Here is a 71,333-nt window from a genome sequence, read left to right as displayed (position 1 = left end):
CTCCTGTCAGATCGACAAGTACAACTGTGGTCAAGCATAACCCCAAGCATGCCAAGGTCAATTTGATGAATGCAGCTCAGGCAGAGGACTCGTCAGATGTGATCATGGGTGACCTTCATGTTAATGATATTCCCGCAAAAGTACGTTTTGACTCTGGTGCATCGCATTCCTTCATGTCATTCCCATTTGCATCGGAGAACAATTTTAGTACTAAGGCTTTACCTAGAGCTATGCAAGTCCTCTCTCCAGCTAAGCGTCTGAGTTCTAGTTTGATGGTTCCGGATATTTCTATCTTGATGGGTGATTTCAAGTTTCTGGCTTCTCCAATGGTTCTTGGTGACTCGGATATTGATCTTATTCTCGGGATGGATTGGCTTTCTAAGCACAAGGCTCAGCTTGATTGTGCAGCCAGGCAGATTCAATTGACTCATTCATCTGAGGATGTAATTGTCTTTGCCGCTCGGGATAATTCCATCCGTCTGTTTTCTCTCAATGAGAAGGGTGAATTGGACGCTATTTCGCAAATTCCAGTCGTTTGCAAATATCAAGACGTCTTTCCAGAAGAGCTCCCAGGAATGCCTCCGCACCGGCCAGTTGAATTCGTTATTGATCTTGAGCCTGGCACGGAACCTGTGTGCAAACGTCCTTACAAGCTCGGACCTGAAGAGTTGAAGGAGCTGAAGAAGCAACTCGATGAGTAAGAAAGAATGGGTCTCATACGGCCTAGTTCTTCTCCGTGGGGTTGTGGTGTTCTTTTTGTGAAGAAGAAGGTTGGAACGTACCGACTTTGTGTTGATTACCGTCCAGTGAACAAGAAGACCATCAAGAACAAATACCCACTTCCCAACATCAATGAGCTGTTCGAACAACTCAAAGGTGCCCAAGTATTCTCCAAGCTTGATCTCCGTATGGGTTATCACCAGATTCGCATTCGTGAAGAAGATATTCCCAAGACAGCATTCAGAACAAGCTTTGGTTCATATGAATACACTGTCATGTCTTTTGGCCTCGCCAACGCTCCTCCGACGTTCTCTCGCATGATGAACTTCATCTTCAATGCCTACACCAATGACTTCGTTTTGGTCTATCTCGACGACAATCTGGTTTTCTCCAAGAACAAGGAAGATCATGCCAAGCATTTGCGTTTGGTTCTTGATAAGCTCAGGGAACATCAGTTCTACGCCAAGTTCTCCAAGTGTGAATTTTGGCTCGATGAGGTTCTTTATCTTGGCCATATCATCTATGCCAAGGGCATTGCCGTGAATCCTGAGAAGGTATCTGCAATTGTGAATTGGGAACCTCCTCAGAATGTGAAGCAACTCCGCAGTTTCCTCGGTCTCGCAAGCTATTGCCGAAGATTCGTTGAAAACTTTTCTAAGATCGCGAAGCCGCTCTCAAATCTTCTTTAGAAGCACGTCAAGTATGTTTGGTCTCCGGAGTGTGATATTGCTTTCAACACTTTGAAAGAGAAGTTGATCACTGCTCCAGTTCTGACTCCACCTGATGAATCCAAACCGTACGAGGTCTTTTGTGATGCCTCTCTCCAAGGTCTTGGCGCAGTTTTGATGCAAGAGAAGAAAGTGGTTTCTTATACATCTCGCCAGTTGAAGCCTAATGAGAAGAACTACCCCACTCATGATCTCGAGTTGGCAGCAGTTGTGATGCTCTTTTGACTTGGAGACATCTTCTATTGGGAAGAAAAGTGGACATTTTCACTGATCACAAAAGTCTCAAGTACATTTTCACTCAGCCTAATCTCAACCTCAGGCAAACTCGATGGGTCGAAATGATTCAAGAGTATAATCCGAGTATTGAGTATACTCCAGGCAAGGCCAATGTGATTGCTGACGCTTTGAGCAGGAAGGCCTACTGCAACAGTCTGATTCTCAAGCCTTTTCAACCCGAGCTTTATGAAGCTTTCCGCAAGCTTAACCTGCAAGTTGTTCCTCAAGGTTTCCTCGCCAACCTTCAAGTCTCTCCTACCTTAGAAGACCAGATTCGCCAAGCCCAGCTTCTTGATGCTATGGTGAAAAAGGTGAAGATTGGGATTGCTAAGAGTCAGTCCAAGTACAAGTGCTACCGCCTTGATGACAAGGACACTCTCTTCTTCGAGGATCGTATTGTTGTGCCCAAAGGTGACCTCCGTAAAGTGATCATGAATGAGGCTCACAATTCTCTCCTCTCCATCCACCCTGGAGTACGAAGATGTATTAGGATCTCAAGCAAGCTTATTGGTGGACTCGAATGAAGCGCGAGATCGCTCAATTCGTGAATGAATGTGATGTCTGCAGAAGAGTGAAGGCAGAACACCAAAGGCCAGCAGGTCTCCTCCAACCTCTTGCCATTCCAGAATGGAAGTTTGACCACATTGAAATGGACTTCGTGACTGGGTTTCCAAAGTCCAAGCATGGCAATGATGCTATATTTGTTGTCATCGACAAGCTCACCAAAGTGGCTCACTTTCTGCCTATCAAAGAGTCGATCACTGCAGCTCAATTGGCGGAACTCTATACCTCTCGCATTGTCTCTCTGCACGGTACTCCTCAAGTGATCTCTTCAGACCATGGCAGCATCTTTACCTTGAAGTTTTGGGATTCTTTCCAGAATGCCATGGGCACTAACATCCGCTTCAGCACTGCTTTCCATCCTCAAACAAGCGGTCAAGTCGAGCGTGTCAACCAGATTCTTGAAGATATGCTCAGGGCTTGTGTGATCTCCTTCGGCATGAAATGGGAGGATTGTCTTCCTTATGCTGAATTCTCCTATAACAACAGTTTTCAAGCAAGTTCGGGCAAGGCCCCATTTGAAATTTTGTATGGCAGGAAGTGCTGTACCCCTCTCAACTGGTCTGAAACCGGTGAACGACAGCTGCTGGGTAATGACTTAATCACAGAAGCAGAAGAAATGTGCAAAGTCATTCGTGATAACCTCAAAGCAGCCCAATCCCGCCAGAAGAGCTACTATGATAGTAAGCACCGTGATTTGGCTTTCGAGAACGGAGATCATGTTTACCTCCGTGTCTCTCCTATGAAAGGTACTCGTCGCTTCGGTATCAAAGGGAAGCTTGCCCCTAGATACGTGGGACCTTTCAAGATTGTCAGCAAGAGAGGCGACCTCGCCTATCAACTCGAGCTTCCTTCAAATTTGCAAATGTTCATGACGTGTTCCATGTCTCTCAGCTTCGGAAGTGCTTCAAGACTCCTGACCGCACCGTCAACTTCGAGGACATTGAGCTCCAAGAAGATCTCTCTTATCGTGAGCACCCAGTTGCTATTCTTGAAGAGACTGAACGCAAGACTCGCAACCAGTCAATCAAATTTCTCAAAGTCAAGTGGTCACACCATTCCGACCGTGAAGCTACCTGGGAACGCGAGGATCACCTCCGTTCTGAGTACCCGAAGTTCTTTCAGTCCTAGATCTCGGGACGAGATCCTTTCGTAGTGGTGGAGTGTTGTAACACCCCGGATGTAACTTTCCCAATTTATACTCCAACTCTGCCGTTTCCGGCGTTAAGTTATTTATTTCTCGGGTTTGGGTCTTTGTCTCCGTGTGTTGTTGTCTTTGTCATGCATCTCATATCATGTCATCATGTGCATTGCATTTGCATACGTGTTCGTCTCATGCATTCGAGCATTTTCCCCGTTGTCCGTTTTGCATTCCGGCGCTCCGTTCTCCTCCGGTGTCCATTTCTAGCTTTCTTTCATGTGTGGGGATTAAACATTTCTGGATTGGACCGAGACTTGCCAAGCGGCCTTGGTTTACTACCGGTAGACCGCCTGTCAAGATTCGTATCATTTGGAGTTCGTTTGATACTCCAACGGTTAACCGAGGGACCGAAAAGGCCTCGTGTGTGTTGCAGCCCAACACCCCTCCAATTTGGCCCAAAACCCACCAAACTCTGCTCCATATCCTAGAGCGTTCGATCACGATCGCGTGGCCAAAAACCGCACCTCATTTGGACTCTCCTAGCTCCACTTATGCCTATAAATAGCCCCCCCGTTTTTCGGATCTCTCTCCCCCTCGAAACCCTAATTTTTCCAGATCCGCCGCTCCCCCCGCCGACGGACACGTCCGAATCGGGCCGGACGTGTTCGCCCCGCCGCGCCCAGCCATCCGCTGCTTGCCACGTGTCGCCCTCCGCCGCTACCGCCGCCGCGGCCCGGGAGGCCCAAGCCGGGCCCCCGCTAGCCCAAGCGCCCCCGCGCCCCGCGCCTCCACCTCGCCGCCGCCTCTCCCACCTCCGGCGACCGGCGCCGCCGCGGGCCGCCTCTCTGCCACCGCGGGCCGCCTCCCCGCCACCCGTCCGGCCGCCCCTCGCCGCCTCCTCGCCGCCCCGGGCCGGCGCCGCCCCGCCGCCTCCACGCCGACGAACTCCGGCGACCGGGCCGGATCCGGCTACCCCGGCGAGCCCCGGCCTCTCCTTCCTCTCCTGCGATGTCGAGCACTCCGGCGAGCTACAGTGTTGCGGGTCAACCTCGGGATCCGTGCCGCCAGATCCAGATCCAAAATACCCTAGCCGGTTGACTTTTCCCCTCTCCCCCTAAATTTTTTATGCCTACTTTGACCGGCCGTATCTCCGGATCCGTAGCTCCGATTTGGGCATATAGTATATCAAAATGTTCGCATCGATGAGTACATCATTTAATTCCATTGTATCATTTTCATTTGAGCTCATCTTGATTCTCGAAATGCTGTTAGAAGAGGGCTTCGTGAGTTAATTGTCAGATCTGCTAGTTCATCTTAGACTTTTGTCATTTTGGCCATGATTATTGTGTGCATGCTATGCCTGTGAGTCCTTCATATGTTTTGTTAAGGATTTTGTCTTCTTTCCAGAGGTGCAACCCATGCATTTTTAGGATCTGTGTGGTGACTTGTGCAAGCTTGCAAAGTGAGGCACCCGACAAATCTGTTTTCAGGGACTTAGTAGTTTTCACTAAGTCTGGGATTATTTAGTTCATGATGCCATATGTTCAGCTTGTTTCCTAGTGATCCGTGGCTCTTTTGAGGATGATCAGTAAAGGAGTTTTGTTAATCATTTTATGCTCTATCCATCCATGTCTTTGTTTTTAATTATGGAGCACCCGAGCTTGAGTAAATCGAGCTCTACTTTTTCTTAGTTGTGAATCTAGGCAGATCGTCAACTTGTTTGCGATTTTGCCGATGCTATTGTAGTTGATCCGTGCATGCTATGCCATTGTTCTTGCCATGTATAGCTAGAATTTTGTGCCTTCTTAATGGATGTATGCTTGCCTTGCCATGACTTGCACCGTAGTGAGTGCATCGAGCTCGTTTACATGCCTTCGTGAGTTACATTTCTGCATGTCTCAGTTTTCACTAAGTCTGAAAACTGATTGTGTTTTAGCTATGTTCGTGTACCCGTTAGTATATTTTGTGAACCCTTTTGGCCCCAGGTCACTTTGGGTCTTTTGTTAAGCTTGTTGAGTAGCTCCATGCCTTGTTCTTACTTGTCTTAATAAGGTCATGTATCATGTTGCTTTGCTGCTCCGAAGAGGGCTTCGTGATCTGAGATTTCAGACAAGTGTTAATTTCACTAAGTCTGGAATCTGTTTTGCATTTGCGTTTTTTCCATGCTTGTTTGAACCTCATAATGGATGAATTGGCCGTGTCTCAGTGCTAGTCTTTTGTTAAGCATCTTGTGTGCATCCCTGCCATGTATTTTGTTGTCATGTTTGGTGGCTATAGCATGTTCGTTTCATTGCCTTTAGATGCCTACTTGCTGTAAATCGCAGACCGGTGTCATTCTTAAAACGCTTGCCATTTCCAAACCGTAACTCCGATTCCGGCGTTCTTTATATCGTTTTCAAGCGATTTCATCTCATATTTCCAGTGGAACCCTTGGAATTCCAAGTTGAGGCCAGGTTCATGCATTTCCTGTCATATCTTGCATTTTGCATCCCGCATCGCATCCCGCATAGCATATCATCATTGCATCGTATCGCTTGATCCTTGCACGTGGTTGATTGTATCCTTGTTGCTTGTTTGTCTTGTTTGGGTAGAGCCGGGAGACGAGTTCGCTACCGAGGAGCCCATTGAGTTTTCTTGTGAGGATCCAGTCAACTCTGACAACTATGCAGGCAAGATGATCATACCCTCGAAATCACTACTATCTTTGCTATGCTAGTTTGCTCGCTCTTTTGCTATGCCAATGCTACGATGCCTACCTTTTGCTGGTCAGCCTCCCAAATTGCCATGTCAACCTCTAACCCACCATTGCCCTAGCAAACCGTTTATTGGCTATGTTACCGCTTTGCTCAGCCCCTCTTATAGCGTTGCTAGTTGCAGGTGAAGGTTGGAGGCCATTCCTTGTTGGAACATTTATTTACTTGTTGGGATATCACTATATTGCTTTGTTATGTTAATGCATCTATATACTTGGTGAAGGGTGGAAGGCTCGGCCTCTCGCCTAGTGTTTTGTTCCACTCTTGCCGCCCTAGTTTTCCGTCATATCGGTGTTATGTTCCGGATTTTGCATTCCTTACGTGGTTGGGTTATAATGGGAACCCCTTGATATTTCGCGTTGATTAAAGCTTTTCCAGCAATGCCCAACATTGGTTTTACCATCCACCACCTAGCCTTTTCTTTCCCTTGGGTTCCGCAGACTCAAGGGTCATCTTATTTTAAACCCCCCCGGCCAGTGCTCCCTCTGAGTGTTGCTCCGAACTGAGCTGCCTGCGGGGCCACCTCGGGGAAACTTGAGGGTTGGTTTTACTCGTAGCTAGTATCATCTGAGTGTGCCCTGAGAACGAGATATGTGTAGCTCCTATCGGGATTTGTCGGCACATTCGGGCGGTGTTGCTGGTCTTGTTTTAACCTGTCAAAGTGTCTTGAGTTACCGAGATACCGAGTCTGATCGGAACGTCTTGGGAGGAGGTCTATTCCTTCGTTGACCGTGAGAGCTTGTCATGGGCTAAGTTGGGACTCCCCTGCAGGGATTGAACTTTCGAAAGCCGTGCCCGCGGTTATGGGCAGATGGGAGTTTGTTAATGTCCGGTTGTAGATAACTTGAACTAAAATTAATTAAAATGAATCAACTGAGTGTGTTACTGTGATGGCCTCTTCTCGGCGGAGTCCGGGAAGTTGACACGGTGTTGGAGTAATGCTTGCGCAGGTTGTTCCTCTAGTTTTTCACGCTCGCGCTTTGCCTCCTCTTCTCGCTCTCTTTTGCGAATAAGATAGCCACCATATATGCGAGTCGCTTGCTGCAGCTCCACATATATTTGTCTTACCCTTCCTATAAGCTTAAATAGTCTTGATCGCGAGGGTGCGAGATTGCTGAGTCCCTGTGGCTCACAGATACTATAACTCCAGATGCAGGTCCAGGTGATTCCGCTCCAGGTGACGAGTACGAGCTCAAGTGGAAGTTCGACGAAGACTCTCAGCGTTACTACGTGTCTTTTCCTGATGATCAGTAGTGGTGCCCAGTTGGGGTTTGATTCGGGGCCTTGTGGCATGTTGGGTTCTTTTCTATTTTGGCGCCGTAGTCGGGCCATGAGTGTTTGTATGATGGATGTTATTTATGTACTCTGATGTGACGTGGCGAGTGTAAGCCAATTATGTATCTCCCCCTTTTATTATACATTACATGGGATGTTGTGATGATTGCCTAACTTGCGACATTGCTCTCAATGCGGTTATGTCCCTAAGTCATGCCTCGACACGTGGGAGCTATGGCCGCATCGAGGGCGTTACAATTACCTGCCATCGTGGGGGCCGACGGTTGGCCCTCGCCGGTTATAAGTACGGATCGACACGCGCCCTTCCAGTTCATTCCCCCTTGCTTCTCCTTCTTCTTCATGGCCCTGTCGAGGAGGTTCTCAGCCGCAGAAAAGGGGAAGGCTCGCCAGGTTGAGCCTGCCTCTCCCCCGCCCAAGCGCGGCCGAGGGCGCCCTCGCAAACATCCTGTGGCCACCACGGCAGCTCCCCGCGGCCGTGGAGATGATTTCCAGCACGGTGACGGGCGGACTGCTGCGGCCGGGGGGCGCGCTTCAGTCACGCGTTCCCCTAGGCCGTGCTTTTGCGCTGCAGAGGTGCTGCCGGAGTTCGTTGTGTGGTCGGCGGAGCCGATTAGCACCCGGCTTCAACTTCCTCGCTTCCTCCTCGGCGAGCTCCCGGCCGGCGCCCCGGGCGGCCTCTGGCTTCAGGCAGACAGCTGCTGCAGCCGGGCCTCATGGGCTTCACTGGAGGTCTCCGCAGCCGGGAGCCTAGACTTGACCCGCGGTTGGCAGACGTTTGCCCGCGCGTGTGGCTTGAGCCGTCGGTGCACCCTGCACTTCAAGTTTGACGGCGATGCCACCCTCTACGTGAGGGTGTTTGGGGAAGATGGTCGCCACGCAGGGTGCTGCCCTGAGGACGACGACCGCGGCCGGGAACCCAGCCCCGGCGATGATGGAGAGGACAGCGCTCGCGTGATTGGCGGCACTCAGGGTTCCCCAAGCTTCACCGGTTCTTCTTCAGGCGGCGAATCTTCTAGCGGTGGCCGCGGTCAGCCTCCACGCCGGCGTACCTGTTTAGGAGGTGGTAGCTTGTCTGCCCGCCGTCGCGCTTCAGTGAAGCGCGAGAGGGAGTCTGCCTGAGCCCCGGAGGCAGCTCGAGTCTTCCCTGCAGGCCGGTGTGAGGCGAGCTGCGCCTGATTTGTTCTTTCTTTTCCTTTTTCCTGCGTAAAAAGACAGTAGCGTGGAGCCCCGCGGGTGCGTGTTTGGGTTATTGCTGTTAATCATCACTTTGCTTCCGTTATCATGTCTTCCAGCTAAGTGCCCGCGCGTGGATAGTTCCCGGCCCCAGCCGTGGGGGGGCGACCGACCCAGGCCCTGTGTTCGTGTCGCGGTGCCCGTGGGGCACGGACTGGAGGGGTGCTCCTGTAATGGACCCAGGTCGTGAAACCTTTGAACGACTAGGACAGGAACACTCGCGAGGGTGCTCAGCTGCCCCCCTCGCGAGGCCTTGCATAAGTGAAACCGAGGCAGGAGAGTGAAAAGTCGAAGAACCACGAATCAAAGACGGCAACAGCTTCAATAAAACTTCGAATGAAAATGAACAAGCCAACTGCGGAAAGCAAATGAAAAAGCCGCGTCCAGCACCTAATCTAGTCTTCGACATCTTCTCACCAGCGCGGAGCTAAGTGCTGCCACTGGGCGTGGGAGGGAGGCCCAGGGCCTGAGGCCGGCGCTCCTGAGACTCCGGGGCGTGTACAGCCCCAACTCATTATTACGTGAGTGTCACGGGCGGCGAGCTTCATAGGCGTTGGCCTTCTTCACAGGCTCTGGGCCTTTCTTGGGGGAAGCAGGCTTCACAGGCATTTGCCCTCTTCACAGGCTCCGGGCCCTTTCCAAAATGCGACAGCTTCACAGGCATTCGCCTTCTTCACAGGCTCTGGGCCTTTTCCAAAACGCGACAGCTTCACAGGCATTCGCCTTCTTCACAGGCTCTGGGCCTTTTCCAAAAGCGACAGCTTCACAGGCATTCGCCTTCTTCACAGGCTCTGGGCCTTTTCCAAAAAGGATAATCTTCACAGGCATTCGCCTTCTTCACAGGCTCTGGGCCTTTTCCAAAAAGGATAATCTTCACAGGCATTCGCCTTCTTCACAGGCTCTGGGCCTTTTCCAAAAAGGATAATCTTCACAGGCATTCGCCTTCTTCACAGGCTCTGGGCCTTTTCCAAAAAGGATAATCTTCACAGGCATTCGCCTTCTTCACAGGCTCTGGGCCTTTTCCAAAAAGGATAATCTTCACAGGCATTCGCCTTCTTCACAGGCTCTGGGCCTTTTTAGGGGTAGAACCTCCGGAGGTGCTGGTTGTTCCATGCGTTCTGGACCGGCACCCCCTCCTGAGTCTCCAAGCGCGTGGAGCCGGGCCTGGAAACATGAACAACCTTGAACGGGCCCTCCCACATGGGAGAGAGCTTGTGCAGTCCCTCCCTGGAGAGAACCCGCCTGAGCACGAGGTGTCCTACCTCGAGAGTTCTGGGGCGGATGTTGCGGCAGTGATATCGTCGTAGTGCTTGTTGGTACCTCGCCGCTCGCAGCGCGGCTTCTCGGTGGCGTTCCTCCCCCAACACGAGGTCCATCCCCTGCATGGCGTCCTGCTGCGCCTCGTCGAACGCCAGGACCCGCGCGGAGCGACATCTGACCTCGTGAGGGAGGACCGCTTCAGCTCCGTAGACCAGGAAGAACGGGGTCTCTCCAGTCGGCTTGGTCGCGGTTGTGCGGATGGACCACAACACGGACTGAAGCTCGTCGTACCAACCTCTGCCGCAGGCCTCCAGCTTCTTCTTGAACGTCCTGGTCTTGAGGCCCCTCAGGACCTCTGCGTTGGCTCGCTCGGCCTGGCCGTTGCTTCGGGGGTGCGCCACCGAAGCGTAGCATATCTGTGTTCCAAGGTTAGCACAGTATGTTTTGAAGAGGTTACTGGTGAACTGCGAACCGTTGTCTGTGATGATGCGGTTCGGCACCCCGAACCGGCTCACGATGCCCCTGATGAACTTGACCGCGGAACCCACGGGGATGGTGCGGACGGCCTCTACTTCAGCCCACTTGGTGTACTTGTCCACGACAACGTAGAGGTAGCGGTAGCCCCCTGGCGCCCGAGGAAACGAGCCCAGGATATCCAGCCGCCAGACTGCGAATGGCCACGAAAGGGGTATAGTCTGCAGGCCTCCTGTCGGCTGATGGATTTGCTTGGCGTGGAACTGGCAGGCCTCACAAGCTTTCACCAGTTCGATGGCGTCATTGAGTGCGGTGGGCCAATAAAACCCACTGCGGAACGCCTTGCCGACGAGGGTCCGTGATGATGAATGATGTCCACAGTCTCCGCCGTGTATATCTTCCAGCAGTTCCTTTCCTTGCTCCCTGGAGATGCAGCGCAGGGATACATCGTTTGGTCGCTTCCGTTAGAGCTCTCCATCCTTGATGCAATATGCCGTGGCCTGCCGTGCCACACGCTCCGCTTCCTCCTCCTTCTCCGGCAAAGTCCCTTGTGTTAAGTAACTCCGGAGCTCCGTGATCCAGCACCCCTCCTGAGGTTCCATCATCAGGAGCAGGCGTGCTCCTGAGGCCGGGCCACAGATCGGGGCTCCTGAGGCAGGTGGCTGGGGGAGCTCCTCCCGAGGCTGAGCCGTGTTTGACAATGACGGCAGGGCTGAGGGCTTGAAGAGCCGCTCCTCGAAGACACCAGGCTCCTGAGGTAACCGCCTGGACGCCCGTTTGGCGATGTCGTCGGCCTCCTGATTGGTGCCACGGGGCACATGCTGCAACTCCAACCCCCAGAACTGCTTCTCCATCCTGCGGACCTCCGCAAGGTAGGCTTCCATGTGCTCATCTTTCGGCTTGTACACCTTGTTGGAGAAATTGACAAGGAGCTGCGAATCGCCCTTGATGGTGAGGCGTTTCACCCCTGGGCAGCTGCGGCCTTCAAGCCCGCTATTAAACCTTCATACTCCACTATGTTGTTGGAGACCTTTTCACCTTGCTGGAAACAGAGCTATACAGCGTAGTAGAGCTTGTCCTGAGTGGGCGATATAAGCACCGCCCCAGCCCCAGCGCCATGCCTGGAGAACGCCCCATCGAAGTACATGACCCAGCCTTCTGGCGCCTTGCTTCCCGGGGAGAGGGACCGATCCTCGTCGGCCTTGAGGCCTGGTGCCTTCGTCCATTCTGCCACAAAATCCGCTAATGCTGCTCCCTTGATGACTCTGGTCGTGCTGAATTCGAGCTAAAATGCTTGCAGTTCTATGTTCCAGTCAGCGACCCTTCCAGCTGAGTTAGGGCTCCTGAGCGCTCTCTCCAGGGGGTATGACGAGACGACCTTGATGGGGTGACCCTGAAAATAGTGCCGCAGCTTGCGCGGGGCCACCAGTAGCGCGAGGAGGAGCTTCTGAGGCATGGGGTACCGTGCCCTCGCGTCCTGCAACATCGTGCTGACGAAGTACACTGGGTGCTCAACGAGGTTGGGTGTGTCAGTGCTGGTGGCGCCCTCCGGAGACCATGGCACCTCCTGAGGCTAGCCATCTGGGAGAGGGGCCTCTTCCGCCTCCGGTGCACTCCTCTGCGGCGGCTGATCTTCCTCAGCCACGGTGGCGGTTTCTGTGGGCCTTCCTTGTTCCTGTTCTGCCTTGTCCCGGGCTGCTGCCGTGGTTTTGATTCGACGCTCCTCCCTAATCGCCACCAGGGCTGCGCTGGCGGAGTAGGGAGTGGCGGCGAGGTAAAGCACCAGGGGCTCTTGAGGGCGCGGAGCCACCATGAGCGGAGAGCTGGTCAGGTATCTCTTGAGATCCTGGAACGCCTTGTCGGCCTCTTCAGTCTGTTCAAAGGGCCCCTTTTTCTTCATTAGCTGGAAGAAGGGCAGCGCTCGCTCCCCCAACTTGGAGATGAAGCGCCCTAGCGCGGTCACGCGCCCAGTGAGCTTCTGCATTTCTCTGAGGGTCTTTGGCGGGCTCATGTCCTCGACCGCCTTGACCTTTTCCGGGTTAGCCTCGATGCCTCGGTGGGACACGAGGAAACCCAAGAGCTTGCCCGAGGGGACTCCGAACACACACTTCTCTGGGTTGAGCCGCAGGTTCACTGCATTGAGGCTCGCGAAGGTTTCCTCCAGGTCTTGTATCAGGGTCCTGGCCTCCCAAGACTTCACCACAATGTCATCGACGTAAGCCTCAACATTCTTCCCGAGCTACGGGCCCTAGGTGATGTGCATCACCCGCTGAAAGGTCGCCCCTGCGTTACGCTGCCCGAATGGCATGCATGTGTAGCAGTACACCCCACACGGGGTTAGGAAGGCTGTCTTTTCGACGTCTTCTACCGCCATCTTGATCTGGTGATACCTAGAGAAGGCATCCAAGAAGCATAGCAGGTCGCATTCTGTGGTGGAATCGACGATCTGGTCGATGCGGGGGAGCGGGAACGGATCTTGCAGGCATGCCTTGTTGAGGTTGGTGAAGTCGACACACATGCGCTCCTTCCCTCCCTTCTTTGGCACAACGACAGGGTTGGCCAACCAATCTGGGTATCAGACCTCACGAATGACCCCAGCGGCTTCTAGTTTGCGGGTCTCTTGGACGATGAAGGCCTGCTTTTCTGTGCACTGCCGCCTTGCCTTCTGCTTCATAGGGCGCACGTTGGGGCACATGTTGAGGTGATGCTCGATTACGCTCCTAGGGATCCCCGCCAACTCGTCAGGCTCCCAAGCGAATACCTTCTTGTTTGAGCGCGGGAACCTGACCAGGGCCTCCTCCTGCTCAGGCTCGAGGTTGGCGCCTATGGTGAAAGTGGCATTGGTGGACCCGTCCTCATCGACGGGTATCTGCTTGGTTTCTGCCTTGTCTTGGGTGAACAACTTTTTCTTCTTGGCGGGTGCAGCCCCCTTGGGCTCGGGGGTCTCCGAGTCAGCGGGCTGTGCCGACGCCGCCATCTTGAAGGCGGGCTTGAGCACTCGCAGCGCGTCTCCAGTGTCCTCGTGCATGGTGAGGACACCGCTGCTCCCGGGCATCTTCATGAGGTTGTACGCCGGGTGCGTCGCGGCCATGAACTGGGCCAGCGCTAGGTAGCCGAGGATGGCGTTGTAGGGGAGGCCGATGGGGGCGATGTCGAAGTCGACCAGCTCTGTGCAGAAGTTGTTGTAGGTGCTGAAGGTTACTGGGAGCCGGATTTGTCCCAAGGAGCTGGATGATCCGCCCCCAACGCCTGAGAAGGGCCGGCTGGGTTGCAGCCGTTCCAGGGGTATGCAGAGGAGGTTGAAGGCCTCAACCGAGAGCACGCTGAGGCCCGCACCGCCATCGATGAGAGTTCTGGTGATGGCCACCTGGTAGATGGTGGGGGTGCACAGCATAGGGACCGCACCCGAGCAGGCCGAGCTGGAGGGATGGTCCTCCGAGCTGAAGGTCACGCCGGCCTTGGGCGCCGCCCGGTCCGGGAGAGCCCCATGTCGCGTGGAAGCGGCGCTGACCCGGCGGATGGACGGCTTGACGTGGTGACTTGTAGGCGGCGCCTGCGAGCCGCCCAGGAGGGCCGCGACGACCGGGGGTGTTGGTGTAGCGTGATGGGTGGGGAAGAGGCTGCGGAGCTCTTCCCAAGAGGCCACGGAGGCTGCCGGCAGGTGGAGGAGCCATGCGCGCGGAGCGCCGGTGAGGGCCGTGGGGAGCCAGTTGGCCATGACCCTATCGTCACCTCCAGCTTTGAGGATGGCCTCCTCGTACGCCAGCAAGAAGGCCAGCGGATCAGTCGCGCCGCTATAGTGCGGCGGCGTCGTTGGCTTGAAGTTGTCCGGCCACCATACCCGTTGCAGGGCTGGGGCCAGGGCTTGGAGCCCCCTGGCCCCCGTGCTGGCGCCGGCGGCCGGAGCGGGCGACGCGCTACTCATCGCGAGGCAGGTCGTGGCAGTGGCGGAAGGGAAAACTCTGGTGCACCCCTACCTGGCGCGCCAAATGTCTGATTTCGGGTTCCGGCAGACCCTTGAGGTTCGAACACTGGGGTGCGCGCAGAGATTTCGCCTTCTACCTGCCTGCGCCCCACCGCCCCGCTAAGATCTAAGCTATGGAAAGAACAACACAAGAGACACGGAGTTTATACTGGTTCGGGCCACCGTTGTGGTGTAATACCCTACTCCAGTGTGTGGTGTGGTGGATTGCCTCTTGGGCTGATGATGATGAGCAATACAAGGAAGAACAGCCTCGCGAGGGTCTGCTCTTGGCTGGGGCGATGAACTGCTGGGAGGAGTGCAACCACCCTTCTCTCTCTCTGTGTGTGATGCTACTCGATCCGATCCCAGCTTGTTTCTGGGTTGGCCGATTCTAGATCCCCCCTACCCTGGGGGTGGCTAGTCCTATTTATAGACAAAGGCCCTGGGCCTCTTCCCAAAAATTGAGCGGGAAGGGCGCCAACAATTGGCCATTTTGAAGGGGAGCATCTGGTACACTTATCCTGACTAAAGTTGGTCCTCGCCTGCCAAAGGCTCCGGTGGTGACGCTGGCTTGGGCTCCACAATGACTTCCTCCCTGCCGTTGGGCTGGTCTTGGTCTCGTTGCACCGAAACGGGTGCCTTTGCTTGATGCTCTCGCCTGTGCTTGCTCCCTTTGCACCAAAGAGGAAAGGAGGACACTGCGCGGGCTGGCACCCGCCTGGCACCCTTGGTCGTCATGGCTTGCGTCACGGGCACCTCGTGAGGTACCCCGCCTTGATCTCTCCGCCTCCTTGCGAGCCAGCGTGATGAGGCCATGCCTGAGGAAGCTCTGTGTCGTCCGCCCCGCGAGGCTTGACCCTTCGCGAGGGTCTTGGGTCTGTGTTGATGAAGATGGGCCGTGCTGGGCCCCTCCCCGAGCCACGCCGCAGGCCGCAGGCAGGCAAGTCTGGGGACCCCCGTTCCCAGAACGCCGACATTGTCCTTAGTGTGCCTCCATCCTTGCCCATGGTATTTTTGGTGCGTAGTTATGCACGCGCGGTACGTATGCTGAGATTAGGTGGGGGTTTTGACAGAGGCCGAATTGCTATCCAGCTCTGGATGAACCGAACTGTCATTTTGCAGGGTAGACCGGACTCGTTTGACAATGTCCGAGGGCTTGATGGCCGATGAAGTATTTGGCTTGATAAGGCCACCCTGTACCTCAGCTGCAAGGGGCGCGGTATGCTCCTCAGTATGGAGGGAGCGCTCCATATTTCCATTAACTGTAATGACACCACGTGGTCCGGGCATCTTGAGCTTTAGATAAGAATAGTGCGGGACTACATTGAAATGGACGAAAGTGGTTCGTCCTCAGTACGGAAGGGGACGATGTTGAAGATTAAATCTTCGCTTCGGAAATTATCCGGTGAGCCAAAGACTACTTCGAGCTTTATTGACCCTGTGCAGTAGGCCTCTACGCCGGGTATTACTCCTTTAAAGGTGGTTTTAGTAGGCTTGATCCATGACGGATCAATACCCATTTTACGGACAGTGTCCTGATAAAGCAGGTTAACAATGCTGCCGCCGTCCATGAGGACTCGCATGAGATGGAATCCGTCGATGATTGGATCGAGGACCAATGCTGTTGAACCTCCATGATGGATACTGGTCGGATGATCCCTACGATCAAAAGTGATCAGACAGGCCGACCATGGGTTGAATTTTGGGGCGACTGGCTCTATGTCATAGATGTCCCTTAGTGCGTGCTTGCGCTCTCACTTAGGGATATGAGTGACATAGATCATATTCACTGTTTTTACCTCGGGGGGGGGGGGGATTTCTTTTGCCCCCTTGTGTTTGTTGGGCGAGGCTCATCGTCACCCTTGCTAGGTGGCCCCTTCCCCTTATGTTTGGTGTTTAGCTTAGTGGCCTGTTTGAAGACCCAACAATTTTTGTTGGAATGATTGGCAGGTTTGTCAGGGGTGCCATGAATCTGGCAAGGCCGATCGAGTATTTTGTCCAAAATGGATGGACCATCTTTGTTTCCTTTGAATGGCTTCTTCCGCTGACTGGATTTAGAGCCACTGAATCCAGTGTTGACCGCCATGTCTTCGGTACCTTCATTATTGCTTCGATGCTTATGTTTGTTGCGTCGTGGCCTACCATTGCCATCTCTGGCTTCAGAGGTGCCAGGGACGCTGGTGCTGCTGCTTCTACGAGCTAGCCAGCTGTCTTCTCCCGCGCAAAAGCGGTTCATGAGTGCGGTAAGAGCTGCCATGGACTTTGGTGTTTCTGGGCCGAGGTGTCGGGCAAGCCACTCGTCACGGATGCTATGTTTAAAGGCCACGAGGGCTTCGGCATCCGGACAATCGACAATTTGGTTCTTTTTAATTAAGAACCTAGTCCAGAGTTTTCGGGCTAACTCTCCGGGTTGCTGGACTATATGAGTAAGGTCATCGGCGTCTGGAGGCCGGACATATGTACCTTGGAAGTTGTCTCTAAAGGCATCTTCCAAATTTTCCCAGCTACCAATGGAGTTCTCTGGGAGGCTGTTTAACTAGTGATGCACTGGTCCTTTCAGTTTTAGGGGGAGATATTTGATGGCGTGGAGATCGTCACCGTGAGCCATATGGATATGGAGAAGGAAGTCTTCTATCCATACCGCGGGATCTATCGTGCCATCATATGATTCGATGTTTACGGGTTAAAACCCTTCTGGGAACTGGTGCTGCATTACCTCATCGGTAAAGCAGAAGGGGTGTGCGACGCCTCTGTATCGGGCAACGTCACGACGGAGTTTGGATGACATCCGTATGCGGCTTTCGGCCCGGGTGAGGTTATGCCTATCGCGCCAGGCCTGATGGTCGTCTTCTCATGTTGGGCCATGCCCCATTGATCCATAGATTGATCTGCCTTGGACTACTCTATTGTCTAGGTCATGTAATAGGTCGTAGGTGTATCCTGGAGCCATTGTCTCTCTGCCTCTATGGCGAGGTGGTGCGGGTTGGTGTTTGGCATAGATGGCCGCTTTATCTCGCCCACATGGTGGCCGGTCTAGTTCATCAGCGTTGTCATATCTTGACGGTATTGGCTCGAGGGCCTCGTCGTCAAATTGTGGTAGTAGCCGATGCTTCAGATAACTCTTTGTTGGGCGTTGGAGGCCATATTCTTCGGTAGCTAGGACCTGGGTCCATCTGTCGTTGAGTGTATCATGTTCGGCTTGGAGTTGTTGCTGCTTCTTTTTTAGGCTTCTCGCAGTGGCGATTAGTTGGCGCTTAAAGCGCTCCTGCTCGAGGGGTTCCTCTGGCACGATGAAATCTTCGTTGCCGAGGCTGACATCATCCTCGGAGACCAGTAGATAGTTGATGTCTTCCGAATCCTTGTTCCCGGCTAGATCATCGGGGTTAACCTGCCCCTCCTCCCCACCATCCTGTTCGGATGCGGGCTTGACGGGGGCTTCGGGGTCTTCGGCGTTCTCTGGAGTGTTATTGTCTCCGGTGCCAGTATTACTGTCTTTTTCACAACGCGATTTTGAGAGGCGTCGTTGGCGTCGACGCTTCGGTGGTGCCTCTGCAAGTTTGTCCTCAACTGGATCCTTCCCGCCTTCCCGTCATCCTCTTTGGGTGTACCCACCATATACACGTCGTATGTGGAGGTGGCCGTCCAACATCCGGTAAACGGCGGGTCTTAGCCTTGTTCGTCTCCGGCATCGTCGTCCATGCCGTCAATGTCTTCGGAGGTGTAATCCAGCATGTCAGTTAAGTCCTCGATGGTGGCTATGAAGTGGGTGGTGGGTGGGACATAAAATTCCCTACTCTCAACCCCTAATCCGGGCTAGGTGTAGTTCAGAGGTGATTCCTCTATAGTGGTGAGGGATCGCATTAAGTCTAGAGCCTCGTTTAAGAGCGAGGATTGGACGGGGAAACGAGAGTCCGTAGAGCTAGCCAGGGCAAAAGCCTCCTGGCCATGCTCACTTGGCGTGGACTTCGAGAGTTTGGAGCTAGAGTCCGGGGGCGAGTCCGGCCTTTCAATGATAGGGGGAACCCAGTCTGACTCCGGGCTCGCCGAGGACACAATCGCCTCCGGATCTCCGATAGTGAGCTTCATAGCAGAGAGTCCAGCAGGCTCCAAACTCCCATCTTCAGACCCCGACAGTTTGCTCCGGATCTAATGCCAGAGCGGTGGTCGGGGCTGCGAACCCTTTGAAGATCAAGTCTCCTCGGGTATTAGCGATATAATTCAGGTTCCCAAAACTGATCTGATGACCATTGGTATAGTTGTCGATCTGTTTGAGGTGGCCAATTGAGTTGGCACGCAGGGCGAAGCCGTCGAACAAAAAAATTTGACCGGGAGGAAAGTTTCCCCTGAAATAGTATCGTTTTTGATGATCGAATGAGCCATCGAACCTTCTGTCGACGGCACAGTGGAACTCTCAATGAAAGCACCAATGTCGGTGCCAAAACCGGTCGATCTCAGGTAGGGGGCCCCGAACTGTGCATCTAAGGATCGAAGGTAACAGGAGACAAGGGGACACAATGTTTACCCAGGTTCGGGCCCTCTTAATGAAGGTAAAACCCTACGTCCTTCTTGATTGTATTTGATGAGTATAGGGGTTACAAGAGTTGATCTACCTCGAGATCGTCATGGCTAAACCCTAGATGTCTAGCCTATATGAATTCTGATAGCCTCTAGGGATTAACCCCTTCGGTTTATATAGATACCGGAGGGGCCTAGGGTAATGCAGAGTCGGTTTATAGACAAAGGAAAGTACGCATCCGGACACCAAACTTTCCATCCACGCAAAGGAGAGTCCCATCCGAACACGGGGGAAGGCCTTCTACCTTGTATCTTCACGGCCCATTATTCCGGCTCACAACACACGGGCCGGACTCTCGCAGACCCCTTAATTAGTCCAGGACTCCCTCAATCGGGTCGAGGCAGATGGTCTTCCATGCTTCAGCAATGCACTCATCTTCTTTGGACGTCCACTTGACGCACGGCTCAACAGTCCTAGCCCCCCGCTTCTTCTTTTTCTCTTTCCTCACCGGCGCAGGCGCCGGCTCCTCCTCCTCCTCGCCATAGTCGAGCTCGTCATCCATGTCGTCGGCGAGGTCCATTGTATCGTCTTGCGCCTGGAACCCAGGGGAGGCGGTGGCGGCGAACGATCCGTTCGTGATGATCTCGTCCATGTCGGCTTCCATCGCGCCGGGGTTGCCGAAATGCGATGATGAGGCTTGCGAGAAGTGCAGGGCACCACTTCGCAGAGGCGGCGTAAGCCGGTGGCAAGTAGGTGTACGGAGGTACTGGACACCGGCGAACATGGGCGAGGGCATGCGTTGGTCGGGGTTTAGACCGGAGGGTGAGGCGTGTTGTCCATGCGGAAAGGTGATGTTGGGGTTGAATCTGCCCTGCGCGTCGCCGTCGGCGTAGCCAGACGAGGGTGCGCACCCCCAGGGCTGCGGCGATGGCGAGAAGCTGGCCGGTGACCCGACGCTCTGCTGGCTCCAGGCAGCTTGCGGGCCATGCCGCCAGGTGGATTCATCATCCCCATGCGAGACGCCTCTGCTTGCTCCGCCACTGCCGCGCTATCCCAGTCCCTATTGGCGTTGATCCTGTTCCGCCGGTCGATGGTGACAGCCTCCCGGTGCCGAACCTCCGCCTTCCAGTCGGCGTTCGACATTCTCGATGGTTTTGTCGGTGGTGCCCTCGGCTTCCTCTGCTTCGGCTGGGTGGCATCGGCAACGGCAGCGGCGCGAGGGGCAGTATACTTCTTCGGCGGCATGGTGGGATGGCGGCCGGATGGCGGGGAGAGGGAGGAGAATGGCGGGAGAAGAGGGGCAGAAGGGGGGAATGGAGGGAAATGGAGGGGAAAAGCGGGGGATCGGCTGGAAAAAGTGACGTCTCTCGCCGATAGAGCAGACCTACGCGCCTTTTTGCTTCGGTCGGCGCCCCCAGGCGGCCCCCGGGGGCTTGGGTTCATCTTGGGTTCACCCACTTGTATATCGAGCTCCTAAGAGAATGGTTTTTAACCCCTTTTCGCGACGGCATTTGGAACCGTCGCCAAGTGAGTGTGGGCGATAGGGGGGTCCTTCCCACAGGACCCAGAAACCGTCGGGGATATGCCCTCCTGGCACACACGTTCGGCAAAATGAGGTCGTGTGTGACCAGCGAGTGCTCAAATACAGAAATACATACAGTAGAGCTAAAAAATACAATTATACGGCGAAATTGTTTCCGGTCACAAGTACATCCCACACAGTCAGTCCCCGCTAAACGTTTCCGTCCGTATGTACATCCCACACAGTCGCCCCGAGGAAAACGTTTCCGTTCATAGGTACATCACACATAATTTTTCCCGTTAAATCGCTTGCATTATTGAATATATCACACACGGTCCGTTGAAGAAACTGTGTGGCAAAGGCTGTCCATCACACACAGTTTTCATGTGGTAAACATTTGCGCAAGGTGGCCTAACGCAAACAGTTTTCAAGAGAAAGCCGTGTGTGATTGTTCATTGATCCGACACGGTTTATTCCTACAAACTGTGTGCGTTGACTAAGGTCATCGCCCACGGTATTTTTTCAACAACCGTTTGCAATAGCAAACCCAATTAGCAGGCTAATTATCCAATTATTCATAATCCATTTATTAATCTAATTGACAGTTCATATTAAGCACACAATATATTTCATTTTCATGATTGAAATACATCAGAGTACAACATCATATAGCTTCAGCACTCAGCTACCCCATTACACAACTATACCAGGACCAAGTTTCACATGCAACATCTATAACCTTTCGAAATTAGCATCATAGACGGTACATAGATAGATGTATCTCATCTGGAAAACTGCTGAAGCAGAAGGAGAAGATTGAGCCTTCATTGATGTTGAAGGTCTTTGTAACTTCAGGCAGTGCCTATGGATGATTGACTGTCCATCCTTCGTCCTCTTCAGGAACACTTCAATATTAAACCGTCGGTGTTGTATGAATATACATGTGGTTTGAGAGGTAATCATCAGTGAACTGCTGACTATACATGTGGTTTGAGAGGTAATCATCAGTGAACTGCTTTGGAAAGGCCTGGAAACAAGGATGTGCATAAATATCTTCTCTATATTGGAAATAAGGCAAAGGAATAAAAAAAGGCAAGGTATAATAGTTAGTACCATCCTGTAATGAACTGATTGTTGGGTTTCGTAGTAATTTCAAAAAAATTCCTACGCACACGCAAGATCATGTGATGCATAGCAACAAGAGGGGATAGTGTTGTCTACGTACCCACGCAGACCGGCTGCGGAAGCGTTGACGCAACATAGAGGAAGTAGTCGTACGTCTTCACGATCCAACCGATCAAGTACCGAAACTACGGCACCTCCGAGTTCGAGCACACGTTCATCTCGATGACGATCCCCGGACTCCGATCCAGCAAAGTGTCGGGGAAGAGTTCCGTCAGCACGACGGCGTGGTGACGATCTTGATGCACTACAGCAGCAGGGCTTCGCCTAAACTCCGCTACAGTATTATCAAGGAATATGGTAGCTGGGGGCACCGCACACGGCTAAGGAATAGATCACGTGGATCAACTTGTGTGTTCTAGGGTGCCTCTACCTTAGTATATAAAGGACCAAAGGGGGGAGGCTGGCCGGCCACAAGGGGCACGCCAGGAGAGTCCTACTCCCTCCGGGAGTAGGATTCCCCCCCAATCCTAGTTGGAATAGGATTCGCGGAGGGGGAAAAGAGAAGGAGGGGGCCGGCCACCTCTCCTAGTCCTAATAGGACTAGGGGAAGTGGGAGGCGCGCAGCCCATGTAGGGCTGCCTCTTCTCTTTTCCACTAAGGCCCATCATGGCCCATTTAGCTCCCGGGGGGTTCCGGTAACCTTCCCGGTACTCCGGTAAAATCCCGATTTCACCCGGAACACTTCCGATATCCTAACATAGGCTTCCAATATATCAATCTTTATGTCTCGACCATTTCGAGACTCCTCGTCATGTCCGTGATCATATCCGGGACTCTGAACAACCTTTGGTACATCAAAATGCATAAACTCATAATATAACTGTCATCGTAACCTTAAGCGTGCGGACCCTACGGGTTCGAGAACAATGTAGACATGACCGAGACATGTCTCCGGTCAATAACCAATAGTGGGACCTAGATGCCCATATTGGCTCCTACATATTCTACGAAGATCTTTATCGGTCAGACCGCATAACAACATACGTTGTTCCCTTTGTCATCGGTATGTTACTTGCCCGAGATTCGATCGTCGGTATTCCAATACCTAGTTCAATCTCGTTACCGGCAAGTCTCTTTACTCGTTCTGTAATACATCTTCTTGCAACTAACTCATTAGTTGCAATGCTTGCAAGGCTTATGTGATGTGCATTACCGAGAGGGCCCAGAGATACCTCTCCGACAATCGGAGTGACAAATCCTAATCTCGAAATACGCCAACCCAACATCTACCTTTGGAGACACCTGTAATGCTCCTTTATAATCACCCAGTAACGTTGTGACGTTTGGTAGCACCCAAAGTGTTCCTCCGGCAAACGGGAGTTGCATAATCTCATAGTCATAGGAACATGTATAAGTCATGAAGAAAGCAATAGCAACATACTAAATGATCGGGTGCTAAGCTAATGGAATGGGTCATGTCAATCAGATCATTCAACTAATGATGTGACCTCGTTAATCAAATAACAACTCTTTGTTCATGGTTAGGAAACATAACCATCTTTGATTAACGAGCTAGTCAAGTAGAGTCATACTAGTGACACTCTGTTTGTCTATGTATTCACACATGTATTATGTTTCCGGTTAATACAATTCCAGCATGAATAATAAACATTTATCATGATATAAGGAAATAAATAATAACTTTATTATTGCCTCTAGGGCATATTTCCTTCAATTTGGGGCAATTCCGCTTCCAGTGACCACTTCCCTTTGCAATAAAAACACTCAGTCTCGGCTTGGGTTCATTCTTTTGCTTCTTCCCGGCAGCTTGCTTACGGGCGCGGCAACTCCCTTGCCGTCCTTCTTGAAGTTCTTCTTACCCTTGCCTTTCTTGAACTTAGTGGTTTTATTCACCATCAACACTTGATGTTCCTTTTTGACTTCTACCTCTGCTGATTTCAGCATTGAATATACCTCAGGAATGGTCTTTGACATCCCCTATATTGAAGTTCATCACAAAGCTCTGTAGCTTGGTGGAAGCGACTGAAGGATTCTTTCAATGACCGCGTCATCCGGGAGATTAACTCCCAGCTGAGTCAAGCGGTTATGCCACCAGACATTTTGAGTATGTGCTCACTGACAGAACTATTTTCCTCCATCTTACAGCTGAAGAACTTGTCGGAGACTTCATATCTCTCGACCCGGGCATGAGCTTGAAAAACCATTTTCAGCTCTTCGAACATCTCATATGCTCCGTGTCTCTCAAAACGCTTTTGGAGCCCCGGTTCTAAGCTGTAAAGCATGCCGCACTGAACGAGGGAGTAATCATCAGCACGTGTCTGCCAAGCGTTCATAACGTCTTGGTTCTGTGGGACGGGTGCGTCACCTAGCGGTGCTTCTAGGACATAATCTTTCTTGGCAGCTATGAGGATGATCCTCAGGTTCCGGACCCAGTCCGTATAGTTGCTGCATCGTATTTCAGCTTGGTTTTCTCTAGGAATGCGTTGAAGTTGAGGACAACGTGGGCCATTTGATCTACAAGACATATTGTAAAGATTTTAGACTAAGTTCATGAATAATTAAGTTCATCTAATCAAATTATTCAATGAACTCCCACTCAGATAGACATCCCTCCAGTCATCTAAGTATAACATGATCCGAGTTAACTAGGCCGTGTCCGATCATCATGTGAGACGGACTAGTCAACATCGGTGAACATCTTCATGTTGATCGTATCTTCTATACGACTCATGCTCGACCTTTCGGTCTTCTGTGTTCCGAGGCCATGTCTGTACATGCTAGGCTCGTCAAGTCAACCTAAGTGTATTGCGTGTGTAAATCTGGCTTACACCCATTGTATTCGAACGTTAGAATCTATCACACCCGATCATCACGTGGTGCTTCGAAACAACGAACCTTCGCAACGGTGCAAGTTAGGGGGAACACTCTCTTGAAATTATTTCGAGGGATCATCTTATTTAAGCTACAGTCGTTCTGAGCAATAAGATGTAAAACATATAAACATCACATGCAATCAAATAGTAACATGATATGGCCAATATCATTTGCTCCTTTGATCTCCATCTTCGGGGCTCCATGATCATCGTTGTCACTCGCATGATCCATGATCTCCATTATCGTGTCTTCTTGAAGTTGTCTCGTCATCTATTACTTCTACTACTATGGCTAACGCTTTAGCAATAAAGTAAAGTAATTACATGACGTTTATGTTGACACGCAGGTCATAAATAAGTAAAGACAACTTCTACAGCTCCTGCCGGTTGTCATACTCATCGACATGCAAGTCATGATTCCTATTACAAGAACATGATCATCTCATACATCACATATATCATTCATCACATCCTTTGGCCATATCACATCACAAAACACTTGCTGCAAAAACAAGTTAGACGTCCTCTAATTGTTGTTGCAAGTTTTTACGTGGCTGCTATAGGATTCTAGCAAGAACGTTTCTTACCTACGCCAAAACCACAACGTGAATTGCCAATTTCTATTTACCCTTCATAAGGACCCTGTCATCGAATCCGATCCGACTAAAGTGGGAGAGACAAACTCCGCCAGCCACCTTATGCAACTAGTGCATGTCAATCGGTCAGTCTCACGTAATCGTACGTGTAAGGTCGGTCCGGGCCGCTTCATCCACGATGCGCCGAATCAAGATAAGACTAGTAACGGCAAGTAAATTGACAATATCGACGCCCACAACTGCTTTGTGTTCTACTCATGCATAGTAACTATGCATAGACCTAGCTCATGATGCCACTGTTGGGTAACGTAGCAGAATTTTAAAATTTTCTACGCATCACCAAGATCAATCTATGGAGTCATCTAGCAACCAGGGAGATAGGAGTGCATCTACATACCCTTGTAGATCATGAGCGGAAGCGTTCAAGAAAATGGGGTTGATGGAGTCGTACTCGTCGTGATCCAAATCACCGAAGATCCTAGCGCCGAACGGACGGCACCTCCGCGTTTCACACACGTACGGGAGCGAGGACCGTCTCCCGTGCCTTGATCCAAGCAAGGAGGAGGGAGAGGTTGAGGAAGAGGTCCCAACAGCACGGCGGTGTGGTGGTGGTGAAGCTGCAGTACTCCGGCAGGTCTCAGCCAAGCTCTTACGGAGGAGGAGAGTGTTGGGGAGGGGAGGGCTGCGCCTTGGATGTTGTATGCAGCCCTCCCCTTGCCCCTCTATTTATAGGGGAAGGAGGAAGGGGCCCCCTCTAGATGAGATCTAGAGGGGGGGGGGCGCAAGGGGAGGGGGCTTGCCCCCCAAGCAAGGGGGCGCCCCCTTTAGGGTTTCCCCCAACCCTAGGCGCATGGGCCCAAGGGGGGGATGCGTCCAGCCCATGTAGGGCTGGTTCCCCTTTCCTCTACAGCCCATTAGGTCCTCCGAGAGAGGTGGCCCCTCCCGGTGGACCCCCGGAACCCCTCCGGTGGCCCCGGTACAATACCGATATGCCCCCGAACCTTTCCGGTGACCGTATGACAACTTCCTACATATAAATCTTCACCTCCGGACCATTCCGGAACTCCTCGTGACGTCCGGGATCTCATCCGGACTCCGAACAACATTCGATAATCACATACAAGTCTTCCTAACAACCCTAGCGTCACCGAACCTTAAGTGTGTAGACCCTACGGGTTCGGGAGACATGCAGACATGACCGAGACGACTCTCCGGTCAATAACCAACAGCGGGATCTGGATGCCCATGTTGGCTCCCACATGCTTCACGATGATCTCATCGGATGAACCATGATGTCGAGGATTCAATCAATTCGTATACAATTCCCTTTGTCAATCGGTATATTACTTGCCCGAGACTCGATCATCGGTATCCAATACCTTGTTCAGTCTCGTTACCGGCAAGTCACTTTACTCGTACCGTAATGCATGATCCCGTGATCAACCACTTGATCACATTGAGCTATTATGATGATGCATTACCGAGTGGGCCCAGAGATACCTCTCCGTTATACGGAGTGACAAATCCTAGTCTCGATTCGTGCCAAACCAATAGACACTTTCGAGATACCTGTAATGTACCTTTATAGTCACCCAGTTATGTTGATGTTTGGCACACCCAAGGCACTCCTACGGTATCCGGGAGTTGCACAATCTCATGGTCTAAGGAAATGACACTTGACATTCAAAAAAGTTACAGCAAACAAACTACACGATCTTTGAGCTAGCTTAGGATTGGGTCTTGTCCATCACATCATTCTCCTAATGATGTGATCCCGTTATCAATGACATCCAATGTCCATAGTCAGGAAACCATGACTATCTTTTGATCAACGAGCTAGTCAACTAGAGGCTCACTAGGGACGTGTTGTGGTCTATGTATTCACACATGTATTACGATTTCCGGATAACACAATTATAGCATGAACAATAGACAATTATCATGAACAATGAAATATAATAATAACCATTTTATTATTGCCTCTAGAGCATATTTCCAACACACACTTTATCGGAGGAGCACCAATAAGGATGATGAACCCCTCTGTGATCGTGTTCCCCTCCCACAGAGTGCCAGAATCGTGCTCTAGATTGGATCTCGTGGTTCTGGAACTTGCGGCGGCTGAAATTATGTTTCGTCGACTCCCCTAGGATTTCTGAAATATTTAGGTATTTATAGAGCCAAGAGGCGGTGGAGGAGACCCCCATGGGCCTCACAACCCATCAGAGCACGCCAGGGGCCTCTAGCGCGCCCTGGTGTCTTGTGGGCCCCACGGGCCTCCCCTTTGGTGCTTCCTTGGCTCCCAAGTTGTCTTCTGTCCAAAAAAAATCTCTAAAAAGTTTCGCTACGTTTGGACTCCGTTTGATAGGAATATTCTGCGAAGTAAAAAAACAAACAAAAAAACAGCAACTGACATTGGGCACTATGTCAATAGGTTAGTTCCCCAAAAGATATAAAGTTGCTATAAAATGATTGCAAAACATCAAGAATGATAATGTAACAACATGAAATGAAAAAAATTATAGATATGTTGGAGACGTATCAGGAACGCGCTCCAGAACAATGCTCTATATGACCATACACTTTTGACGGCTCAGATCCATATGAAGACCTTGATAGAATGTTATTATCACATTTCAAAATAATAATAATAACAATAATAATGATAATAGTAATAATAAAAATCGAGTTTACTTTTGATGGAATGGATTGAGCGGAAGTGTCCTTCTGCTCTCAGGTGCATGTGCACTCACGGTAATAGTAAAGTAAGATTTTTCTTTAAGGAAATGTGATATTTTTTGTAAGAAACATCATTTCTTTTGCGAGGATTGTAACAAACATCGTTGAATGTCTCACATTCGTGCAAAGTTTCGTGATGGAATGAAATACATGGAGGATTGGTGAGAAAAGAACATTGCTTCAAAATATTTTCACAAATAGAAATTTTGGAGCTTTGATTTTGCTTTTTTTAATCTAGAGCACTGATCATTTTTTTTATCACAAACTTTGCACACATGTGAAACAATCGATAATGTTTGTACAGCAAAGTTCAGTTTTTTTCTTGCCTGTTTTTTTTTCGTATTTTACTGTTCATACGGGTGCATATGCACCCTGGACTAGACACTCCACATACAGGTCATATTTTTATGGTCATATTCTTTTGACGATGTTACTAGATGTGTGGACCTTCTATGTCAGTTGGTAGATGGGTCTTCGCTTCAATGACAAGTCCGCGTGCAGGTGACATGTGTCATGTGGTCCACCGTGTCGTCGATACATGTAGGGCTTTAGTACATTGAAACGAGAAATTGCTACTGAGATGGATATGGATTATCTATGCTCGAACTCTGATACACTCACATGAACAGTAAATCTGAAAAATAGTAAAGACAGTTAAAAAATCTAAATACTTTTATGTCAACGTATGTTCTAACATCCTTTCGGAGCACTTATTTTCTGTTTTTCGACACAGACCACTATGCATGTTTTTTGGTGGCGAAATTTTGTAGGATGGCAGAGATGTTCATAAAAGGAAAACTCATTTTTTTTATATTTTTGTTACTGTACAGTTGTTTCGGAATTTTGTGCATTTGTGCGGGTATTCGAGTGACACTTCCGAGTGTACGCAACCTTCCAACGCTGTAGTAGGCAGGGCGGTTGGTGGTGCGAAAGCTCCGTCCAAATCCGAACCTCCTCCAGAGTCCAAACCCCAACCTAGGAAATGGAGGCGCTCGTGGTGCGGAAGCTCGGCGATCCCACGCTGCCGCCCGGCGGCGAGGACTCGCCGTTTGCGGCGGTCTCCGGTGACCGACCAATTCCGGAGCTGTCCTCGCCGACCTCCGTGCGGGTGCGCGTGGCGGCAACCAGCCTCAATTTTGCGACGTTCCTACAAGTGCAGGGCAAGTACCAGGAGCGCCCCCCGCTGCCCTACGTCCCGGGGTCCGACTACGCCGGCGTCGTCGACGCCGTCGGCCCCGGCGTGCGCAGATTCCGCCCCGGCGACCGCGTCTGTTCCCTCGCTAGCGTCGGGTCCTTCGCCGAGCTTGTCGTCGCCGACGAGAAGGCTCTGTGAGTTTGTTCTCCCTCTCCTGGTTGGCAATTTCTGTAGCTAGTTACTCTTTGTTAGCTTCCGGTTGTTTGATCTACACAGATATTTTCTTCTTAGATGGACGCTCGAAGTATTTTGGTTTAATGCGTTAGCATTTGGTGCGAATCAGATAGCATAGACTTAGCAAAGGACCAAATGTATTACAATCTATAGAAAAATCAGCTTAAACGAGGCAACTTTAAAATAGCAAAACCTTCTAGTTATTGCGGTGAGTTTTACTGTTAAATCGGTACCATTTTATGGTGTTCCAGATACGCAGTCCCTGATGGATGTGACCTCGTCGCTGCTGGAGCATTACCTGTTGCATTTGGTACATCACATTTGGCCCTTGCCCACAGAGCTCAACTAAAGGCTGGTCAGGTGGGCTCCCCATTTGCTTCCGACATTATTTATGTGCCATTCTATCTGATATCTATTGAACATTCTTTATATGCAATTCTATATGTACTCCCTCTGTAAAGAAATATAAGATAAACGATCTTATATTTATTTACAGCGGGGGTATATGATATGCACTGCACATTATTTATGTGGCATTCTTAATTGGTCTTTTACTTGGAGATGCACTGAGGCAAAGAAACAAAAAAGAGAGAGAGAGAGAGAGGTAAACTAAGTGCCCGAGATAAGGAAGGAGCGGAACAGGAGGAGCTGTTCGCTCGATCCAGTCTCAAAACGTTTGGACCAAAGAAGCGCATCGTCGGCCGCGCGCCGGAGAACGTCGCCGGTCGTGCAGCTGATGGAGTTGAAGACCACATTGTTCCTGGCTTTCCACACGTTCCAAAGCAGCATGTAGAGGCCATCTCGCCAGGCAGAACCATTAATTTGCGGCGCGGGCGAAGTAGAGAGAATTTCACCCACGGAGAGAAAGGGGCCCAAGCCAAGTCTGGCCCAGACCGGTGCCACACGAGGACAGGCAGCGAAGAGATGGTCCGCCGTCTCCGCCGCATGGCAGGAGGCACAAGTCGATGAAGGAGCGCAGTCTTTGGCGTACAGATTAGCCCGAGTGCTAAGCCGATCGCCAACCAAAAGTCTTGCAAAGATCTTGATTTTTCCAGGGAGCCGAGAACCCCAGATGTCGATGGAGTCCTGATCGAGCACGCCGTGTGGTGACAGGACGCGGAAAGCAGCCCGCGAGCTGAAAGCAAGGTCGCCTCCCCACGCCATGAAGCGGCGGTCATGCGCGGCCAGCAGACGAACATCCCGCAGGAGTGCGTGCACGGCTCCAAGCTGAACGCCCGCCACCGTGGAAAGCCTCGGCTGAAGCGCGGGGCCGTCCTCCATGACCGCAGCGACCGAGGCGTTGGGCCGCGTCGAGTGGGAGAAGAGCGCCTCGAAGGTGAAACAGAGCGCACCCCCTGGGAGCCACCGATCCTGCCAGAAGGAGGTAGTGCGCCCATCACCAAGCTGCACCCGAGTGATGGATCGGTAGATCGGTAGCGCTGCCTGGATGATCTTCTGGAGGAACGAAGGCGCCGAGCAGGGGTCCCCAACATCGCCCCTGACGTGACGGAGGAACCAGAGCTTCCAGGGCGGGGAGCTGGGCCGATGAAGAGCGTCGACGAAGTTGAGAAGGAGGCACATATTTTGTCTCCGGAGGTCGCGCATGCCGAGTCCGCCTTCCTGCACATCAACGCACACCTTGTCCCAAGCAATTAAACAACGAGCACCGGAGCAAGTATCCTTGCCGGTCCAAAAGAAAGCATGGCGCCGACGATCGATTGCCTCAAGCACTCCAGGGGGCAGCATATAGGAACACATGTAATAGGTGGCAAGGTTATTTAACACCGCATTGCAAAGGACAAGCCTACCGCCCGAGGAAATGAGAAGAGCGCGCCAACCGGACAAATAGCGGTCAAATGATCTGATGAGGGGGTCATAGGCAGAGATGGGGAGTTTGAGAGGGGAGAGAGGGAGACCTAGGTAGGGTTGGGGGAAGGTGGAGATAGGACATCCGAGGATGGAGGCCATTTCGGTCGACAGCTCGGGGGCGCAATGCATGGGAATGAACCCGGACTTATGAAAGTTAATAGAAAGCCCTGTTGCGAGGGCAAAGGCATCGAGAGTTTGTTTAAGATGAGTGACGGAGGGAGTGTCGGCTCGACAAAGGATAAGGGTATCGTCGGTGTACTGCAGGACGGGGCAAGGGAGGGAGGGGTCGATTGGGTGCACTAGTTGCCCGGAAGTGCTGGCCGCCCTCATGAGGCGCTGAAGGACATCGGCAACAATAATAAAGAGATAAGGGGATAGGGCATCGCCTTGGTGAAGGCCGTTCCGGCAAAGGATCCAATCCCCAGGAACATTGTTAAGAAGAACTGACGTGTGTCCGGTTGAGAGGATGGCATGGATCCATCCACACCAACGGTCGTCAAACCCCCGTGCGGACAAGATCGTGAGAAGGCTAGACCAGTTGATAGAGTCAAAAGCTTTGCGGAAGTCGATTTTAAACACCACAGTGGGGACCTTGCGCGCGTGGCAGGCATGGAGGAGGTCAGCGGCATAAACGATGTTCTCCGAGATGCGCCTTCCGGGAAGGAACCCCGTCTGGTCCGGATCCACCAGGGAGTGGATGTGCTGCTGAAGGCGGGAGCAGAGGGCCCTTGTGATGGATTTCATGATGCAGTTTTGCAGCGAGATAGGCCGGAAGTCTGAGGGGGAGCGAGCCGCCTCAGTTTTTGGCAGGAGAACTAGGAAGGCACGGTTGATTCTAGTAAGATCGATAGTGCTGGCAAAGAAGTCGTGAAAAACAGCCTGCACATCAGCAGAAAGGACGTCCCAAAAGGAGACATAGAATGACGGTCCAAAACCGTCCGGCCCGGGGCTAGACAGACGGTTCATGTCGAAGAAGGCGCTTCGCACCTCGTCCGCGGTAAAGGGGGCTGAGAGGGAGTCGGGGAGAGGAGTTGTGTCGGGGTACAAGTCGGAGAGAGAGAAAGTCCAGGCACAAGGGGTCGTGGTGCCGAGAAGAGTTTTGTAGTAGTCCCGGAGGACGGTCGCCTTGCCCTCATGAGAAGTGATCTCGCGGCCCTCGAAGGAGAGGACAGGGATGCAGTTCCTACGGAAGCGAGCGGAAGCAGACGCATGAAAAAACCCAGTGTTTTCGTCACCGTCGATGGCGTAGCGGCATTTCGCTCTAAGTTTCCAATAGGAGACACGCTCCTTAACAGAGGCATGCAGAGCTGCAACTGTGAGGGTACGAAGAAGGGCCTCAAGAGTAGAGAGGTGACGGATCTCCTCAATACGGTCAAGGATGTCAATGAGCACGCGGCAATCGTTCTTGCGCTGGGCAGCCGGCGCAACTCGTCTAGCCCAACGTTTACAACTGAGGCGACACTGACGAAGCCGTGCCACAAGACGGGCAGTGGCATCAGCCTGAAACGCAGATAGCCAAGTGGAACGAATGGAGTTTCGGAAGGACGGATGAAGCGTCCAAGAGTTCTCGAACCGGAAAATACGTGATCTGGGGGCCGCCGAGGAGATGCAAGCAAGCAGGGGGACGTGGTCAGAGGTGGAGCGTGTAAAAGATGAAAGTGTGGAGGTGGGGAAAGCAGAGTCCCAAACGGTGTTAACGAGAACACGGTCGAGGCGAGCAAGAGTCGGGGAGGTTTGCCGGCTAGACCACGTAAACTGACGATCACGGAGAGGAAGGTTGATGAGCGCGAGATCATTAATGAAATCATTGAACCATTTAGCCTCCGAGCGAGAAAAGTTGTTGTTGCTACGGTCATCAGGCGACCTAATGAGATTAAAGTCTCCCAAGATTGTCCAGGGAACGGGGTTGTGAGGTGCATGGCCGGCCAACTCGGCGAGAAAGGCTTCTTTGGCGCCGTGGGCGCAGGGGGCATAAACGTTGGTGATCCTAAGGGGAGAGCTATCTAGGCAGAGAGAGAGGTCAACGGAGAGAGCATGAGAGGTGGCAAAGTGGTGGGAAAAGGAGAAGACATTAGCGTTCCAGGCCGCAAATCCCTCCCGACGCGCCGACTGAGTCGATGGAGAGAAAATTACGGAGAGAGGGAGGAAGGAACGAGTATTCCTAGGAAGTTGCAATATGTGGACTCTCAGATTTTGCTCGTACGTTAGTCCTAATCCTAGCTGTTGTAAGAGGCCAAAGTCATTTCTTGGTCTTCAACTTTGAAAGACGTTCCCTTTAAGCCTTAAGTTTTTAAAGTTCCATTTGAAAGTTTTCAACTTCCATGGTTGGTCACTTTTAGGCCTCAAATTGACTGTAAATGGGGTGATGTGTTCTCTTCAAATGACTTTGTATTTTTGGTATCACTTTGTACAGACTATGTTATGGGATAAACAGTAATATCTGATGGCCTATGCAAAAGATCAATTTTGCTCACACGTTTTTTAGGGATTATTCCGTTTGAGCTCCAGATCCTCATTTTCCAGCTCCACGCTCCTGACTCTTCAAGGATCCACTTAACTAGGGATCTGCTCTAATTAATGATTCATGAAAGCTGTTAGATAGCAGGTCCGTTCCCAAAACATAAACAGTGTAGTTTGGAAGCAAACAGACCATACCGCCTCTAGTTGTTACACAAACATAGCAACTCTAGGATTGCAGCATTCCAGTGGGCAAAAATCGATTCAGCAACTAGATACACTTCTGAAAGTTCAATCATACATTCATCAACCAGATCATAACTGTACATGGTTACATTGCATTGTCTCGTATTGTGATGGCAATGGGAGAAGGGAAGTTGCACGGTGGTAGGAGATTTTTTTTTTCTTTTGCGGGGGAATTTTGCGTTCTAGTTGATGGAACTACTATATTGCCTACTGTTAATATGCACATATATAAAGACCTGCAGTGAAGGATGTTAATTGTATATGCAGGTTCTCTTAATATTTAGGGAACGATTATTTATTAAGCATGTATATACCCCAACAAATATAAAAAATAAGTACAGTATGCGTTATGCATTTATCTGCTGTACCCCCTAGGCTTTGGTGATTCTCACTAATCTAAGTTGTAATATCAGGTGCTACTTGTACTTGGTGCTGCCGGCGGTGTTGGGGTATCTGCTGTACAGATAGGAAAAGTATGCGGTGCTATTGTTATTGCAGTTGCCAGGTGATTAGCAGTTTAGCACAACAAATTAAATTCTTCAATCCTTGTTATGTATTCTGGGTCATAGGTTGTTGTTATGTTACTTCATATTTGACTAATTTTTCTGGTCCATAATATTATTCGTATTGAGTTCAGGGGAGTTGAGAAATTGCAGTATCTCAAGTCAATAGGAGCCGATCATGTGATTGACTCGAGCAAGGAGAATGTTATTGAAAGTGCCAAGTCCTTTTTAAAGGCTAGTGATCTCAAAGGTGTCGATGTTTTATATGACCCTGTTGGTGGCAAGCTTACTCAAGATAGCTTGAAACTTCTCAATTGGGGTGCACATATTCTGCTCATTGGATTTGCTAGTGGGGATATTCCAGTTATTCGAGCTAACATTGCACTTATTAAGGTATACTGGTGTATTTAGACATGAAGGTTAAGGTCTTCTGCTTTATATGTGGAATTGACTCAATGTTGGCTTTCAGTACTTATCTTAATTGCTCTGTGTATTGGTCTTTTTACTGCATTGCTAGAATCAGAAGAGCCTACTACATGTACCTAGAATAGGCATTCGACATGACAAACTTTAGCTTGCTAAAGAAGAGACACACCACTCAAGTCTGTTGATTCCTGCAACATCATATTGAAACTAATTTGAGAATCCATCAGTCAGTACCATGGATGCAATCATGTAAGTTCATATCAAAATCATAAATGCAAGATAATGCAATACGATCAATCAATGTGAAGTTGTATTTATTTCAGTAAGTTAGTTGATAGCACTAGAATATAAGATGGCAATATTCGGAATTCAGTATATTTAGACGTTACAGCACTAGAAAAGAACTTACGTAGTAAGGATACTGTGAATAGTGATAGAACTGCTTTCTGCAGAATACTACTAGCTAATGGTGGTGTGATGTTTCAGAACTGGACAATTCATGGTCTGTACTGGGGAAGCTACTTAACTCACCGGCCAGCAGTACTCATCGACTCACTTAACGAACTCCTGTCATGGCTTTCAAAGGGTTTGATAACAGTTAAACTTTCACACACCTACAGGCTCGCTGAGGTAAGCGACATTAATAAACTTCACAATAGTTGCAGCAGGCTGGAATTTCTCGTTTAGTCATTACATGACTACCTGTGGTGCTTGCCTCTGCATACCTTAACATATCCTCATGTCAGAATTTTATGGTGTCTAAGGGCGTTTTGTGAACTATGGTTGGGTAAATTGTAATTGCATTGTTTACACCATTTGACTGCCATGTCGCCTATCTATATTCATTACATTGCTATCATTTGGTGCTTACAAATTCATAGTATTTCTGTTTGTGTGCTAGGCTGCTGGAACTATCTAAGAGAACACCACTTCTCCGTGTCTATGCGTCAACATTAATGTTTTGTTTCTAACATAAAAATTTCTACCAGCATAATTTGACCTAACGTGGTGGTTTTCATCACTTTATTTCTGGTATAAATGTATATCAGGCCATCCTTAGCAGAAATGTAAGTGGTCGGTGGTCATGCTCTTATCAGAGTAGTAGTTATACTCGTATATCGAAGCTCTTAAATAGTTCTTGGATCAAATCCAAGATTGCATGTACCATCTTCCAATATGTGGAGATTTACCATATAACTTTTGAAAATTTTACAGGCCCATCTCGCTTTTGCTGACTTGAGAGATAGGAAAGCGGTCGGTAAAGTGATGATCGTTATGGGCTCCTCAGCAAAATCAAGACTTTGATGGATGAGTTCCCTAGGGTACCGGTTAGTTCTTTTCAGCTGCTGATTCTGGAGAATCGGATTCTGAGAAACTACCCACGGAATTAGCTGTGTGTAGAATCTGTTGTCCAATTCTTTTCAGCTGTTGCAGTCTGAGATTGCTGTATAATTTGTGTGCTGAAAGCCGTCGGATTGTTCTATAAGTATGCCAGGCTACCATAAATTTCATACAGGAGGGTGGCTGAATAATCCTCTGGGTGAATAAAAGCTTTGGGTGCTATGTAAAGTTTCTGCAAATTCTCTTATCTATACCATCTATATAGTGTGCCAATAGCTTCAAGTATTAGTCGTTGGATATGCCCATCCAACGGTCAAGAGATAGCAAATCCAAGCATTATCATCTGTTGGATAAAGTTTTCAACACATAGGATTTTGCCACATGGCCTTCCAATTGAACCCCAACTCTACCATCTCATGTGTTCTAGAAGCATCTATCCACATGCTTATCTGATGCTAACAATCTGGAGGTAAGAACCAAGTTGGATCTTGTCCAATATGATTTTAGGAAAGAAAAAAATATATTCAAATGTATTTTTCTATGCTTTTTATGTATATTTAAATGACGTGCAAAGCACGAACAATTTGCTAGTGTTGATAACAGCATGATAGGTTACCGAGATACAGTACTAGCTACACGAGCATGAACCTGGGTGTGCGTGCACCCAAATTGAAAATAAAAATTAAGAAGTCAAATATTTTTGAAACATTTTGGCAACATACATGGTCTGGCATAATACTCATGTTTAAAATTTCAGGACAAAATGATTTATGCTGTATTCTATCGTATTACATAGTCTGGCATAATACCTGGCCATCCCTCGGGCCGGGCTTCGGGCCAGGCCAAACAAAGCCCGACGCAAAAAACCCAGGCCCGAGCTTGGCCCAGCCCGGTTGTCAGGCCTAAAAATTGGGCCCGAGCTTGGCCGATCATGCTAAAAGCCCGTCGGGCCTCGGGCCATGGGCCGGGCCTCTTCCTTAAATGGCATAAATGACGGGCCCGGGCCCGGCTCGGGCATCGGGCTCAAAACCTAGGCCTGAGCCCGGCTCGTGGACAAGGCCGGGCCGGGTCGGGTTTTTTCGGGCCGGGCTGCCCATGGCCAGGACTAGCTGGGGATACCACAGTTCCTTTAATCATTCAACCACAGGTTGGTTCGCACGTCCAAACAAGTTTAGTAGCCTCTCGGACCTAGCCAAAGTAGTAGGCTAGAATAAAAGCAACTACAACTACAAAGAGTAGAAGAAAGGAAGGCTGCACCAGGCAGCAAGTGGTTTAGCAAAACATCCAGAGCCAGCAAGCGAACAAGGGGAAACCTAGGCTATTACAACAAGATGTCATCCTCGCGCAGGAACTGAGATCACCCGGAGTGCGCCTTGAGCATGAGGCCAGCTAGTCCCCCTTTCACTCCAGCCTTGGTCCTCCCTACCACGCGATGCGCAGCAGCTCGCCTCTCCGCCGGTCCAGCGGGAGGAGACAACGCCGTAGTAACACCGATTGGTCCCCTGTACATAAGATCTTCCACTGATATAGCAGAGCACAAGCTCTCCCCAAGATCACCCGTATACTTGTCCACGGCACGCCCTGGAAACAGATATCGTTACATATGGTCCAAATGCTTCAAATGGTAGCAACACAGGCAATGTTAATAACAGTCTTTTTTATTATTAGCACCCCATAGTTCCGACAGGGTTGTCATGCATTGTGGATATCCAAAATCAAAAGATTCAGCAACAATTTTCCAAATCTCTTTTGCAACCACACACTCAAAAACAAAAACAAATGGTTCACAAATTCATTTTCACAAGAAAACAAATAGGTTTTGTCATTCATAGGACGTCTCTTGGCCATGTTATCTCTAGTAAGGATCTTATTATGGAAGGCTAACGATATAAATACCAGGTATCTATGTGGTACCAAAATTTTCCAGAAGTTCTTCCAAATAGGAGTAGAAACCCCACCCCAATTGATCATATTATATAAGGACTTAACAGAGTAAATCGCAGACGCCTCCAGCATCCAAATAGGGTGATCCTCTTCATCCCTAGGAATATTAGTAGAGAGCAGTTGAAGCAACTCCTGCCATCTGACCAGGAAGTGCACATCCACACACCACTCAAAAGTAAGTTTCAGGGTCACACCATCCCTTACTTGTGCTACAGTACATTCTTGCTGTTGGCAAATGTCATAAACCTCCCAGAATTGGGTTTTTAGACATGAGTCGCTAGCCCAAGTATCATGCCAAAAGCTAATATTATGTTCATTCCCTAGTTTCCATTTATAAAATGGTCTAGCTCCAGCAAACGCCCAGGTGACTCCTTTCTAGAAAGGGGACCCAACATCAGGATTGGCACAGAGCAACTTAGGCTTGTCAGTCTTGTATTTGTGATTAACTAAGTTTTTTCAGTCTTTGTCACCACCCAAGAAGAATCTTTTAGACCACGAGGCTAACAAAGCCATGCTAAATTCTTGTAGATTAACCACACCTAAACCACTAAAATCTTTTTTTGGGATACAAACCCCCAATTGGCCAGGTGATATTTATGATTATCACCCAAGTTCCCCCAGAAGAAGTGAGCCATTTGTGAAGTAATCGCCTTAATAGCCCATTTGGGAAATTTTATAACGGACATTAGGTACATTGGGATGCTAGCAATACAGGTTTGTAGCAACACCAGCTTAGCCTCATAACTGAGTAGCTTGCCTCTCCACCCACAAATTATTTTAATGATCTTATCAATAATGGGCCGAAGGTCCTCTCTCCTCAATTTTAAATAGTGTAGTGGGACCCCGGGTATTTGAGAGGGAAAGACCCAATTTTGCAGCAAAAGATTTGCGATAGCATTTTTTTACTTGTTTCATCTAAATTAATGGGGACCAACTCACATTTGTCATAGTTGATCTTTAACCCAGAAAGGTTCTCAAAGCAAGCTAGCAACCACTTGAGATTTTTGCATGATCAACGTCAGGATCTAAGAAGAGTACAATATCGTCGGCATATTTGTAAACTAATCATGCTATTAGGAATGATGTGAGGAATAATCCCCGAATTTTTCCCCCTAACGGCCTTGGCTAAAATTCTAGAGAAAACATCCGCAAATAGATTGAAAAGGATGGGATAGATGGGACCCCCCTGTTTCAATCCTTTGCCACCCACAAAATATGGGCCAATAGTATCATTAATCTTAATAGAAAAAGAGCTGTTCTAGAGTATTGATAAGATCGAACTTATCCATTTAGTCCCAAAGCCTCGAGAAGTTAACATTTTGACCAAAAAGTCCCAATTAACTCTATCATACGCTTTCTCACAGTCCAATTTTAGGACAACCCTAGGCTTGCCTGTCTTGTGAAGCTCATGGATAGCTTCATGAGCAGTAACTGCGCTTTCTAAAATAAATCTGGCTCTAACAAAAGTAGAGTGACATGGAGAGAGCGATCTATTTCCAATAGGGGACACTCTGTTGCACATAGCTTTACTAAAAATCTTTATTGAGCAATTGCTAAAAAGATAGGTCTAAAATTCTTCATATGTCTACCATCTGGTTCTTTCGTAATAAGAGTAACAGTAGATTAGCTGGTTCTTTGTATATCTAAAGCACCACATTCAAAGTCCCTTACCAAGGCCATAAAATCTTTTTTATCACTTCCTAGAAAGTTTGATAAAAAAGAAAGGACAAGCCATCAGGACCAGGAGCTCCATTAGCATAAGATCCCATAATGGCTTCTTTGTTTTCATCTTCTGTAAAAGGTTTCTCAAGGATTTCATTCTCAGCTTCTGTAACAAGTTCTTCAGCAGACCAAAACTGATCACCCAAATGAATATTAGGTTTCAGTTCAAAACCAAAAAGGTCTTTGTAAAAATTAGTAGCAACCTCTAACATATCTTTGTGGAATGAATGGGGCAATCAGGGCCTTCTAACACAGACATATGGTTTTTCTGCCTATGCTGGTTAGCCACAGCGTGAAAATTAGATGTGTTTTTATCACCCTATAACATTTTCCGGTCTCTGGATCTCTGCCACATGGCAGTATTTTTTTTTCATATTTCCTCCAATTCCTTTTTGATTTCATTCATCCCGAGGATATCCTTAGCAGAGACCCTATTTTGCTCAGAAAAAACATCAAGAATATCAAATTCTTGCAGGAGATTCTTCTTTTTTCCTCAAATAGCAGCCTCAAGGTTGATACTCCAACCTTTTAGCTTTTTGTCTGAAGAGTTTAGTTTTAAACTGCCATGTTTCATGGAAGAACTATAAGGAGGGGGAGTGGCCCAAACTTGTTTTACCATTTTAGAGAAACCAGGTTGTCCCAACCACCATTTCTCAAATTTGAAAGGTTTGTTCATTTTACTGCCCCCAATTCCAGTGTCTAGAAGGAGAGGGGCGTGATCACTGCCAATTCTAGGGAGGACACAAAGAATGGTTAAAGAGAAATGACTATCCCAGTCAGTAGTGGAAAACAGTCTTGTCAATAGTAGCAAAAACATGGTTACCTTGCTTATTCCCCAGGTATAAACCCTATTAGCCAACTTCATCTCCATGAGCCCCCATTTATTGATCCAATCATCAAATAAGAAAGCCCAGGAGTTGTTAATATTGCCAGATGATTTCTCCTTGGCTTCTCTTATCAAGTTAAAATCACCTCCAAATAGAACAGGATAGGACAACCCATCACACACTTCATGCAATTCAGCTATAAAATCTACCTTGTCAACAGCATAAGGTGTACCATATACTACCACTAGGTGCCAACAAAATCATTTTTCAGAGTAACAACTAGACAATACTTTCTGCACATAACACCAATACACTCAAAAGAGCACATTTTGTCCCGAAATTTTAAACGTGTGTATTATGCTAGACTATGTTTGGCACAAAAATGCTTTGAACTTTTGTTTTGTTTATTTCTTTTATTTCTATTTTGCTGAATTAGTGGTGTGTAGACCCATGTCCCAAAAATCCACATCGAGCATGGTGGTTTATTACTGCAGTGAATCATCAAGTTTAGGCAGAAGACCTCGTATACAAACTGGTGGTTTCTAGTTGGTGCATAATAGCCCATCCAAAAACAGCCAAGATGACCAACATAATGGTAATGTGGTGATTAAAGAGATTGTATTTAAACCAACATGCAACTAAAACTAACAAAACTAGAAATATGCCCGTGCGTTGCTGCGAGATTTGTATAAAATAATAACGGTGCAAAACGTAAACCAACCTGTGGTTGGAGTGATAGCCTGGTCCTCGCATTTTCCTGGATTTATTTCAGGATTTCTGATGATGCACGTTCAGTGAGAGGAGGCTACAAGGCGCCTGTGGTGACTTGGTCAATCTCAAGATGATATGCCGGCTCACTCTCTTGAATGTGCTCATAAGGATATGGTCTACGTGTGTATTTATGAGATAAGTGTATGTGTATATATTTGAGCATCTGGGTTTGTATTGTGTTCTAAAAAAAGGGTTCAAAACTCTAACATGCATGAACTGTACAAAAATATCTCTTACAGATGTTTGTTTTAACTGTGCAAAATTCTAACATGCATGAACTGTACAAAATATCTTTTACAAATATGTGTTTTTAGTGATTTTGAAAAATGCATAAGGGATCAACCTATTGAAGTATTGTGTCATCGCAAAAAAAGAAAAAATGAAGTACTACTGGGGAATGGCCCTTGCACGGTCGCAATATCCCTTCCTCTCATCCCTGCCGACAAGCATCGTGGGATCTCCACCATTGCGGTGCTTACGGCTTGGTCCATTTGGCGCCATTGTAATGCTGTGATCTTCGACAAGATAGCTCCCTCCACCGCCGCTCTACTAGAGGCAATTCAAGAAGAGGCACGCTCCTGACCCGCGCCGGAGCCAAAGGGCTTAGCACTATTATTCCTGTAATGTAACTGATCTTGTAGGGCTGAGCATCCCTTCCCCCTGCTCGCTTGCATCATCGTAGCGCCTTCTTATGCACGCAACCGCGATGTAAACCTGTACTTTCTATCCCCTATCAATGCAAAGATACGCTTCCAAGCGTATTCGCGAAAAAATATATACACGCATACACTCATCCATATGAACACACATGCAGACCCTATCCCTATGAGCACCTCCAAGAAAAACCTTCAAAGAAATGGCACAATTATATCTCAAAATAAAAAGGTTTTTTAACTGACCATTTCTAAAAACAAGTGTTGTCATCTTCCAAAAGTTGTCGATGCCTCCTTGCTCCGCTCATATCCACTTATCCAGGGGTTGTGCCTAAAAGAAAAAAAAGGAGGCCAGCGGTAGCTAGCAATGACCCCATATCCATCCCAAGCACCCGGGTGCACTGCCCGGTCACTGCCCAAGCACAAAAATCATATCCAACCACGCCGTTCAAATTCGACCCAAACGCTCGGACTGACCGACAGTCCCCATATCCGGTCCATATCTAGAACGAATATGGGACACCCGGACGCGTTTGCCACATAGCACTGACCTCAAGGGCCACATAGTCATAGGCAGAGACTGTCGGTCCGACGGACGCCTCCTTTGGTTCTCGCTGCAGACACATTCATAGAGTCATGTGGTTCCGCTCCAGCGTGCCGCCTGAGGGAGCATGTCCGGCTATTTAAGCCGAACGGCGGCAACCCAACCCTAGCCCATCCCCATTCCTTCACTCTCCCTCCCACCCGCGCCGCCAACTTCCATCCACCTCGTAGTCGCCAGCCATGGCCTGACAGAGGATTGCCACCTATGCCATGTTGACGTTGGAACACCAGTTGTAGCTCGAGGAGGAGATCCGGGCAAGGCACATCACTGACTTCAAGGGCCACATAGTCATAGGCAGAGACTGTCGGTCCGACGGACGCCTCCTTTGGTTCTCGCTGCAGACACATTCATAGAGTCATGTGGTTCCGCTCCAGCGTGCCGCCTGAGGGAGCATGTCCGGCTATTTAAGCCGAACGGCGGCAACCCAACCCTAGCCCATCCCCATTCCTTCACTCTCCCTCCCACCCGCGCCGCCAACTTCCATCCACCTCGTAGTCGCCAGCCATGGCCTGACAGAGGATTGCCACCTATGCCATGTTGACGTTGGAACACCAGTTGTAGCTCGAGGAGGAGATCCGGGCAAGGCACACTGCTCGTGTCGCTGCCAACCTGCCTCAGGATTCGCCGAAGTAGGAGGACCAAGATGAGGAGGAGGAGACGAAAGTGGAGCAAGACCGAGGAGGAGGAAGATCTGGAGGAGGAGGCGGAGCCGATTATGAGCTTCGCCATGGAGGACGCCATGACGGAGTTCGAGGTCACCCTAGGCGTAGGAGTTGGTAGAGTAGACCGCTATCCTCAAGTCCATCCAAGATGAGGCCTATGTGGAGGCCAACCGCACTTCATACGGCACCAGAGGGCGGAGATGTCGAGCTCTTTGCCTCTAGAATGGCTTGGAGTCAAAACATCAGCGAGTTAGAGTGACACATAAGGTGAATGACTGACTCAGACGTACTGCCATAACTCCAAGGGGTTAAACGCATTGTATATGTCCGTGATCCACTTTTCATTAGTGATGGTCTCACATATGGTAGGCCACTTCAAATTCGCCTCAAGACTAGGAGAAGTAGCTCGAGTGCGATCTCAAAGATCGACCAGCCCTAGATCCATTGGTCCTCCCAAAAGAGAAGAGAGCAGAGGCTCCATAACCTAATATGAATATTTTGGCTTCAAGCAACTCCAAGATCCACCTTGAAAGTACTTTCTCACGACAACCACAAATGGTGATGCTCTCTCCCAAGGATATTTCTGCAAAGCTCAACCGTAACTTCTTTGATTGTGACTATGCTAGGGGGACATTGAGGTTAGGGCATATACAATGGCAAACATCGAATGGAAGCCCCTATTTATCTGCGGACACGTCCGAATGTGTCCACGAATACCTCACTTTTTGGGTAATCCAATGGTATTCCTCAATTGTCCGCCCCTTTGTCCAATGAAGAGAGGAGGGACCGTTAAAAGCTCCAGGACCAGACGGCTTTCCTGCAAGGTTTTTCCAACGGAATTGGGGTCTAATCAAAGATGATATTATCAAGGCTGTTCATCAATTTTTTATTTCTGGAATTATGCCTGAAGGTATTAATGATACTACTATTGTTCTCATACCAAAGATTAAGAATCCTCAATCAATCAAAGATTTCAGGCCGCTCAGTCTATGCAATGTTATCTACAAGATTATTTCCAAGTGTCTCGTTAACAGGCTACGACCGCTCCTTGATGGTATGATTCCCCCTACTCAAAGTGCGTTTATTCCGGGAAGGTTAATCTCTGATAATGCTCTCATAGCTTTTGAATGTATGCATTCCTTAAGTACGCTTAAAGATTTAAGAGGGGAATTTTGTGCCTATAAGCTGGATCTTGCCAAAGCCTATGATCGGGTGGATTGGCAATTTTTGCAAGGTATGTTGGGGGCATTGGGTTTTGCGCCGCAATGGATAAAATGGATCATGACATGTGTTACTTCTGTGAAATTTGCGGTGCGCTTTAATGGTCAATTGTTACAGTCATTCTCACCTACCCAGGGGCTCAAGCAGGGAGATCCTTTATCTCCTTATTTATTCTTATTTGTTGCTGAGGCGCTCTCCTTGTTGCTTAATGACTCTTGTGCCAGGGGAATTCTTCAAGATTTCAGGCTGAATAGACAAGCACCTGGCATTTCTCACTTATTATTTGCAGATGATAACCTGCTATTTTTCAAGGGGTCTCTCGATCAAGCTCTAGCAATTAAAAATATTCTGACGATATATGAGAAGGGAACTGGACAGTTATTGAGCCCTGAGAAGTGTTCCATCATGTTTGGGAAAAAGTGCAGCTTGGAGAAACAAGTGACTATTATGGTTATCTTAAATATTACCGTGGAGGGGTTTGAGGATAGATATCTTGGATTATCGGTCCCAGAGGGTAGAATGAAGGCTGGTAAGTTTCAGTATACTAAAGACAAATTTTTTAAAAGGCTTTCTGACTGGATTGAAAAATATGCATCATCTGGAGTCAAGGAAGATTTGATCAAAACGGTAATTCAGGCCCTACCAGTGTATGCTATGGGGATTTTCAAATTTCCGGTTTCTCTTTGTGAGGAGTTATCCCAGATTATAAGGAATTTTTGGTGGGGAGATGAATAAGATAGAAGAAAAACACATTGGTTGGCGTGGGACAAACTAACAAGACCTAAAGGTAAGGGTGGCATGGGATTTCGTGATCTCAGACTTTTTAATCAAGCGCTTTTGGCCAAACAAGCATGGCGGCTGGTGGTTTATCTGGACTCACTGTGTGCGAAGTTGATGAAGGCAAAGTATTATCCTCAAGGACATATTCTGGATATGGTGTTTCCGCATGCTACTTCGGTAACCTGGCAAGGTTTTGCTCATGGTCTGGAACTCCTAAAGAAGGGGATCATCTGGCGGGTCTGTGATGGATCGAATATTAATATTTGGAGAGATAATTGGATACCTAGGGGGCATGGCCTTAAAATTTCAGCTAGAAGGCATAATACCAGGTTGAAGTGGGTATCTGATTTATTCATGAGCGGACACAAGTGTTGGGATGAAAATTTGGTTAAGTATCTTTTCTACCCATATGATGCGGAGGAAATTCTTAAGACTCGTATTCAGGCCTCTAGGGATGGGGATTATGTTGCGTGGCACCATGAGAAGAATGGTATTTTTTCTGTTAAAAGTGCGTACAATTTTGCGCTTAAACTGAAGAATAGTCAGGACACCTTTGGCCAATCTAGTAGCGAACCAGAGGGGGAAAGGGGGATTTGGGATTTAATCTGGAAGGCTAATATCCCTCAGAAGATCAGGATTTTTGCGTGGCGAGTTGCAACTAATAGCTTGGCGGTCCAGATGAATAGAGTTAAACACCATCAGACTGATTCAGGTACATGTTCTATTTGTGGTGTAGAAGACGAAGACACTTTTCATGCTCTAGTGAGTTGTTCTAAAGCGCGTGCTCTACGACTGACATTGAGAAAGCTGTGGAATATTCCGGATGAAGATGTCTTCAAGTGCTCGGGACCAAATTGGTTGTTGATTTTGTTGGCTCAATTGAGTGTGCAGCAGAGGGAGCAAATCTTGTTTCTTTTCTGGCAAGCATGGCATTTGAGAAATGATTTAATTTTTGGGAAGGGGAAAGAATCTGTTAATGCCTCTGCACTTTTTTTGGGCAACTATTGGGTCACCTTCACATCCAATAATGACACTGTTCAAATGGATGCTAGCAACAAAGGTAAGTAGAAAGTGAGCAGTGTTGTAGCTGATTTTACACGGTTTAAAGATAATGTGATGTGGACACCTCCCCCTAATGACCATATTAACATCAATGTTGACGCCAGTTTTGTGGAGAGTCTTAGTGCAGCCAGTGTGGGGGTTGTGGCTCATAATTCTTTCGGAGAAATTATTGTTTCTTCGTGGGATTTTATTGATCGGTGTACAAGTGTGAATGAAGCTGAACTCCGCGCCTGCCTCGCATGACTTTATATAGGTATCATGCTTCACCAATCTATTATATTAGAGGACTGTGCTTTTGTACATTCGTTTCTTGCAAATGAGAAGATTGACAGGTCCCCTCTGGCTGATCTAATGAATGAGGCTCTGAGTATATCTAGGATGATCCAAAATTTTAATATCTCAAAGATAAATAGGATTGCCAATAGGGTGGCACATGAGATTGCTAAGTTTAGCTTCGATACTAGGTCCGATGGGATTCTTTTTAATTCTGTTCCGCTCTGCGTGGTGTATGCTGTAACGAATGATTGTAAGAACTTTTCTTTGGATTAATTAATATATGGGGTGCTTTTTAAAAAATGAAGAGAGGAAGGTACCTCCAACGCCGAGGGTGATGCACCGCAGCTCACGTCGAAGGAGACCGCCGGAAGCGCGGTACGCAAGACAATCCGGCGAGCATTTTTGTACACCCGAAACCCCACACGCCCGGGAGGGACCCCGTCAGGGCGCGCGGCGGCTATGGGCTGCCCTAGGTTGGCCTGACTGCCCCTAGGGCCTCGAGGTTCGCCGCCCTGCAATGAAGAAGAACGAATGAAGAACGAGGAAGAAGAAGAACTAGGGTTAAGGAGAAAAGATAAAAAAGTGGTAGATGAATTGATCGATTGTGTGTTGTTCAATCGGCCGTCACCCCTTAGATATATAAGAGGCGGCTGGACTTCCCGTGCAAGGAAAAGGCTTGAATTCACGTCCAAAACCCTAGTTAAATTCGGATTGGTTTTGTCCGAACTTTCCAAAATTGTTTGGTTTAAACTGGCTGCACCTTGCGGGTCTTTTTGTGGTGGTAAACGATCTCGGATGGAAACTATCCCAAAAGCAATCTTGACCATTTCGATGAGACGAACAACTTTCATGTTGAACGTTTTTTTATCAGAGGTCATATTGAGGATCAAATCGGTCGCGCAAAACGGGCTATTCCCTCGCGCTACCCATCAGACATGTGTCTGGTGGAGCGCGCCACATCTCGCCTCGTGACAGGGCTGCACTCCGATTGCTCTAACTTTTGTATATGGACTCGGATTTGGATGATTTTTATATCAAAATCGAATGTTTCGACGAGACGAAGACAACCCGTGTAGATCATTTTTCCATTTGAGGTCGTCTTGGGGGGTTAATCGGCCAAACTGTACTCTGAATATAAGATCTTAGTACTTTGAGCATAGTTTCGGCCTTCGAGATGAAATCGGATGGTGATGACCCAAACTTCAAAGATGTTCATATCAACAATACAGAACTCTTTCATGTAGATCACTTCTTCATTTGAGGCCATTTTAAATAAGTTCTTGACCGTGCCAAAATCTGATATCAACACATGCCCCCCTGTTTTTCGGCAAAACTTGGATGCCAAAAAATAATTTGCCCAGAGTTTGTTCTAAGGACGATGTCAACACTCCACCGTCCATTTATATATGCTTAGGGCGATAATTATATATTGTCCATGTCTTTGCTTAGGGTGATAGTTATATATCGGCCACTTTGATTAGCAACAAAATACAACTAATCGAATGTATGGTGATGAGGTAAAACCCTTGCATGTTGTAAGAAGTTATATTGCGTCCATGGATCAAAATAAGTCCATGGAGGGTAACCATTCATACCCGAGGATGAATTCCATGTCATCGGCATCAATGGCATAGTTGGAGAATGTGGATAATGTGTGCACCGAAGACGTTGAAACCTTCGGCTTGGTTGTTCATAATTTTCACTCTTTTCCTTCTTTACCTTTGTCGCACTTCTTGCAATGGAACCTTGCACATAACTCTTGTTTTGATTATTTCCTTTGGGAACCCATGCCATGTTTCTCTTTTCGAGCTCTTGTGCACTAAGTTTTTGTAATTTCTTTTTTTGCCAATACAATACGCCAAGTGAGCGCCCCGATTGTGATTTTGTTTGAGCTAATGACAATTCTTGTTTTACCTTGTGCACTTTCAACTTCTTTTCTTTAGATTTGGCACTTTGATTCTCGACAATTGATTGCTTCATCTCATTGCCTTTAGTAGCCAATGTTAACACTTTAATTGGCTCTTTATCCTTTAAGATCAAATCTGAATTGGCACTCTTGCGACCATCTTTTTTAACTCGATATACTTGTTTGATCACCTCTTCCTTCTTTCTTGAGCTCCGGACTAATTCTTTCTTATTGAAACGGTCTTGAACATATGACAGCTCACTGAACGTTGATCTTCTTGAAGCTGCATAATAATGGTGAGATGGTCTAAAATATGATGGAGAATGTGCCATTGTATCATACGTGTCCCATGATGAATATCGATCTACATGAGCATAGGGAGGCATCCACGGCATCGGCATTGGCGACCAAAAATAAGGATATGAACACGTTGCATTAAAATTCTTTTCTTGCCAATACCGATCCTTGGATTTGCGCCCAGGGGTGATCTTGATGCTTTTGCATTACTCGGTCGATAAGCACCATTCTCTTTACTTTTATTTTGATATTTATATAATAACTGTGCAAAAGTGACCTTGGATTTCTTGTGCTTGTGCTTATTGCGGCCTTTACCTCCTTTTGTTTTGCTTGCATCGATCTTTGGATTGCTTTGTTGCCCCCCAATCCTTGGCGTCTTCATTGTATCTTCGATAGAACTCATGCCTTCAAGAATATTTTCATTGTGCTCTTGAACAACTTCTTTATTTGAAAGCTTGATCCCATCATACACTGTGTTTTCCTTCTCATCATTTAATGAATCAGCTTGAAGAAGCCGATACAAAAACTTTTTGCCATCAGGACCAATCGAAATAAACTGGTCATCCTTTGGTGTCTCAACAAATCTCAATTGTCCTTTATCAATGGCCGGTTCGACTACTTGACGAAACATATTGCAATCCTCAAAAATATGTTTGAACAAATAATGCAACCTACAATACATTCGTCCTTGAATTAATGGCTTGACATGGTGATCAAGAATCTTTATGTAATTATTTTTCAGCAACAAATCAAATATTTGATCACACATGCTTGAATTGAAGGTAAACTCTTTATTCTCTAGCCGATCTTGCCATGAGAATGGATTTGAAGTTAAGCAAACGAATGGTTTAGATTTTGCATTACCCCATTCGGCTATGTGTTGTATTTTGCACTCTATCTCTGATGTCTTTGAAAAGGAAATTATACCATCATCGGTTTTCTCAACACAGTATAACCTTGGCTTTAAATTTCTGAAATTAAAGTAGTTAGAACATACATGTCTTAGTTGAGGCCATGCATAAGCCAAGTATGAAGCAAGCAAAGCTACCCAATTAGATATGAATTTTAAATAAAGCAATGGGAAAAACTTTGGCTGCAATAATAAATCACTATCGGTCTTTGTAAATGGCATAATAGGTTGATCGATATGTTCCATAACAATTTTATTGCTAACAAGTAAATTACCCTTCTTCATTGGTCTTTCAAAATTACTTATGAGAAATTTTCTTATAGAAGCATCAACAATAAAGTTGTGACCAAATCAGAAGATAGGTAAATCACTTGCTAGACATACCTTTTCAAACACTTTGGGAAAGCATGATGGTTGCATTACTTGAACGATATGTTGTTCCTCTTTCGAATAGCTCCCCAACACCTTGTTGTCCTCTTTTTCTAGAACAGATTCGGCATACATAATATTTGATTCAGTCTTTTCAATAACCGAATTAACTTTGTTATCCCAATCACCACTCTTTTTGATAATTCTATCCACATTCAATGGTTTCTCTTTTTGACATAATCTAGCTTGTATTGCAGCAGAACTAATAGGTTTCCCCTCTTTCATTAATTCATTTAGAACAACATTGCACTCGTCCCAAAAAGACGTAAGATTTTTCTTAATGACCCAATCTGGATAGAATTGCCCCCGACATTTTTAGACTCTTTCGATAACGAGATGTCACCGAAATTCTGTAATTGTGTAGGGGAAACATTGTATGCCATGGTACTAGGTGAAGGAACATGTGATCCTATAGAATTTTCAGTTATTCGGCTATTAGCGTGAAGGTGCAAAGCCGAATTATGAATACCTATAGTTGCATATGGTACCAAAACATTAGAAGCATGAGGTGTAGCATATGATGGTTGAGGGTAATTGGCTGCATAACTAGTAGTAGCATGGCCAATTCCTCTATCCACCGGCATATTTGGATTAACATATTGCAAGCTAGTTGCCGATGAATAAAAAGGAGAAACACTTTGTTGCATACTATCAGAAGTTCCCGTGTGAGGTGTTTCAACTTGATTAACCGAACTCATCATGTTGTTCATCGGCATATGAATTTCTGGGGTTGCCGATGCATGGGAGTTGGAATACATATGTTGCATGTTGCTAAAATTATATGAAGTTGAAGCATGAAGATTATTCTGAATCGGCTGTTGCGCATAACAAGATGCTTGATTTATAAAACTAGGGTTAGCCGACACATTATGCTGATTAAACGATCTAGCAACACCATATGCATTATTTGCATCTACATAAGTGAATTGAGTATTCATATTACCTTTGTAGATTGCAAACCCTAGATGATGCTCTCTTCGTAGCAAGAACGGGCTGGAGACCATTCAAAGTTTCGTCCCCAGCGGAGTCACCAAAAAGTGTGTTCGCACACGAACACGTCACCGTGTACCTCCAACGCCGAGGGTGATGCACCGCAGCTCACGTCGAAGGAGACCGCCGGAAGCGCGGTACGCAAGACAATCCGGCGGGCACTTTTGTACACCCGAAACCCCACACGCACGGGAGGGACCCCGTCAGGGCGCGCGGCGGCTATGGGCTGCCCTAGGTCGGCCTGACCGCCCCTAGGGCCTCGAGGTTCGCCGCCCGGCAATAAAGAAGAACGAACGAAGAACGAGGAAGAAGAAGAACTAGGGTTAAGAAGAAAAGATAAAAAAGTGGTAGATGAATTGATCGATTGTGTGTTGTTCAATTGGCCGTCACCCCTTAGATATATAAGAGGCGGCTGGACTTCCTGTGCAAGGAAAATGCTTGGATTCATGTCCAAAACCCTAGTCAAATTCGGATTGGTTTTGTCCAAACTTTCCAAAACTGTTCGGTTTAAACTGGCTGCACCTTGCGGGTCTTTTTTGTGGTGGTAAACAATCTCGGATGGAAACGATCCCAAAAGAAATCTTGACCGTTTCGACGAGACGAACAACTTTCATGTTGAACGTTTTTTGATCAGAGGTCATATTGAGGATCAAATCAGTCGCGCAAAACAGGCTATTCCCTCGCGCTACCCATCAGACATGTGTCTGGTGGGGCGCGCCACATCTCGCCTCGTGACAGGGCTGCACTCCGATTGCTCTAACTTTTGCATACGAATTCAGATTTGGACGATTTTTATATCAAAATTGATCGTTTCGACGAGACGAAGACAACCGTGTAGATCATTTTTCCATTTGAGGTCGTCTTGGGGGCTTAATCGGCCAAACTGTACTCTGAATATAAGATCTTAGTACTTTGAGCATAGTTTCGGCCTTCGAGATGAAACCGGACGGTGATGACCCAAACTTTAAAGATGTTCATATCAACAATACGGAACTCTTTCATGTAGATCACTTCTCCATTTGAGGCCATCTTAAATAAGTTCTTGACCGTGCCAAAATCTGGTATCAACAATTTGGTGACTGATTGGATGACGGTGCAAACATTTTGTTCCATAATTTTGGTGATCCTAATTAGAGTTGCCCTAGAGGACTATGTATGTGATTTAAGACCTCGGGATCAATCCAAACAAATGTGATGAGCCTTGTTAGGATTTGTACAATGGTTGATAAGATACTCTTATATTAAGTCTTGCATGTAATTTAGAGATGACAAAAAGACATGCCTACAATGAGTCATCTTTTAGCCTTATCTTCAGTAACTAGCTACTTTTTCTAAAAACATGATGAGACATATTTTTCTAAGAGATCATCTTTTGTCTTTTCTTAAAGGGCGATACTCTACGCCGACGCACCGGCCAAACGATTCGGCCGGTCCACCTAGGACCCTAGGATTCCTAGCGATGCCAATGATTGCTAGCCATCGGATATGCCTCCCCCGCTTTGCCCTTCTTCAGCGAGCGCCGCACATCAGCTACAGGAGGCTGCGGCGCTATCGACCCCCCGCCATAATCCCCCGTGAGGCGACTGAGTCCGAAGCACCGCCGCACGCCGGGCTCGCCGACGTTCGCCGCTGCTCGCCGCCCTCACGCAATCTCCTCCCCCCGCTCAAAAATTGATCCATGGAGGCACGAATCCTCGCCGGTTCCAGCATGAAAAATCCTCATGCGCGCCACCAGATGCAGCTCCCGTCTCGTTGATGATTGCAGCCCCGTCGTCATCCCCCGCTTGCAGCTCAGCTCCGCCGTCGTCCCCTGCCTGCAGCTCTCCCGCCGTCCCCTGCTTACAGCTTATCTCCGCAGTTGATGGACCAATGGAGACGACGAAGTAACTTGCAAAAAATCACTATATATGGTTCCAGCAACCAAATTTGCCGCTTGTAGCATTTCAAGTCGCTAGTTGAAGCTCATTTTGCAATGGTCGAAGCATTTAGGCCACCTGGTTCCAGCATATTACCCGCAGGTTCCTCATCGCCGTCAAGGTCGCAGTACCATTGTGTCCGCTGTCTACCACCATCTTAGCAAACTCTGTTAGTAGCAAACTGACATCTCTGGTAGTAGCAAAACTCCAATACGGTTGCAGCAACAAAAATCCATCGCCGCCGTCGAGCAACGTCGCCGTGGATGGAAGTAGCAAAAATTGACTTCGGTTCCAGCAAAATCAAACATGGTTATAGCAAAAATAATTGATTGGAAAAACACAGGGATGTAGCATCTCGTGAGAATGAATGTAGCAATCGTCAACACCCGTGGTAACAAAAAACTGACAAAAAGGTTGCATCAAGAAACACAGTCCTGGGTCTCGCATATCATGAAGATCGGATGTAGCAAGAATTCGATAAACACAGGCAGTAACAAAAAATCAAAACGGTTGTAGCAAAATCGTTCGCCAGTTCCAGCAAAAAACACCATGGGAGGAGATTTAGGGCGAGGGTAGGTGGAAGCAAAAACATGAGCTGGTTCTAGCAAAATCAAAACAAGGTTGTAGCTAGACAGGACGTTGGTGGCAGCAATTTTCATTGCCGGTTGTAGCATGTAGCACAAAAATCCGCGCCGCTCGTCCTCGTCAAATGTTGCTTGGAGCAGCGCTGCCCGTCCTCGCCGTCCATGGTCACCACGCTCATCTAGCCCCTCGTCTCCAGCAAACAAGGATGGTGGTAGCAAAAAAGTTGGCTGAATCCAGCAAAAAAAGAACACGGTGGTAGCAAATTAGGAAAAGATGAGCCCCGGTTCCAGTAAACAAAGGATGGTGGTAGCAAAAACTTGAATGGATCCAACAAATACAAAACACGGTGGCAGCAAATTTTGGAGCTCTTTCCAGCAAAAAAAATGATTCCAACAAAAAAAACCATCGTCTCCGTTTGCCGGCCACCGGGCGCAGTCGCCATGGTCGGCAGGCCACCCAGCGTAGGTCCCAGGACGACGGATGACTGGTTCCAACATGGTTCGTCGCCGGTTCCGGCACGCGGCACGGTCGTGCAGTAGGAGCCCGCGGTCGATAAAAAAAAGCATCGGCGTCGGCCAGGTCGAGCATGCGACGATGTCCCCCTGTACAGCCCCGCCCAATCTCCCAAGCATGACGCCCTCGCATCTGGCTTGCTTCTCAGCTAGCAGCCATTGCTGGGATTAAAGGGGGAGTGTTGTTCGGCTCGACGGCGGCGAGAAGCTGGGCGCTGGGATATGGCAGCAGAGAAAGAGATGAGGAAAAAAATGAGTGATACACGCGTGAGAGGATAAGGAAGGAAGATGCTTCAGCAGTGGGGTGGGGTGGGCCTGGCAGAACACGTGGCTTGCGTACGATCGCTGGATCGTACAAGAATCCCACGACGCACGCGAGACCGGCGAAGCGTTTGGCCGGTGCGCCGGGTATAAACACTTCCCTTTCTTAAATAAGAGAAGATAAGTCTTTTCTTATAATTTCTCTTCTCTATCTCTTCCCTATAGATATGCTAGTACAAGTTCTACATATGTATTGTACGGTTTTTAGACGCACATGTCAGATTACCTAAGAAACAAAATATTGGAGCATCCATATACATGCGAAGCATCTATTGAACATACCTAAAACATGCATGGGTGAACTGATTGCTTTTTAACTACATCCAAGATAGTTACGCAATGCACTAGGGACAAAATGGTCTTTTCACGTCACACCTAATCCCGTTAGTGCCTAAAATAGACCAAAGTGTCATATAAGGAATGAAAATTACTTTAGGTGTCAAATAGGGAAGGAAATTTTACTTTAGGCCAAATAGGGAAGTAAAATTTAAGAAAAGGCCAAATAAGGAATTCTCTCAAGATAAAACCATTGTACATGCCCGCTATCTTAGGAGTACCACATAGAATAAATAATGAGGTGGAGAAGAAAAAACTCATAAAAAAAGGCTTGTCTTCTAAGAGAAGACCAGAGATGATCACCTAGCACAATATGTCTTACCACGTTTTAAAGAATAGTTAGTTATTAAAGATAAGGCTAAGAGATGACTCATTATATATGCCCTTAGATAGCTATAAGGCTGGTCATAGTGAGGAGTAACTTATACTAATGTCATGCATATGACACTAGTCTAAGTTATTATCTTCATAGTGCAAAGTAACATAGTAGTAGTATCATAGATGGTTTCATTTAATAGTTTGTAGACTCATCTTGCCTTGAAAAACGCTATGTTACAATAACATATTATGTTATTATTTCTCATTAACTACTTGTCACATAAGCAAAAATTTCTTAAAATACGCTATGTTACTATCTAAGTTACTTTCACTATGACTAGCCTAGAGTGTTCGGACCAATGTTTGCTGGCGTTTATAACGGTTTAACTGAGTTACAACTTACAAGTACACTCAAAAAGAAGGACCGAAGATCCAAGCACCCGCCGCCCTCCTCTGTTCCTGAATGATACTCCTACCCAGCCCGCTCGTGCGGCAATGCCTCGCCCTCCTCCACTCCAAGAACGCGATCCCCCTTGCTCCCACCACCACCGCCCAGCTCCACGCTCTCCTCCTAACGTCCGGCCACCTCCTCTACAGCAGCATCCATCCCCTCTTCATGCTGCACTGCGCCAGCGGCCGCCCCTCAGACGCCCACAACCTGCTCGCGCAAATGCCCCACCCACCTCCGGTCTCCTTAACGAACTCGCTCCTCCGCTCCTATACCGGGCTTGGCCACCACAAGGAGGCCGTCGCTCTTTACTCGCGGATGCGCGGCTTCGACCACCTCACCTTCCCCTTGGCCGCCAAGGCCTGCGCCGGCCTCCGCCTCGGCCGCCACGGGCGTGCTGTGCACTGTCGCTCGCTCGCCGCCGGCTTCGGCGGCGACGCGTACGTGCAGAATGCGTTGATATCCATGTACATGAGCTGCGGCGATGTTGCCGAGGCGGAGGCGGTGTTTCGTGCGATGCAGAACCGTTCGGTCGTGTCGTGGAATGCAGTGATTGCTGGGTGCGTCAAGAACGGCTGTGCAGAAAGGGCGTTGGAGGTGTTTGGCGAGATGGTTGGTGATGGTGCCGGTGTTGACCGTGCCACGATTGTGTCTGTGCTGCCAGCTTGTGCGCGAACCAAGAATTTGAGCATTGGAAGAGCTGTGCACCGGTTGGTTGAGGAAAGAGGCTTGGGGGACTATGCCGCGGTGAAGAACGCGCTGATTGATATGTATGGGAAGTGCGGGAGATTGGAGGATGCTCGCAGGGTCTTCGATGGACATAAATATGACAAGAATGTTGTTTCTTGGACAGTGATGATTGGTGCGTACGTGCTGAATGACCGTGTGGATGAGGCCTTTAATCTTGGTTTTGGTATGCTCATGACTGGTGGTGCACCATGGCCGAATGGAGTGACCATGGCATATCTACTCTCAGCTTGTTCCAGCTTGCCGTCATGGAGGCGTGCCAAGTGCACGCACGCAATGTGCATTAGACTTGGGCTTGAATCAGACATCGTTGTTGAGACTGCACTTATTGACACTTACGCGAAGTGCCATAAGATGAAGATGATGGAGTTGACACTTGAAAATGGCTCACGGCGGACAGAAACATGGAATGCGGCTATCTCTGGTTATAGTCGCAGTGAACGGGAGAAGAAAGCTGTAGAATTATTTAAGCGGATGATTGGAGAATCGGTGCGCCCAGACTCTGCAACACTTGCAAGCATCCTCCCTGCGTATGGAGAATCCGCGGACCTGAGACAAGCAAGGAACATCCACTGTTACTTGCTGACTCTTGGGTTTCTTCGGAGCACATCTATCACAACTGGTTTAGTCGATGTGTATGCCAAGGCAGGCGATCTGGACATGGCATGGGCACTCTTCGACGGGCTACCTGAAAAGGATGTTGTTGCCTGGACCACTATCCTCGCTGGGTACGGTATGCACGGACATGCCCGAACTGCCATCCTGCTATATGAACAGATGGTGGAGTTGGGGGTGAAGCCGAACACCGTGACGTTCACCTCCCTGCTGTACGCTTGCAGCCATGCAGGCTTGATAGACGAAGGCCTTCAGCTATTTGAGGACATGCGTAGCATTCATGGCGTGGTGCCAAATGTCGAGCACTACCTGTCCCTGATCGACATGATTGGGCGTGCTGGGAGGATCAAGGAGGCCTACCGCTTCATCAAAGATATGCCATTCGAGCCAAGTACCTCGGTATGGGGTGTTCTGCTGGGTGCTTGTGTTCTACACAAAAATGTTGAGTTTGGGGAGATTGCGGCGAAGCATCTGTTTGAGCTTGAGCCGGAGAACACCGGGAATCGTGTACTCCTTGGGAACATATATGCTGCAGCTGACAGATGGAACGATGTTCAGGATATCCGGAAAATGATGGGAAGAGAGGGTCTCATCAAAGAACCGGGATCTAGTTTGGTCGAGGCAAGGTCTGAACAATGCCGAACAGCGATGTTATAGAATGTAAGTCTTGCACTCGCGTCAGATATTATCAAAACGGTTTTTTCTTTACTGACACCATAAAAAGGAAGTGTCTTTTTTAAGAGTAAATATACACCACCCCATGTACCCTTGTTTTGATGCTGCAACGATTTCTCTGAGGGAGGGTCTGTCTATTATAGGGACGGGTGGTAGCGCGCATGTTGGGTTGGACACAAAAGTTTCTGGTTCTCCACCAAGGAGGGGCCATGCTTGGTCAAAAGCCCCTCCCTGGACGTGGTGGCATCATGCAGCAGGCCTCCCTATATTTTGCCTCCGCTCTCCTCTCTTTCAGGCCTTCAAATCTTGCCCCTGCTTGCGCGGCTGCACATCCCCCCCTCCCTTCCTTCCTCTTCCCCTCGCCACGCCCCTGTTTGCTTCTCAACCCGAGAAAGGAAGGAAGGAAACAGGAGAAAGCATCAACCATGGTGAGTACAGCTCAACCTCATTCTTCCACAATGCTGTTCAAGGAACCGTTCCCTATAATGGGGTGTGTGTTAACATGTTATGGCGCCTCCTTGTTGCTAGTCGAATTCCGCGTCCGGAATGGCCGTTTGTGACCAATGCAAACTCAAGTTCCAGGAACTCAAGGCGAAGAGGAGCTTCCGCTTCATCGTGTTCAAGATCAATGAGAAGGTGCAGCAGGTGGTGGTGGACAGGGTTGGGGAAAAAAATGAGAGCTATGATGATTTCACAGCCTGCTTGCCCGCTGACGAGTGCCGCTACGCGGTGTTTGATTTTGACTTCGTCACTGACGAGAACTGCCAGAAGAGCAAGATCTTCTTCATCTCTTGGTAACACCTGCTCGGATCACAAATATTGTTTATTTATTTTATAAATGTTCATAGAGTGTTGCATTTTCATAGTATATTACAAATTTCTTATTCAATCTTATGAAAGGCAGTTGCTGGTCCAAATTTATGAATTTAGACGGGATTCAGTTTGATAAAATCACCTCTGCATGTTAGATCAATGTAGTTCGGTATTTCATTTTCTTTATCATTTGGTTTCTACAAGCCATAATTCAACACACCCTTTGCCACTTATTGAGCAAACTAGTGCATTTATTCCATTGTCCACAAAAAAGTACATATTCGTTTCATATAACACTGGTGACCTAAACCTGTAATTTTGTTAGATCAGCTTGCAAGGGAAACGGGAAGACAATTACTAGCTTATTTACCAGACGGAAATTGGGAACATAAATCCAATGTAGGAAGCATGGATCTTAAGAAACTTATATTAGAATCTCAAGAATTTGGTATTAAATTTTTGAATTGAAATTTGTGTTACAGATCGTAACACCAAGGAAGACATGCCTTGATCTTTTCTACGTATATTATGGTGGGCAGTTTTCAGCGTGACTTCAAAGTAAAACTCCAGAAAAGGCCATATGCTGTTTCTTCTAACAAGCTGCTTCCTGGTTTCAGTGCTCTGGAGTCTGCAGTATCGTAAATCCTTAAGCATGATCGTGTAAATGCACGACAAAACAGAAGTGGTTCCTGCTATTTTCAGCTGAAAACTGAAGCAGCGTTTTTTTGTGCATCCTGCTGTTTCTTCCACAGGGCTCCTGACACATCAAGGGTGAGGAGCAAGATGCTGTACGCGAGCTCCAAGGACCGCTTCAAGAGGGAGCTGGACGGCATCCAGGTGGAGCTACAGGCGACCGACCCGAGCGAGATGAGCATGGACATCGTAAAGGGGCGAGCCCTCTGAAGAAGAGAAAATCCGAGAACAGCTACTTACTACGTACACCCACACCCAAACCCAGGAGCAGGAGCAGAGGAGGCCTTCATCTGCGCCGGCTCCTGTTCTTGCAGTTCCTCCCCATCCATTTTCCCTGCCATTCTTTTCCTGGAAGCAAAGTGCTGTGTTCTGTATGAGACTGTATGCCGTCTTCATTCTTGTTTTCCCCCGTGTTTGGTGCCATAGTCTCTCACTACTGCTGTAAACTAGAACATATTCGCATTTGATGCCAGGTGTGAAAGCCTAATGTGGCGTAGGTAACCGCCGATTTTCACAAAAGAAGATTTATTTTATCCCATCTGTTGTTCTTGTTTATCTACTTCCCAATACTGTGATCTGTCTATATATTTGTCAGGAACCTTTGCCGTCGCAACAAATCATATTTTCGGGTGCAAACAGACATGCCCAGATTGCAACAGATGCTCAATTGTTCCTTCAAATAGTTGTACTACATCGTTTCTGGGCAAGAGTAGATTAGATTGATTTCCCCCAAATAATTGTACATTGTTCCACAAAAGCTGGAACAGAGACGATTACTCTGCAATCTGGAAGGAACAGAGTGCATTGCAACATTTACAACATCTTCAGCTCTAGAAGTTTTCGGCGAATATGAATTGATCATCAGCTACTCCTTCCTGGGCAACTGGCGATTGCCACCTCCTTGCCGACATCAGCACCAGCGGCAGCAGAGTTTGAGGCGTCGGCGAACCAGGGAAGCTTGAGCGCGCCGGCAGCCGTCAGCTGCTTGTCTGGGTTGCATGCGAGAAGGCCCTTCATGACCTCATATCCTTCCCCGGACAGCATCTGTCCTCCGGGATCAGCTTGCGCAGCCGGCTGCGCTGCTCCAGTTTCAGCGGCGGCATCGTGGAAGCGAACGGCAGGGAGGTGAACCCCGGCCATGTTGCGTCGTTCGGCGTTCCCAGCACCCCGAAGATAGTCCAGAGATAGGCGAACTCCTCGGGGCAGTGCCACGCGCCGCAGCAGTATGTCGCCGCTGACGAGCTCCGCCATGAAGCGGCCAGCGACCACGCGTCCGTGAGCGCGTCGTAGTCCGGCTTCCCCATGAGCATCTCCGGCGTGCGGTACAGCTTCGTGCCGGCCTGCTTGCGCGGCGGCTGCTCGGTTTCCGACATGGCCAGTCCGAAGTCGCAGATCTTCAGGACTTCCCCGCCTTCCAGGACAAGGACGTTGCCGGGCTTGATGTCGCGGTGGACAATGCGGGACTCCTGCATCCCCTTGGCGCCCGTTAGGAGCTGCCGCATGAAGGCGTGCACGGTGGTCGGTGGCCTCCGGGAGCGGCGCGCCGCGTTTCTCGTGCAGGAAGCGGCTGAGGCTCTGCCCGACGAACAAATGACGAGGCCGGCTTCGCCGGTGTCGGGATCCCGCACGGTGCAGTGGAAGCCGACGACGTGAGGGTTGCCGCTGCACGCCTCGAGGAAGCGGGCCTCCCTCAGCAGTTCGCGCGGGTCGGCGGGCTCGTCGGCGCGGTCCGGCGACGAGCCGAGGAACTTGATCGCGACTGTTTGACCTGTGGCGCGGTGACGGCCCTTGTAGACGACGCTGTAGGTGCCCTCGCGGAGGTAAGAGCATCTCCACTCGTCGGCCCACAGGCGCACCCGCGGATTGTGGTTTGGCCCTTTGACCGGAGCTTCTTTTGGCCTTGGGTAATCTAGTTCTCAGCCACACTCCCACATTTTGGCCTAAAGATGCGTATAAATTCAAACTTGACTTTTTTTGCTACCTAAAAACGCCACAAGTTCTGCGATCAACGGTTGCCACAAAGTTCGGCGATCACCATGCCACAATTCGGTGGCCGATCATACTCGAAAGTTCGGCGTTCAAAAGGAAGGACGCGCAGGCAATGCATCAAATGGTGGCGTGCTCCTCCGGCGTCGGACTGGCGGGAGTCGGCGTGCTCGGACTGGTCAGCGTCGGCGCGGTTTCTGTGCTGGGCGTTGTGGAGGCATCATCACTCGGACTTGGCGGCGGTGTTGGGGTCGACGTGGGAGTTGGTGCGACCGTCGACGGCATCTGGTTCAAGATGAGGCCGCGCTCCGCCAGGTACCACGCCTTGACCTGCTCGTTCATCCTCGACATGTCCGCCCCCATCAGGAATGCCAGGTCAGTGTTCCTCTTCTTCGCGGCGACGTTGGTCCGGAGTAGGTCGAGCTTGACGGCGCTGTTCGTCATCAACGCCGACCACCACGCCTTGAATTTCTCTTTCCTCTGGGCGGCGTGGTTCTTGGCGTCGGCAATGCACTGCTTGATGAACACGTGCAGGCGCTCGGGAGCCGGTGCGGCGTCCTTCGCCATCTTGGCTCGTTTGTTGCCGTCAGGGCGTCCATCCGCCGCCCCCGGCATGGGCGCGTCCGACTTGTATGTCTCCTTGGCCTTGGCGAGGGTGCGCCGGACATCCGTCCACTTCTCACACCTCTCGATCCGGGAGAACATGTGGAGGTACTTGAACTCTTGGTCGGTGCTGCTGTCCTGGCGGTACATGGCGAATATCCGAACCATCTGCGCCGAAGAACAAGTTTCGGCGACGCACACGACAAAAAGAAGCGAGAGCCGGCGTCTGTGCATACCTGACCCTCGACGTTGGCGCCGCTTACCGGGCGAGCCGCGATCTCCTCGACGATCCCATGCCATTTGTTGTAGGTCATTTGGATGATCGCCTAATGGTTTGACATGGCCTTCGAGCCGCGCTGCATCTGGATGTGGCGAAGTAGGGGTCGGCCAACTTGCGCTCGTCGAACTCTGACTTGATGCGCTCCCAATACGTGTCGGCGTTCTGGTTCGTGTCGGTGATCGGTGTCGGTGTCAAAACCGGTCGATCTCGGGTAGGGGGTCCCGAACTGTATGTTTAAGGATCAATGATAATAGGAGACAAGGGGGACACAATGTTTACCCAGGTTCGGGCCCTCTTAATGGAGGTAAAAACCCTATGTCCTGCTTGATTGTATTTGATGAGTATAGGGTTACAAGAGCTGATCTATCTCGAGATCGTCATGGCTAAACCCTAGATGTCTAGCCTATATGAATTCTGATAGCCTCTACGGACTAACTCCTTCGGTTTATATAGATACCGGAGGGGCCTAGGGTTGTACAAAGCCGGTTTACAGAGAAAGGAAACTACGCATCCGGACTGCAAACTTGCCATCCATGCAAAGAAGAGTCCCATCCGGACACGGGGGAAGGCCTTCTACCTTGTATCTTCACAACCCATCAGTCTGATTCACAACACACGGACCGGACTCTCGAGGACCCCTTAGTCCAGGACTCCCTCAGTAGCCCCTGAACCAGTCTTCAACGATGATGTGTTCAGCTCGCAGATTGCCTTCGGCATTGCAAGACGGGTTCCTTCTCCGCATACTTCAAAGTAGTCTTCTGAGCAAGAGAACTGTTTCTGGCTCTGTATAACAGTTAGAACCCTCAACCACAAGGGTACAATACTTAATCAAAATAAGGTATGTCTACTGACAGCTTTTTCGGCGAAACGTTACGTCTGGCCTTTTTATTATTTCGAACCGTTTTTTGGCCTCCCGCTTCGTGTTTTGAGGCGCAACCTCCATTGCACGTCTTGTCAAAGCAGAGATCGTGTCCCCTTATTGCGGATTTCATCAATACGGGTTTGGGTAATCCAACCGTGCCATTCACACGACCCCTTGGAAACAGGCGAGTTTTAAGGCTTCTGGGGGCACTTGATATTCACTGCCTATATAAGCGGATAAAGATCCATCTTTTTACCCCTCGCCTTCTTCCTTCCTCAGCCTTCCCATCCTCGAGCTCCAGTGCCCAAGCTTCAATCTTTTCCACCACCCAACCTCTCTAGCCATGGCCGGATCCGGTTCGTAGGGAAAGTAGATGACTTCCTCCGTCACAGAGAAGAACGTCAGGGAACTCTGGGAAGCGGGTTACCTGGCTGCGAGTATCGCGCACAGGCTCCCTACCAAAAAGCAGATCATCCCCCCTCCGGAGCCCGACGAGAGAGTGGTGTTTATCCCCCACTTCCTCCGCGGACTAGGGTTTCCTCTCCACCCTTTCGTCTGCGGCCTCATGTTCTATTATGGGCTAGATTTCCGCGATCTAGCCCCAAATTCCTTCCTCCACATTTCGGCGTTCATCGTCGTGTGCGAGGCACTCCTCTGCATCCCCCCACTTTGGCCTATGGCTTAAGGTTTTCAACGTGAAGCCGAAAGTGGTCGACGGGCAACATGCGGACTGCGTCGGCGCCATGGTGAGCAAGCTCCCCAACGTCACCTGGCCCAAAGGGGCCTTCATGGAGACCGTGAAGGGATGGCAACAGGAGTGGTTCTACATCACCGAACCCCATGGCGCCACATGGACAACCACTCCTGAGTTTAAATCTGGACCCCCAATGCGGCTCACGTCGTGGATTAACAAGGGCCTAGATTGGGCATCGTCCAATGAAGTGATCGTGCTACAAAAGCGCATAAAAATATGATAGAGAAGAACACCAGTCTCGCTGATGTGATCCAGGTGATGCTTTTCCGCCGGATCCTCCCCTGCCAGCGCCGGCCTCTCCACATGTGGGAGTTCAATCCGAAAGGTCCACGGATCCTGCAGCGATTCTTTGGCACGACGCACGAAGAGATCTGGAAGCTGCTTTTCAAGGCCCAGAAGTCATGGCCGGAGACGACCGATGAGATCGGCCTCGACTGCGCTCATCTGGCCACCCCGGTAAGTTTTCTAGTTTCCGAACATAACTTCAGTTCGTAAATCAAAGGGTATGTTGAGCCTTCCATCCTTCAATCAGGGCTGGACAAAGAAGGCGGAGCATATCAAGTGTCTGGCTCCGCTACCCGAAGACCCAGCCATTCCCCTGCTAACGAGGATGCTAGTCCCGACGCCATACCAGGCGCCGGAGAAGAAGGCCAAGAAGAAGGACAAGGAGGCCAAAGGTGGCCTCCGCCATAAAGGTACTTTAGACGCTGCGTCCGGAGATACCGAAGCTCCCTCCTCCTATGAGGGAGATGAAGACGAAGAGGAGGAGGAAGAGAGCAATTCTCCCCTTAAGGGGAGGAAGAAGAAAAGGGCGGCCTCTATGGACCTAGAGGAGGAGGCGTCCAAGAGGGGAAAGATATCCCTTTCGGACGGCTTGGACTCGGATGCCGAAGCCATCCCCGAGTGGCGCCTGATATGTCTCCGTCGTATCTATAATTTTTGATTCTTCCATGCCAATATTCTACAAATTTTATCTTTTAGCAACTTTTTATACTATTTTTGGGACTAACATATTGATCCAGTGTCCAGTGCCAGTTCCTATATGTTGCATGTGTTTTGTTTCACAGAAAATTCATATCAAACGGAGTCCAAACGGGATAAAAACTGAGGGAGATTTTTTTGGAATATATGTGATTTTTGGTAAGAAGAATCAACACGAGACGATGCCCAAAAGGGGGCCACGAGGCAGGGGCGCGCCCCAGGGGGTCAGGCGCGCCCTGGGACCTCATGGCCACCCCGTAAGGCAGTTGGTGCCCTTCTTCCGCCTCAAGAAAGCCAATATCCGGATAGAGATCGTGTTAAAATTTCAGCCCAATCGGAGTTACGGATCTCCGGGAATTTAAGAAATGGTGAAAAGGCAGAAAAACGCAGAAACAGAGAGAGACAGAGAGACATATCCAATCTCGGAGGGGCTCTTGCCCCTCCGCCGCCATGGAGGCCATGGACCAGAGGGGAAGCCCTTCTCCCATCTAGGGAGAAGGTCAAGGAAGAAGAAGAAGAAGAAGGGGGGGGCTCTCTCCCCCTCTCTCCCGGTGGCGCCGGAATGCCGCCGGGGCCATCATCGTGTGACGCCCATCTACACCAACACCTCCGTCATATTCACCAACATCTTCATCACCTTCCCCCATCTATCTACAACATTCCACTCTCCCGCAACCCGCTGTACCCTCTACTTGAACATGGTGCTTTATGCTTCATATTATTATCCAATGATATGTTGCCATCCTATGATGTCTGAGTAGATTTTCGTTGTCCTATCGGTAATTGGTGAATTGCTATGATTGGTTTAATTTGCTTGTGGTTATGTTGCTGTCCTTTGGTGCCCATCATATGAGCGCGCGCGTGGATCACACCATAGGGTTAGTTGTATGTTGATAGGACTATGTATTGGAGGGCAAGAGTGACAGAAGCTTCAACCTAGCATAGAAATTGATGCATACGGGATTGAAGGGGGACCAATATATCTTAATGCTATGGTTGGGTTTTACCTTAATGAATGTTAGTAGTTGCGAATTCTTGCTAATAGTTCCAATCATAAGTGCATAGAATTCCATGTGAGGGATGACATGCTAGCAGTGGCCTCTCCCACATAAACTTGCTACCGGTCTAGTAAAGTAGTCAATTGCTTAGGGACAATTTCACAAATCCTACCACCACTTTTCCACACTCGCTATACTAACTTTATTGCTTCTTTACCTAAAACAGCCCCTAGTGTTTATTTATGTGCTCTTTATATTCTTGCAAACCTATCCCGTTACACCTACAAAGTACTACTAGTTTCATACTTGTTCTAGGTAAAGCGAACATTAAGCGTGCGTAGAGTTGTATCGATGGTCGATAGAACCTGAGGGAATATTTGTTCTACCTTTATCTCCTCGTTGGGTTCGACACTCTTACTTATCGAAAGAGGCTACAATGGATCCCCTATACTTGTGGGTTATCAAGACCTTTTTCTGGCGCCGTTGCCTGGGAGTTATAGCGTGGGGTGAATATTCTCGTGTGTGCTTGTTTGCTTTATCACTAAGTAGTTTTTATTTTGTGCTCTTGTTTTCTATCTTTAGTTATGGGTAGGAAACGCAAAATACCAAAAAAATTAGTTGTACCTACTACACCAATGGTTGAAGAACCACTCAAAATCTATCACACTCCTGAAGCTTTTTACTTGGATCGTCTTCGATCCCTATGTGCTCGTGTTGAAACCCTAACTAGCTTAGTTGAGGGCAAATCTTTAGATGAGCATGCTTGTTATGTGCGACACCACTTATCTCAAAAAGGGAAACTTTTACTAGATCAAATTCATCGCTTGCAATGCTATGCTTGGAATTTATGTGAAATATATGATTTTACTTGTTGTTCCGAAGACCCTAAGAAACACCTTCCCTACCAATGTGAGTTTAGTGATAATGGAATCGTATCTTCGTATGCTAAGGATGTTTATAATTACTATGATGTTCAACAAATTGAAGAATTTTTTGCTTTTAAGGGTGCTTATGAAATTGCTTCTTTGATTGGAAAGTATGATGCTACTCTTTACAAATCTGAAAATTTTGCCATACTTAAATATTGTTATGATAATTATGCTTCTAATGCCTATGTTACACCATATATTGAGGACTCCTCCGCTGTCCAAGAAGAGACTAATATTTTGCAGGAGTCTATGGAAGAAGGAATTGATGAAACTGTGGGCTCATTGGATGAAAAAGATGATGAGGAGAGCGAAGAACAAAAGGAGGAAGAGCGGATTAGCTACCCGTGCCCACCTTCTAATGAGAGTAACTCTTCAACTCATACATTGTTTAATTTCTCTTTGTGCTTACCAAAGGATGATTGCTATGATGATTGTTATGATCCCGTTGATTCGTTTGAAATATTCATTTTTGATGATGCTTGCTATGCTTGTGGCCAAGATGCCAATATGAATTATTATTATGGAGATGAACTTGCTATAGTTCCTTACGTTAAACATGAAATTGTTGCTATTGCACCCACGCATGATAGTCCTATTATCTTTTTTTAATTCTCCCAACTACACTATATCGGAGAAGTTTGCCCTTATTAAGGATTATATTGACGGGTTGCATTTTCATGATGATTTTGATAGATATAATATGCATGTGCTTGGTGCTCCTACTTGCAATTATTATGAGATAGGAACTACATCTCCGCCTCTCCATGTTTCCAATATGATAAAATTGCAAGAAACTGTTTATACTATGCATTGGCCTTTACTATGTGTGCACGAATTGTTCTTTTATGACATGCCGATGCATATGAAGAGAGTTAGACTTCATTGTTGCACGATCTATGTTGCTTTGTGCTCACTACTAAATCACAAATCATTTTAATTAAAATTGGCTTTGATATACCTAGGGATCCGGGTGGATCCATTACTTGAGCACTATATGCCTAGCTTAATGGCTTTAAAGAAAGCATTGCCAGGGAGACAACCTGGAAGTTTTAAAGAGTCATTTATTTCTGTTGAGTGCTTTTATGAAGTTTAAAAATAAAAAAAAATAAAGAGGGGAACCCAAAACTTTTCAAAAAGGAAAGTGAAAGTGAGAGAGACATGCATTGTTGAAGTGGGGGAGCTCCTTGAACTTTGTTCATGCTCACGAAAACTTTGTGAATCTTGATTACATAAACTTTTCAACAAAAATAATTGAGGGAGTCCTGGATTAGGGGGTCTCCGGACAACCGGACTATATCGTTTGGCCGGACTATTGGACTATGAAGATACAAGATTGAAGACTTCGTCTCGTGTCCGGATGGGACTCTACTTGGCGTGGAAGGCAAGCTAGGCAATACGGATATGTATATCTCCTCCTTTGTAACTGACCTTGTGTAACCCTAGCCCTTTCCGGTGTCTATATAAACCGGAGGGTTTTATCAGTAGGACAACATACAATCATACCATAGGCTAGCTTCTAGGGTTTAGCCTCTTCGATCTCGTGGTAGATCAATTCTTGTAATACTCATATCATCAAGAATAAATCAAGCAGGACGTAGGGTTTTACCTCCATCAAGAGGGCCCGAACCTGGGTAAAACATCGTGTCCCCTGCCTCCTGTTACCATCCGCCTTAGACGCATAGTTCGGGACCCCCTACCCAAGATCCGCCGGTTTTGACACTGACATTGGTGCTTTCATTGAGAGTTCCTCTGTGTCATCGCCGTTAGGCTTGATGGCTCCTACTATCATCGATAGCGATGCAATCCAGGGTGAGACTTTTCTCCCCGGACAGATCTTTATGTTTGGCGGCTTCGCACTGCGGGCCAACTCGCTTGGCCATCTGGAGCAGATCGAAAGTTACGCCCCTGGCCACCAGGTCAGGTTTGGAAGCTTAAACTACACGGCCGATATCCGCAGAGACTTGATCTTCGACGGATTCGAGCCTCTGCCTTGTGCGTCACGCGGTCATGATGAGTACGATTTAGCTCTGCCATCGGACAGTGTTCCAGAAATCACACCGGCAGCCGCTCCGTCCCTTAATTCGGAGCCAGTTGTGCCTCCCATGGACGGGTGGATAGACCCTGCCACAAAGGCCGCATCCCCAACAGCGATCGAGCCGAATATCGATCTTACCCTTCACGAGAGCCGTGTTGTTAAACTGCTGGATACTTCTCCGGCCACGGACTCCGAACCGCCTGCGCCCATTGCTATCGAATCTGGTTGGGCGCCGATCATGGAGTTTACCTCCGCGGATATCTTTCAGCACTCGCCCTTCGGCGACATACTGAATTCATTAAAGTGTCTCTCCTTATCAGGAGAGTCCTGGGGAACTATGTCCGGCTGGATTGGGATGCGGATGACGAAGAAATTCGCCGCCCACCCACCACCCACTTAGTAGCCACTGTCGATGACTTAACCGACATGCTCGACTCCGACTCCGAAGACATCCACGTTATGGACGACGATGCAGGAGACGAACACGAACAACTGCCCACAGGGCACTGGATGCCCACTTCATTACATGACGTATACATGGTGGACACACCAAAAGAAGACGACGACGAGGAACGGAAGGACGCAACGAAGGGTTGTCCCCTCGAGAAGCAGTCAAAGCGGCGGCGTAAGCGCCGCTCCAAATCCTGCCTCGGCAGAAACAACGATCATATAGACCCAGCGTTAGAGCAGGGTGAACCATCGCCGGACCATGGCAACACGGAGAATCAAACCGAACAACCCAACTCTGTCAAAGATAATAGTCCGGACGACATCACACCAGACAGACACCCGGAGCAACATAATGCCCGTAAAAGGCTTGTTGCCACCGCGAGGAGTCTAAAAAAGCAGAAGCAAAGGCTCAAGGCTACGCAAGACACACTCCGAATCAGATGGAGTAAAGTACTCAACACACCAGCAAAGTACGGCGGTAATCGCCCCACCAAGAGCTACCCGAAGCGGAAGTTGCTACCTGAATTCGATGAGGAGGCCTTAGATCCCCCGCAACCAAAAATTAAAATGGCCATCTGGCCGGATAGACGACCTCATGGCCAACATAATGCGGCAAACGATGCCGCACACAAGCCAGTACGCGATCCACGCAAGGGTTCGCATCAAAAGGACGACATAACCAGATCCATCTACGGACCATGCAAGCGCGCTCCAGCATGCAACACAACAAAACACACATCCAAACAATGCGGTACACCCAAATACAGGGGTGCCGCACACCCCCTATGTTTCACCAATGAGGTGCTGGACCATGAATTTCCAGAGGGATTCAAACCCGTAAACATAGAGGCATACAACGGAACAACAGACACTGGGGTCTGGATTGAGGACTATATCCTCCATATCCATATGGCTCGAGGAGATGATCTCCACGCCGTTAAGTATTTACCCCTCAAACTCAAAGGGCCAGCTCGGCACTGGCTTAAAAGCCTCCCAGAAAGCTCCATTGGAAGCTGGGAAGAGCTCGAAGACGCTTTTCGGGCAAATTTTCAAGGGACTTATGTCCGACCTCCGGACGCGGACGATTTGAGTCATATAACTCAACAGCTCGGAGAGTCAGCCCGAAAGCTTTGGAACATGTTTCTTACTAAAAAGAACCAAATAGTCGACTGTCCGTACGCCGAAGCCTTGGCAGCTTTTAAGCACAGCGTCCGCGACGAATGGCTTGCCAGACACCTGGGCCAAGAAAAGCCGAGAACAATGGCAGCATTAACAAGCCTCATGACACGCTTTTGCGCGGGTGAGGACAGCTGGCTAGCCAGATGCAGCACCAGCGACCCAAGTACATCCGAAGTTAGAGATGGAAATGGGAAATCACGACGCAGCAAAAATGATAAGCGCCGGAATAAAGAAGACAGCCCGAAGAGCACGGCGGTAAACGCCGGATTCAGAAGCTCTCGGCCAGGTCAGCAAAAGCTGCCCTCTAAAGGCGCCAGAGATGAACTGTCCAGCCTAAACAAAATTCTGGACCAAATATGTCAGATCCATAGCACCCCTGATAAACCTGCAAATCATACCCACAGAGAATGTTGGGTCTTCAAGCAGTCCGGCAAGCTCAACACCGTACACAAGGGGGAGGATACACCAAGCGAAGACGAGGATGAGCCTCTCAAGCAAGACACTGGGGAACAAAAGAAATTTCCACCAGAAGTCAAAACAATGAACGTGTTACACGTGATCAAGGGGAGAAACAAAGCGGCACTCCCAGAGAAATATGCCCAAGGGCCTATCACCGCGGAGTCCTGCCACTAGTCGTCTCAACCGGTCACTTTCGACCATCGGGATTACTCAGCAAGTATCTGGCGTGCAGGATGGGCTGCCTTGGTATTAGACCCAATAATTGACGGATACCATTTCACACGAGTCCTGATGGACGGTGGCAGCAGTCTAAACCTGATATATCAGGACACAATCCGCAAAATGGGGATAGACCCAACGAAAATTTGCCACAACAATACTACCTTTAAAGGAGTAACGCCAGGCCCAGGGGCTCATTGCACGGGCTCCCTGCTACTAGAGGTTATATTCGGCTTCCCCGATAACTTCTGTAGCGAAAATTTAACCTTCCACATTGCTCCGTTCCAAAGTGGCTATCAAGCACTACTTGGACGCGAAGCTTTCGCTCGCTTTAATGCAATACCGCATTATGCTTCCCTCACGCTTAAGATGCTCGGTCCACGTGGCATCATTACAGTAAATGGAAATATTGAGCAATCCCTGCGCGCCGAAGAGAGTGCGGTTGCCTTGGCAGCCGCACACTAGAACGACCTCACCAACTAAAGCATTCGATAGGTCGTCAAGACTACGGACACGGTTAGACGAGTCCGACGTAGCTATATGTAATTCATACATG

General features: G+C 48.6%; 3 protein-coding genes across 3 annotated transcripts; all 3 read left to right on the top strand.

Annotated features, from left to right (window-relative positions):
* The first annotated feature begins 28,690 nt into the window (after nt 1-28,690).
* Nucleotides 28,691-36,284, top strand: LOC125513984 (quinone oxidoreductase-like protein 2 homolog). Its single transcript, XM_048679221.1, has 6 exons — nt 28,691-29,127; nt 29,419-29,527; nt 34,153-34,244; nt 34,377-34,635; nt 35,155-35,298; nt 35,884-36,284. The coding sequence occupies exons 1-6, from the start codon at nt 28,781-28,783 to the stop codon at nt 35,971-35,973; spliced, it is 1,041 nt and encodes a 346-aa protein (XP_048535178.1). The 5' UTR covers nt 28,691-28,780; the 3' UTR covers nt 35,974-36,284.
* Nucleotides 36,285-55,472: 19,188 nt separating this feature from the next.
* LOC125513981 (pentatricopeptide repeat-containing protein At5g39350) lies at nt 55,473-57,818 on the top strand. The gene is made up of 2 exons (XM_048679217.1): nt 55,473-57,521; nt 57,680-57,818. The coding sequence occupies exon 1, from the start codon at nt 55,515-55,517 to the stop codon at nt 57,516-57,518; it is 2,004 nt and encodes a 667-aa protein (XP_048535174.1). The 5' UTR covers nt 55,473-55,514; the 3' UTR covers nt 57,519-57,521; nt 57,680-57,818.
* Nucleotides 57,698-59,601, top strand: LOC125513982 (actin-depolymerizing factor 1). The gene is made up of 3 exons (XM_048679218.1): nt 57,698-57,964; nt 58,065-58,330; nt 59,102-59,601. The coding sequence occupies exons 1-3, from the start codon at nt 57,698-57,700 to the stop codon at nt 59,250-59,252; spliced, it is 684 nt and encodes a 227-aa protein (XP_048535175.1). The 3' UTR covers nt 59,253-59,601.
* Nucleotides 59,602-71,333: the final 11,732 nt, after the last annotated feature.

Source organism: Triticum urartu, chromosome 6 (assembly GCF_003073215.2).
Source record: "Triticum urartu cultivar G1812 chromosome 6, Tu2.1, whole genome shotgun sequence".
Classification (NCBI taxonomy): Eukaryota; Viridiplantae; Streptophyta; class Magnoliopsida; order Poales; family Poaceae; genus Triticum; species Triticum urartu.
The sequence above is the reverse complement of the archived record's forward strand: the minus strand, read 5'-3'. Positions and strand labels throughout refer to the sequence as shown.

Coding starts and splice junctions, on each gene's coding strand:
- LOC125513984 (XM_048679221.1), top strand. CDS start 28,781: ATGGAGGCGCTCGTGGTGCGGAAGCTCGGCGATCCCACGCTGCCGCCC. Junction 29,528..34,152: donor CTCAACTAAAGGCTGGTCAG/GTGGGCTCCCCA, acceptor TTGTAATATCAG/GTGCTACTTGTACTTGGTGC. Junction 34,245..34,376: donor ATTGTTATTGCAGTTGCCAG/GTGATTAGCAGT, acceptor TATTGAGTTCAG/GGGAGTTGAGAAATTGCAGT.
- LOC125513981 (XM_048679217.1), top strand. CDS start 55,515: ATGATACTCCTACCCAGCCCGCTCGTGCGGCAATGCCTCGCCCTCCTC.
- LOC125513982 (XM_048679218.1), top strand. CDS start 57,698: ATGTTGGGTTGGACACAAAAGTTTCTGGTTCTCCACCAAGGAGGGGCC. Junction 57,965..58,064: donor AGGAGAAAGCATCAACCATG/GTGAGTACAGCT, acceptor CCTTGTTGCTAG/TCGAATTCCGCGTCCGGAAT. Junction 58,331..59,101: donor AAGATCTTCTTCATCTCTTG/GTAACACCTGCT, acceptor TTTCTTCCACAG/GGCTCCTGACACATCAAGGG.